This window comes from Impatiens glandulifera, unplaced genomic scaffold, assembly GCF_907164915.1.
Source record: "Impatiens glandulifera unplaced genomic scaffold, dImpGla2.1, whole genome shotgun sequence".
NCBI lineage: Eukaryota > Viridiplantae > Streptophyta > Magnoliopsida > Ericales > Balsaminaceae > Impatiens > Impatiens glandulifera.
In genome coordinates this window covers 14787-86875 of record NW_025919829.1, presented here as the reverse complement: position 1 = coordinate 86875, position 72089 = coordinate 14787, and the positions used below count along the sequence as shown (strand labels likewise).

The 72089-nt window shown below is 30.6% G+C and overlaps 4 protein-coding genes across 4 annotated transcripts; all 4 read right to left on the bottom strand.

Moving 5' to 3' along the window:
• Positions 1-18067: 18067 nt before the first annotated feature.
• Positions 18068-20566, bottom strand: LOC124918518 (ankyrin repeat-containing protein BDA1-like). The gene is made up of 2 exons (XM_047458632.1): positions 19966-20566; positions 18068-19072 (listed from the first exon to the last, which is right to left on the bottom strand). The coding sequence occupies exons 1-2, from the start codon at positions 20548-20550 to the stop codon at positions 18221-18223; spliced, it is 1437 nt and encodes a 478-aa protein (XP_047314588.1). The 5' UTR covers positions 20551-20566; the 3' UTR covers positions 18068-18220.
• A 29340-nt stretch (positions 20567-49906) lies between these two features.
• Positions 49907-53694, bottom strand: LOC124918516. The gene is made up of 7 exons (XM_047458630.1): positions 53505-53694; positions 53176-53243; positions 52926-53076; positions 52491-52580; positions 50512-52398; positions 50323-50377; positions 49907-50051 (listed from the first exon to the last, which is right to left on the bottom strand). Exons 1-7 carry the CDS (start codon positions 53653-53655, stop codon positions 49907-49909), a joined length of 2547 nt encoding a protein of 848 aa, XP_047314586.1. The 5' UTR covers positions 53656-53694.
• A 2982-nt stretch (positions 53695-56676) lies between these two features.
• LOC124918515 (bifunctional lysine-specific demethylase and histidyl-hydroxylase NO66-like) lies at positions 56677-58752 on the bottom strand. Its single transcript, XM_047458628.1, has 4 exons — positions 58669-58752; positions 57889-58245; positions 57600-57833; positions 56677-57348 (listed from the first exon to the last, which is right to left on the bottom strand). The coding sequence occupies exons 1-4, from the start codon at positions 58750-58752 to the stop codon at positions 56677-56679; spliced, it is 1347 nt and encodes a 448-aa protein (XP_047314584.1).
• A 7855-nt stretch (positions 58753-66607) lies between these two features.
• LOC124918517 (ankyrin repeat-containing protein ITN1-like) lies at positions 66608-68926 on the bottom strand. Its single transcript, XM_047458631.1, has 2 exons — positions 68254-68926; positions 66608-67584 (listed from the first exon to the last, which is right to left on the bottom strand). Exons 1-2 carry the CDS (start codon positions 68836-68838, stop codon positions 66733-66735), a joined length of 1437 nt encoding a protein of 478 aa, XP_047314587.1. The 5' UTR covers positions 68839-68926; the 3' UTR covers positions 66608-66732.
• Positions 68927-72089: the final 3163 nt, after the last annotated feature.

The window sequence follows — 72089 nt, the reverse complement described above, 5'->3', positions numbered from 1 at the left end:
ATTAAATAAAGAGAGATGATATCTTTATTTATACATTGTTTTATATATTACATTTTATTATGGTAATAAGTTATGGTTTTAAATGTGTATATATTCATTGTTTGACAGAGTTTAAGTCAAAAAGAAGAGAAAATTAAGTTTCTCTAAAAAGAAGACAAAAGGTCGTAAACAGTAATATAACATTGAAAGGGTGCATTGGCGCAGTGGTTCAAAGTTTAGACGTAATGATGCGTGGAGGAAAAGAGGTCATGTGTTTGAATCCAGCTGATGAGATGATTTCTTTTGTAGAAATCAGATTTGTTAAAATGACATTGGTCATTGATGTTAAAAACCATTCCAATTTCTTGTGTAGAAATTATGAGTTGAATGGGGGTAGTCAATAATTTCTTTATAGAAATCGGACTAGCTAAAATGACTTTAGTCGTCATTGATATTGAAACCATTCAAATTTCTTGTGTAGAAATTATGAGATGAATGGGATAGTCAATGATTTCTTTGTAGAAATCAGACTTGTTAAAGGTATTGATATTGAAACCATTCCAATTTCTTGTAGAAATTATGAGATGAATGAATAGTCAATGATTTCTTGGTAGAAATCAGACTCCTTAAAATGACTCTATCCATTGATGTTGGAGATGAATGGTCTAGTTAATGATTTCTTTATAAAATTCAGACTGAGTCTTGATATGAAAATCATTATAATTTTCTTGTGTAAAAGTTATGAGATTAATGTGTTCATAATGATTTCTTATAAAAAAAAAAAACATGATTTGTCTAAATGACATTAATTATGAATGTTGAAATCATTATAATTTCTTATGTAGAAATTATGAAATAAATTGAGTATAGAAATTTTAATTTCTTAAGATTAAATAAGTTGTTTGTGTTAGAACTTATTCTAATCATACATTGAAAGAGACAATTATGTAAGTCGAAATATTTTCGCAAAAATTATCTCGGTGAGAATGATCCACCTAGATTTGTTTTGAGCATTGTCGTTCACGTGGATTATCGTTCATAACATGATAATGTAATTACTTCGATTAAGACATGAGGTACGTTTGTAGTTATGTTTTATTTGATTATATTGCTAAGTGATTATTTATATATATCATGCATATTAGCTAATAATATGATGATTCATGTTATTCATAATAAGTATGATTATCTAGAAATTTATATATATACAAATTAAGATTTATTTCCTATCTATTTTTATTTTAATAGATAATTTTGAAATTTGTCACATGAGTTCTTTGATTGACAAAGATTTGTTATAGAATATTAAAGGTCACCTAATTAATTAAGAAACGAATAACTGATGACATGAATATTTTTTATATAATTAGGTAGTTTTATATTTGATTAAAGATAAATGATCAACATTCTAATTAAGTGTAATAATTAATATTTTAATTATTTATCATGTATGTTTAATGATAAATGAAGTTGTATATATATTTATTTAATAATATATATGACATATTATTTATCTGATTACGTTTCTATGTTATTGACTATATATATTATAGTTGTTTTGTCATTGTGGTGACTAAAATGAAAGAAGCAATAATATATAATATCATATATATGGATATATTAATTTTGGTTTAATATGATATATTTGATATACATTGTTCAATTGCATCATTAAGACTTACTTAATTTGATAATCTTGAAATCAAATAATTACAAGGAAAGTCTTGTTTGATTTGAGAATAATGTGGCAAACATGTCGATATTGCGGGATGCAAACGTGCAACCGAAAATAAATATTTGAGCGACTTCGGTCAAAGATGCTTGAAATATTCTGATTTCTTTTGTAGAAATTATGTGATATGGTGAATATTTATTTGATTAAATATTCTAATTTCTTTTATAGAAATTAAGTGTTGAAATAAATATTTTAATTGATTAAATATTTTAATTTCTTATGTAGAGATTATGTGAAGAATGATTTATATATGAATAAACATTCTAATCTCTTGTATAGAAATTATATTTTATTCAATTAAATATTTATGATATAGTTATCTTATTCATTGTATGATAAGTATAACAAAAGAAATTTGTAAAAGAATTGTGTGACAATTTCTTGATTAGAAAATCATTGATTTAAATCATATAAGTGTGTGATTTAAACAAGGGTACCAACACGAATGTGGGGGCAAATATTTTTATTGATTATAACACAAAAATAATTGTGTATATTATGATAAATAAAAAGATAATTTATTGTTAGAGAAATATGTTCTCTATAAAAGATAAAGTTGCGCAACTTTACAAAAAGAAAGAAAATAACAAGAAAATGTCTTGTTTATATTTGCTGAGAAGAACCAATGTCTTCAAAAAGATTTATGAAATAAATGAAAAAGAAAGTTTATAAAGTCTTGATATGACTTATAACAAATTTTATAATAATGATATGAAAATTTGATCATACTTTTATTAAAAAGTGGATGTGACAATTATATATATCATGAAAACAATGAAAATTATTTCATTACGTGTCTTTTGTATGATATTTTTATCGTTGAAAATTACGATAAAAATGATTAAATCCATAAAGGATATGAATTGCACTAAACGAAATATCATGTTGTTATCAAATGATATATTGATATTATTAAATGAAAGACTTTACGTCTTAAAGTGAATATGTTTACACTTAGAAGTGCAATCTACGTATGGAAATCTTCTAAGAAATTTATGATGGATAGATTAAACGTTATAATCTATATTTTTGACTTATGTCGAAAAATAAAATATTTTTATGTAAAATATATAATCGTTTACACGAAGGCAGAATAGTTCAAAGACATTTTGTCTACTAGTTAGCCAAGTAAATAATATTTTCATAAAAAATTAAATGATAAGCATGTACGAATGACTATGCTTCTTATTAGAAGATGTTCCAAGGTTAACTAAGAATGTACCAATATAAATTTTAATTATTGTGATAGTAATTAGAAATTGGACAAGCTTAGAGTCAGTGACAAGTCTAGACATACACGTATTAGACATAATGTCATTAGACTATACTCTCTAATGAAGTTATCAAATTTGACTATGTAAGTCAAAGATAACATTGTGGATCCACTAATCAGATTATTAAATAGAGAGATAGTTTGAAGTCTTTTGAGACATTAGCCTACTATAAGTTGGTATGAAGGAAAACCCAACCTATGCAGACTGGAGATCCCAAGAACTAGGTTCAATGGGACAACCTAATTGTACTGACTTGGAAAGTTATTGTTGAGGATTAATCCTATAACGAAACAATATATATTTTGACGAGGATAAGCATATCGCTTTTAATGATTCTTTGTGAGCAAAGAGATCACCTATGTGAGGGAGAAGTGGGGCCGCTTCGAAAGAATTGCACGGCTCAATTCTAGACCCTCTCACAGAACCAGGCGCGTGTTCCATGGCCAAAATGGACACATCCATGAGAGCTTGACATGTATCAGGGAGAATTCTATGTGAAAGTGTGTAATCGTTTACACAAAAGGCAGAATAGTTCAAGGACATCGAGTCTACTAATCAGCTAGTAAAGTTATATGCTTTCACAAGGGAAGGTTCAAAGGGTTACACCTACCTATCCTATGTAGAATTCAACTGTTGAACCTTTCACCGGGTTAATCTTTCAATTTCCATTAATGTGGGGGATTGTTGGAATTTTTAAACTAATTCTATAAATTCCATTAATGAATGGAAATTAGAATGTGGGTAATAAAATTAAATCAAATTCACATGAAATTCAAACGTGAATTAAATGGTGAAATTTGATCCAAATGTTTGAATTAATTAATTTAAATTAATTAATTAAAATGCCTTGATGACCAATTAACAAAATGTTGTTAATTTATAGCGTGACTTACATGAGTTTGTTATTATTATTAATTGTTATGATAATTTAATATTATTATTAACATATTAAAAACCATGTAACGTGAGTATTGCAAAATAAATGTCTTCATTAATTTTGGCAAACAATTACCCTTCATTAAGAAGAAATATTAAGGCAAATGAAGAGGCAAACAATGCCAACCGTTGGATCAATTGATGATTTAATTAACTGTTTATTATTTCAACAATCTAAATAGTCATTCTATCCCACACCATCCAATGGACAAAAAATACACATAACTTTTTCATTTTCATTCTTTTCTCACTCTAGAATTCCAAAAGTCTTCTTCTTATTTTGTGAGTGTTCTTCGAGTTCTGTGTTCGATTTTTCCGTTGAAACCCGGTGATAGTTCAGGTACTTTATCAAGCTCGTTGTGTAGTGATTTCGGTGCTGAATCACTACTAGATTCGTTGTACCCTGGGAGACAGCCATCTGTGATAAGCTCTAGCACATGGGGAGACGGTGGAACTGTTTTAAGGGAAATGTGCTAAGTGCATGCCTCGAATCAACAATTTATTCGGTGATATTGTTTTTCATATATTTTATTTATTTCATCTATTTGTAACACAATTTATATATATATTTCTATTTTTCAAGACAAGATTTCTAACATGACCCACAGACTCTTTTGTGTCGTGTTAATTCGTGTTCACGAGTTTATTTGTGTCGTGGTAACTCGTGTTTAAATTTATGTTTCGTGTTTTTCCGATTAGAGTTTCGACATAATCGTCTCGTATCAGTGCTCGTTTTCATGTGTCATGTCGTGTCTTGATACACTCATATTCATTATATTATATTTTAATTTATATTTTTTAAGTTAATATTTTAATTTAATATGTTTAGTTTTAATTATATATATTACATTTATAAAATTAAATAATTTATTAATTGAATAAGAATCTAATATATTTAGAGAAAATATTAATGTAAAGTTGAGTAGCTTATGTCATGTTGTGTTTATGTTGTTTCGTGTGTATACTCGTGCTCGTATCGTGTCCGTGTCGACTCGTGACCGTGTTACGATCGTACAAATTCATAATCATGTCGTCTCGTGCTTGTGTCGTGTCCAACCCACGACCCGAGTGAGAATATTGTATTGTGTCAATCCGTACTAATATTGTGTCAGTTCGGGTTGATACAACACATTGCTCAACTCTAGATTAGCCTATCCAAAGAGTCAACATTGCCTTCTTTTGCAATATCCTATAGTCTTTTCTCTCTTCCTTGTTCTATCTCCATCTATGAATTATATCTATATATTTCTAAGCAAAGAAAAGATGTAGCAAAATTTAGACATATATGATAAACAATAAAACAACACAAATGACAAAAAGAACTATGATTTGTAAAACTCACCAATATAACAATTGAGAATAATACATTGAAATCAAACTTAGACCAATTTGATCTTGAGTTAAAGAAAAAATAAATAAATAATGCTTTCTTTTCACTTCAATTATCAAATAATTTAATTATAAATCAAAATACAAATATATATATATATATATATATATATATATATATATAGGTTTTATAAAATATTAAAATAAGTAGTTAATTGTAATTATTTACTCTTAATACATTTGTTGTTATTTTGTAATTGTTACACATTAAAAATAAAATAAGTTTTGATGTGTAGATGTCCATTTTCTTGTGTGTCATGTCATGTTTTTAACAAACTCATGTTAATCATATATATATATATATATATATATATATTAAATATATTGTTACTAAAAATTATAAAATATGATAATTAATTAATTAATTTATTTTAATTTAAAAAATTTAAATTAATTTAATGTGTTAAACATATAATTTAAATATCAATTATTTAAAAAATATTTTATAACTTACAAATAATTAGTCAAATAAAATTAGATAATAATTTATAAAATTAAACAAATTATTAATTTATTGAGAATATAAATATATTTAGAAAGACGTGTTATTTGTGTGTTATTTGAGAATATTAATATAAATGTGAATATTTTGAAGAAAAAATGGAAAAAAGATGTGAGTAATTTTAGAAAGGAAATGAGAAATCTGGGTACAAATTAAAATAAATTTGTATTTGACATACTTATAAATATATATTATTATATTATAATTTAATAGAAAAATGGGTATAAATTATAAATATATATTATTATATTATTAAAATTAAATTATTATTATATATTTATTATTTAATATATTAATAATTATTAAAATTATAAAGTAATTTTAAATTTATAAAAATTTAATAAAGTAATAAAATTAATACTAGAGAGAATTATTATAAAACTGATATCCTTTCTAGTCATATAATTTATTTATTTTATTTTAATTCATATTATTTAAGTTAATATTTTAATTTAGTATGTTTAATTTTAGTTATATATATTATATTTATAAAATTAAATAATTTATTAATTAAATGAGAATGTAAATAGATTTAGATAAAATGTTAATGTAAAGTTGAGTAGCTTAGGTCATTTGACTAATTGTGTTTATATAGTTTCATGTGTATATTCGTACTCGTGTCGTGTTTATACTCGTGTCATGTCCGTATTGACTCGTGACCATGTTACGATCGTATAAATTCATAATCGTGTTGTGATCGTGTTGTCTCGTGTTTGTGTCGTATCCAATCCACGACTCGAGTGAGATAATATCGTATTGTGTCGTCCGTACTAATATCATGTTAGATCGTGTCGGTTCGTGTTGATCAAACCCATTGCTCAACTCTACATTGAACATCATTGATGATAATTAGTACATAATAAAATAAAACATCAACTTAATTTAACAAGTTGATCAAATAATATTATATATCAAACTTAAATGACTCTATGATCTTGGTTACAATGTAAGTTAAGCGGATTGTGTGTGCGAGGAAAAGAAGGGCCATCAACCCATCCAAAGAACCGCTATAAATATCGAAATATTTACATCTCAATGTTACCTTTGGGGTGAAGAAATAAAATATAAGTGTCTTTATTAAAGTAGAAAAGCAATGCCACCATGTAAGTAAAACCAGTAGCCACATGAGTAATTTATTCATAAAGGGTAATCCACTTATCAATATGAATATCACACTTAGAGATATTGTGAATCCTATTGTATTTAGAATCAAAAATACCTTATAATAATCCTTAGTTTTGTCATTAAATATGTATAATCCCGTAGTGTGCTCATTCTTGTCGTTTTGCCAAACACCACCAGGAGGGTGTTAGGATCGGGATCGTCGATAGGGGACTAGGGTCCGGCTAAAGGAAACCGCTTAAACACACACAATGGTTGACGCTAATCTGGTTAAGAATTAACACCGGTCTTAACACTACACAGAATGTCACAAACTCTTGAACTGAGTTTAAGGACGGAAATGTTTGTTTCAGCCTGAAGCAACACACACGAATCAGTTAAAAAAGAGAAATCGAGAAGGATCGATTAGAGTGAGGGAAAATCGGTTCGGTTGGTTTGGTGACCGAAAGTAATGAAAAACACATGACACAAATTTTATGGATGTTCGGACATAAAACTGATACGTCACCCCTTCTTCTCAAACAGTGAGAAGGATATTCACTAAGGATACACTTTTAAAGATATGTAAGCACACATAATTCTTCAGTTTGTTCTTATCACTCAATAACTTTGCATATTTTTCAAAGTATATTTGTAAGATTAAGAGTCCAAAGCTTAGATGATGAGCGCAAGAATCAGGTCGAAGAAGAGGGTTTTATTTAGCCTTTTAACTTCCTTTTATAGTGGAAATATGACAACGGTCATATCTCTCTCTCTTCAAGGTGATTGGTCACAAGGATCCGTGCCAGTCCGGATTGGGTGACTTGCATGTTTTGTCTTTGTACACATGGCAGTTGTACATTTGGAGACTGCCTGCTCCTTGAAGGTTGCTTGTGGATTTAGGCAAAGTCAGGTAATCATTTACTTTCATTCTTCCTTGTTTCAGAACCTTCTTCTGCATATTCCCAATGAATATTTGTTTATATCAGCACGTTAGCTTCAAGCATATCCATATCTTTGAATAATTATCAAATAATTTAATTATAAATCAAAATACAAATATATATATATATATATATATATATATATATATATATATATATATATATATATATATATATATATATATATATATATATATATATATATATATATATATATATCCTTCTATTTTTTTTAAATTAAAAAAATATTTTTATAAAATAAAATAAGTTGTATTTATTTACTCTAATACATTTTTTTGTTATTTTGTAATTGTTACACATTAAAAATAAAATAAGTTGTTAGATGTATTATTTACTCTGAAACTTGTCTACAAATAATAACAGACATAAAAGAAAAAGAGACAATTAGTTTAGATGTGATTACTTTAGCCATATATTCATTGAACTTCTCTACATTTTCTTAGAAAAGACAAATTATTAACTTATATAAATAGTAAAATAGGAGATATATAGCAAGTGATGATGATGTTTATAATTGTTTGTATTCATCCTTCTCATTTAATTGAAGGTTAGTGGAGTTTCGTTTGCCTTATCTTCCATCTCACTTTGTTTTATTTATCGTTTATAGAATTTGTTTCCATTTAAATATCTAATTATGATGAGAGCAATCCAAGTTGTCTCTTCAACATCGAACATCGGTAGTTGATCAGTCTCTTTTGGCATCACATTTTATGTTTTGTATGGAGATCTCTCTAGCTGATATATTTAATAACCATTTGGCTCTACCCTTTTGTTTGCGGAAAAAAAAACATTTCTTAAAAATGATTCGAACTCGATCTAGATCATCACTCATGAATACATTATATTTCTCTAAAATCCCAAGTAAAATAAGAAACAAAAATGGTAGGCTAGACTAGAGCGGTGAAATGAGTTGGATCAACACGGACCGACACGATACAACACGATATTAGTACAGAACGACACGATATAATATTATCTCACTTGGGTCGTGGGTATGACACGACACAAGCACGAGACGTTACAATTATGAATTTATACGATCGTAACACGTTACGAGTCGACACAGATATGACACGAGTATAGATACGACATGGCACAAGCACGAGTATACACACGAAACAACATAAATACAATTAGTCACATTTTCTGAGCTACTCAACTTTATATTAACATTTTCTCTAAATTTATTTATATTCTAATTCAATTAATAAATTATTTAATTTTATAAATGTAATATATAATTAAAACTAAACATATTAAATTAAAATATTAATTTAAATAATATAAATCAAAATAAATTAAATATATAAATAGAAATGCGAGTCTCCTAATAATTCTCTCTGATATTATTTTTATTAATTAATTAATTTATTTTTAAAATTATTTTAAAATTTTAATTATTCTTAATACATTAAATAATAAATAAATGATAATAATTTAATTTTGATAGTATAATAATATATATTTATAATTTATACTCGCTTTTCATTAAATTATAATATAAAAAGTATATATTTATAAATATGTCACTTATAAATTCATTTTTAGTTATTACCACGTTTCTCATTTTCTTTTCCAAACTTCGAACATTTATTTATTTATTTTTCTCTTAAACTAACAACATTTACATTAATATTCTCAAACTATTACGTCTTTTTAAATATATTTATATTCTCAATTAATTAACAAATTATTAACTATTTTATTTGGATAATTATTTGGAAGTTTTAACACATTTAAATTATTATTTATGAAACTATATGTTAAAATTTATATTTATACAACTTACATATTTAACATATTAATTGGTTTTTAAATAACATATTTCACACATTTAACTTATTAAATTAATTTAAATTTTCTAAATTAATAATAATATTTTAAATTTTTTACTAACAATATAATTTAATATATATATATATATAAATAATTAATTAACATAAGTGTGTCAAGACACGACATGACACACATGAAAACGGGCATCGACACGATACGATTATGTCAGAACTATAGTCAGAATAACACAAAACACGAATTTAAATACGAGTTACCACGACACGAATAAACTCGTGAATACGAATTAACACGACACGAAAGAGCCCGTTGATCATAATATTTTGAATGAGTCAAGACACGACACAACACACATAAGATTGAAAAACGACACAATACGATACGATCGAAAGTCTAACACGACGTATCCGAGTCGAATACGACCATTTATGCACGATGCCCAATTCTAAGCTCGACCATAATTCATTTTAAATTTTCGTAGACTAGACAGTTTTGACTTTGAGATCGCTACCTAATTTGCTACGTGAAAAACTAGGTAAGAAAAATATTTTTGAGATTATATTTTTTATTCGGGTTTAGTTACCCATGTGAAAGTGCATCGGCTATATCTAATGTTCCCATCCAAATATGTTGTCCCTACTTTGAATTGATGATATTTTTTTACATTTTAATCATTAGCTTAAATCAAATATAGAGTATGCTTATAAGTATGAAACCCATTTCTATCCTAGGTATAAGTTACTCATGTTGCATATATATGGTAAGAGAAGATTAGAATTGTGAAGGTGAAACAAGTAGGTCGAGAAGGCAAAAGTAATCAAAAGTTAAAATAGTTATGTACGCGCCTTTTTTGTCGCCTCATCCGTTTGAGATCGAATTCAGATCTATGTTCACATTGTTTGAGATGCGTTTTATTGGTCTTGTGGGCACAACCTGATTCTAAGCGCTTGTTTTAGAGTTGATACATTAGTTTGCTTCTTAAAAACTTGGAAATAAATTTAGAGTATTCTGATTAAGGGTCTAGTGTTTGGTTATGTGTGAGAAAATGCCTCAACGCTATGGGGTGGACAAAAAATCCGATCCGTTGATCCGACTTATCCGATCCGAAAAGGTCTACATGTCCGTTCTAAAAGGACCATCTCTACTCCAAAACGGTGGGTTATTTAGACTTGAAGGATAATTAAATTTTTCATATAATGTTCGGAATTTTGTATTATTTGACAAATATTTCGAACATATGTCTATGCAAGGGATTATGCTTATTCTTTTCCACCAAGTTGTTTTAGAATTAATTTCATAGTAATGTAAAAGGCTGAAAGTGAAAACAAAGGACAAATCTTGATGAATTAAGGTACTGGATCTTGAATTTTAATTCTCCTCAAATGTGAATTTTCTTGCATTATATTATTGTGGATAATTTTAGAAACATGTAGAAATTTTCTTTGTAATTTTTAGAGTTGTTGAATTTCAGTTATGACGGTGTGTTTTCAAACATGTCTTATAAATTTTGAAAATTCTTGTGCAGGTAAAATATAATGTTAAGAGCGTGTAATAATTTCTTGATGACTTTTAAAGTTATTATGGTATTAAAAGTTAATTTTTTTTCTAAAATATATTAAAAAATAATATTCTTGACAATTTTATATTTTGTTTTGAATTTTTTTGAATTAATTTAAAGGTTTAAATCGCGAAAATGGATGGAATTAGCAAAATAAAAATTAAAGCAAACGGTTCTAGTGGTTAATTTTAATTTTAAATGGAATTTGCAATTAAAATTAAAGGGATTAGGGTAATGGGTTAATTAAAGTGAAAAGCAAGGGACATTTGATTTGGACTTTGGAGGACTCAAATAATTAAGGGAAGGGGCTTCAATTATTCATTTTTATTTTATACGTGATGGCATGACAGTTAATATCCCAATTATGACACTGCCTTTTGAGTTTGACTGGCCACGTAGACATCAACTTTGGCCCGGCATGCATGCAGTTAAATCTCTCATCCTTCACAGCTGTTTTTTTTAATGGAATTGAAGCATTATTATTATTATTATTATTATTATTATTATTATTATTATTATTATTATTATTATTATTATTATTATTATTATTATTATTATTATTATTATTATTATTATTATTATTATTATTATTAAGCTTTCTCTAATCCAGGGGGTCGATAGATCTTTAAAAGCTTTATCTAAAATCCGCAGTTTAGCAAATTCTTTCCAATTAGTGTTTGATTTGGTTCCTAGCCGATTTTCTAAATACATTAGGCGACTAGTTGGATAAGTTTCATGGTCATTGTTCTTGAGCTGAGATTTGATAGGTTTTCCTACTTAGTTTTAGCAATTAAAGTTAACTAATAGTACTTAAGAAAACAATCAAAAACACGATTACACAGCAGATCAAGCGAGGTGACATAACTATGCTATATAAAAGATTAATCAGAATTATTAATTCAGATTCAAGTGATGATCAAGAGGCCTCACAATCCTCTCGAGAGTACCTTAATTAGATTAGTTCTAGAAGAGATGTAGGATGGTTATGAGTAGCGGTAGACACTCTCGAAGCTCTTGATCAAACAAACTTATTTCGTGGAGAGGCTATTCTTCCTTCGACAAGTAGTAGTTGCAGAGCGGTTTTCTCCTCCTATCTCTTGTGGTTATAGGCAGACAATGATTAGTTAATGATGATAGGATTAAATTGCCCAAATTTATACGGAGCATGGAGGGATAATTTGTCATTTGAAGAATTTATGAGCCTTCCGATTTTTTAATGAATTTGGCCTTGATACTCGGTCATTTGGGCCGTGCTTGAGGAAAACCAAACCAAGGCCTATAATTTTTGTCTTTGCCTTATTTCAAATAGATGACCATAGCTCATGTCATTTGAAATGCACATTTTGGAGTGTTTTTGGTCTTATTTGGTTCGGCTGCTTGGAAACAAACTTTTCCGAGCTCTTCGGGTCGATTAGATCGAGTCATGGAATGAACTTGGTACCGTTGGAAATGTTTGATCAAAGACTACACTTTTGGTAGCAAAAGTTTTAAACGAGGTGGACCATAGGTCCCTCAATCTTCAAATGAACCCGAATGACCCGTTATTGACCAACACGGCTTACGGGTAACCTCATGTTGAGAAAATATCTAATCTAAACACGCGATAAAAGAAGATATAAAGATAAAGTGGTAAAGAATAATAAAGAACACAAAATATAACGAGGTTCGGCCAACAATGACTACATCCCCGGGGAGTCGTCCATTCTATTGATATTTCATGGAATAATGGTCCAAGTAACCCTAGGTTACAATGTCTCTATTTATAGGAGTACATCAAAAGTCAAAAGACTAAACTACTACTCCTAAGCTCAATAAAGGCTTAAAGCCCAATTACAATATAAAAACTCTAATTAAATATGAGCTCAAAACCCAACAATCTCCACCTTGGACGAATACCGCGCTTATTGAGATGTGATGAATAAATTACAAATTAAACAATCTCCACTTTGACGAATTTCATGTCCATACACTTAGGAAATACACGAGTTGTACCCATCAATCTCCACCATGACAAAAAATAAGTGAGTTCAACACTTCAATCTTCACCTTTGCTCGAGTCATTATCAGATAACTTTTCGTACCTCCACTTCCACTCAAGAGCTCTTAGAAGAATAACAATCTCCACCATCATGTATATCGCATCATCAAAATGTTATGAACCACACATCAATCTTCACTGCTCGAGCCATTCACGAGATAAATAATTATACCTCCACTTCCGCTCAAAAGCCTCTTACAAGATAAAATTATAGAGTTTATAATACCAAGTAATTTTGGAAACTATGCTACTTTAGCGGCTAGAGACATTCAACAACACTTCCCAATCTTTGTTCATTCCCGTTGACATATGCGGAAACTAGAATTAACAATTCTTTATTATGTCAAAAATAATCTTTACCCTTGTTTACCAAAAACTGAGTGTTTTATTTTCCAAGTCCAACAATCAACTGAAACCAAAATATCGAATAGACCCAAGACAAACTTTTATCGTCTACTTTTTCAAAATCAGATATCTATCAAAAACTGAGGATACCCAAAACGAACTTCCATCGTCTACTTCCTCAAAATAAGATATCGATTGAAAACGAGAAGACCCAAAACAAACTTTTATCGTCTACTTCATAACAAATAAATTAGGCTATCATGACATCTCTTTTCTCTAGCTCAAGATCTGACAAAGTATTTGTCACCCATCTTGCCTTGAACGTTGCATTCTCAACCAACTTGAACCTCATACTTCTCATTGACCAAATTAACTTGCAATTTGCTAGTTTCTTGAATCCAAAAACGCCTAGCAATCCAAGAATATTATTTCAAGATTCACTATCTCTCTTTAATTGTCTTCATCAATGCTTCAAATGATCATCTATAGTTTCTCTAAAAGAAATCGAATATCCTTCCATTTGAATTGATCGAAGCTCTCATCTAGCCCTTTTTTATGACTAGGAATCCCATTGAAGGTCTCAATCATCTCATCAATAAGATGACAAATCAATCATCTCATTCACCTAAACTATGATCCACAATGTATAGACAATTAAGATAGAATAAAAGAAGTAATAAAATCATCACCTTCGAATTAACCGAGTCTCCCATCTAGTCCCTTTTTCATGACTAAAAATCTCACTCAAGGTCTTATTTATCTTCTCACATTAGAAGATAATGCAATGATTTCTTCTTGGTTCGTTTGAGAGTTGCTCTCAAGATATCTCCACCTCAACTTATAAGTGTCTTTCACTAGTCTTCCTCTTCCTGGTCTTTCATTCATATTGTGTGTTAACTAGAATTTTGTCAATCCTTAATCACCCGCCAACTCAATGCAATCTTGCAATTTGGCCCGAAGGAATCTCACTACCATATTCATCTTGATTAGCTCTTCCAATAAGATAAGGTTATAACAAAAAAGATACAAACTTTTTGGTCCCAAACAAGTCAAATAAAACTGAAATTAGGCAAACACTTTAAGCCCCAGAAAAAAAAACTTTGAGACGTCCAAACTTTGATCCGACCATTGAAAATGTAGGAATGAGTTACCAACCCTCTCGACAAAATCTCAGCGCAATTGGACTTTGTTTGAATCTCCGATCGCCAGTTTGATGAACCCTGCGCGGCTGTAGGCAAAAATCTGCTACTAGATTTTCTCTCTACCTCTCTTTTAGTTTGACTTCTTCAATAACCGTTTTCCAAAGAAAAATCTCTCCAAACTCATTTTAGCCGAGAATTTATTCAAGTCAAAGTCCCTCAACATAGTGAAATAATGTCACTCATGTATGCCAAGACAATAATCGATTATAATAAAACCTTCAACTAATTTTCAACAAGCATGAAGATGTATCGTTTTTTCTCCACATTCTTTTAGACAAATTCTGCATAGAAAGAATCTAACAAACCATATATATGATTAGTACATCCTCAACTCATACCTTAGAAATTATCATTCTTGGTAGAACCTTTGAGGTATTAACACCCACTTGACAACTTCGCACCAGCACTTACCGGGATTGTCAATCAAAACCTACTCACAAGATTTGATGCAAATCCAAATCCGACCTTTGTACACACATATCAAAACCACACTCTTGCAAACAAACATTAAAGCCACCCGTTTTAATTAGAAAACCCTTTACATGTTGCATCAACTGTCTTCCACAATCTACAACATCGAATAAACACTCCACCTTCTTTTTTAACTCCAATTTTCAATCTCCCCATTGACGAATATCAAATATCTTAGCAGATAAATCACAAATCTCCATCTTTGATAAATTCAAGTCAAACAAGACTCAATACAAATCCAAGATCAAAGCATACAAAGCTTTGAGATTTTGATTAAAATCAAACAAGGCTTTACTTGTAAAATTGGAATCAAATAGGTCTTAAACCTATTTTATGAAATCAAACGAGACTTAAATAAAAAGTCTTAGTTGAAAAAGTCTTAGTTGTTGACCGCTTCAAAGATTCTTGGCTCCTCTATATATATTATATTATATCATAATATAATATCTATATATATGAAATATATATAGAGATTTATATGGAATATATATGGAGATATATATTTTTTCCTTTTTTATATTTTAATAGACCATATGTCCCAAATTAAAATAGGTCAACAAAAATATACCTCATCTTCTTCATTATTGTGTCGCTGCCTACACGACGACTTTTTGTCACCTGCACCCATTGGCGCCTTCGAGAAGAACAAAAAACCCATTGTCTTCTTCTCTCTTCTTCTCAAGAGAGCGTCACCAAAAACTAAAAAATATTTTGACGACCGTTGACATTTCCTTAGAAATTGAAAATTTCGAATCAAATCTTCACAGCGACTAAATCTTCTCCAACTAATGTCGTTTCTCCAATAGCCATCTTCAACAAAAGCACAAATATCCAACAACTTCTTCAATGATGGTTAGGGTTTCCGTAATATCTTCAAAAATAGATTATGATAAATATTCTCAAAACATGCTCTGATACCACTTGTTGAGAAAATATCTAATCTAAACACGCGATAAAAGAAGATATAAAGATAAAATGATAAAGAACACAAGATATAACGAGGTTCGGCCAACAATGACTACATCCTCGGGGAGTCGTCCATTCTATTGATATTCCATGGAATAATGGTCCAAGTAACCCTAGGTTACAATGTCTCTATTTATAGAAGTATATCAAAAACCAAAAGACTAAACTACTACTCCTAAGCCCAATAAAGGCTTAAAACCCAATTACAATATATAAACTCTAATTAAATATGAGCCCAAAACCCAACACCTCCCTTGGATTGTAGATCGAACTATGTGTCATTCTTGGTACCAAAAAAATGTAATAGATAGACCTTTACAATGGTAGGTCATTGACCCAATTTAGTTGAGTGTAACTCCATTTATGCTTCGATGAAGTGGATGTTATCATAGATTAACTTTTCGGACTAGTTGATGTTCATACATATGCCTTAATCATTGTTTAGAGTATTAAGATCAGTGTCAATCGATCGACATATGTCTTAGGTTTGATATAGAACCTCATAGGCTAAATTTGGTGGACTACAACTCCTTTCACACTTTTTTGATTGCAAGGTGGTCAATTTCAAACATAGTGTTCATATTCTTGTCTTTTTCAGAGATTCATGGAAGATGTAGATATTGATTCGGAATTATGTCTAATTGGAATTGTAAATGATCCTATTAGATTTCTAACCAAATTCATCCAAATTGGTTAAGTGTCCAGCCCTCGGTGAATTTTTAAAGAAAATGTGTCAAGTTGATTTTCCAAGCTTTCAGACAAATTTCAAAATAGCCAAATGAAGAACAGGTTCTTAGTGTTCTTCACTTGAAGGTGATTTCTGTTGAAGATCCCGACAATATGGAGAAGACTCGTCTACGACCTAATTGGGGAAGACATGTAGTGTGGCTCTGCATTTGACTAAGTCTAGAGCGCTTTGACTAGTCTTTGACTCGGATCTAACTCACCGTGTTAACTCGCCTTTGAGCGCGTTGACTAGTCTTTTCGAATTTCTCATAATCTTTCCTCGCATCACAAATTTTTTTGATCACCCAAATTATTTTGACAAATTAGAATGCGTAAATTTTAAAATAATACTATATTTAAAAATGTCTAAAACGTTTACCGATCTGATAAATTAATTAGAAAAATAAAAATAATACGTTAGAATATTCTCTAACAGTCAAAATTTTGATTTGCCGATAATTGGTATAAAGGGCCGAAAATGTATTGTTAAGTAATAACTAACCATATGTACATATATGATAAAACATGAGAAACTCATTAAAATAATATGATGATACATGTAAAAGGACCTCCAATTCAAAGATCAATTTTAATGACTATTTATTTTTAAAATTAAAAAATAATTTTAAATTCGGTAACTTAATCTCTTTTGCTACTAAAAAATGGACAACAAAAATTTGAGAAATGATGATCAAAACAATACAAAGTTATAAAAAAACAAATGATCTAACACCGTTCGAATTATAAGAATTTAGGGACTTAAACTTTTTGAGAGAAGAAAATCTTAATAATATTATGTAGTTAAATATTATTAAGATCAATTTTAATGACTATTTATTTTTAAAATTAAAAAATAATTTTAGATTCTGTAACTTAATCTCTTTTACTACTAAAAAATGGACAACACAAATTTGAGAAATGATCATCAAGACAATAAGACAATGAAAAGTTATAAAAAGCAAAAGAATTATAAAAATTTAGGGACTTAAACTTTTTGAGAGAAGAAAATCTTAATAATATTATGTAGTTAAATATGAATTGAATATACACTCCATAACAATAAGTTTATCATACTAAATAAACAAGAGTATAAATATCTCAAGTACACACTCAAACACAATAATTTGTTTTGTGACATTGGACAGTAACATATACATTGTAAAATAAAACATCAACTTAATATAACAAGTTGATCAAATAATTTGAACACTCATCATATAGTTAGATGAAAGATATATATCAAAGTTGAATCACTCTGTGATCATTCATCTCCTCGTATTTATTCCTAACTGTTAGTCTCCGCGACATAGCCAATATGAAGCGAACAAACTTCTTGATTACAATGTAAGTTAAGCGAATTGTATGCGCGAGGAAAAGAATGGTCATCAACCCCAACCAAAGAATCACTGCAAATACTAGAATATCTCCAACATCATTGTTGTCTTTGGTGTTAAAATGTAGAATATTTTTGTCTTTATTGGTGTAGAAAAACAACGCCACCATGTATGTAAAACCAGTGGCTGTAATTGCCACCCATAAGATCATCATGAGTAGCCACATGATTAATTTATTCCGAAAGGGTAATCCACTTATCAACATGAATATCACACTCAGAGATGATGTGAATCCTATTGTATTCGATATCAAAAATACCTTATAACCATTCTTGCTTTTGTCATTCAGTATGGATAATCCCGCAATGTGCCCATTCGTGTCGTCTTGCCAAACACCGCCAGGAGGGTATATTCCAGCTTGGAAACCCATTGTCGCAATTAGAGAGGCCACCACCATTAAAGAGTTCTTTTTTCTTTCCACCCATTCTCGTTTTATCTGTTTCTTAGACAACATTAAGTCACTTGGTTTACGAGGTTTCATGTCTTTCCTTCCTAAGTTTGTTGATCTAATCCGAAGCCGGGAATTATGGGGAGCAATAACTTGATTGTTTTCTGCTCTCCGAGATTGGAGAGACTCGAAAATGCCCAAGTCGTTGACATGTCTTCTACTATGAGATAAAATATCAATTGGTGTGAGGCCCATTGAGTTTTGTGAGATAACCTCTATATTGGTGTTACCAACCAAAAATCTAACAATCTGCATACCATATGACAAAATATTTTCTTGATTCATTGTTAAATATAAATATTACTATTTTGAAGAAGAATTATATGGATTCTAGAGCAGCCAGATGAAGAATTAGAGGATAGCTAGCATATATGAATGGAAATCAAATTTATTGATCTTACTTAATTTATTAATGTAGTTTTCTAATTGATGTAACTACATTTTTTTTATTCTTATTTATTTTTTAAATAGTTTGTATATAATAAAAAGTAATGAGTTATTTAATTAATAAACACAAAATATGAAAATAAGAAATAAAACATATACATCTTCGAATAAATTAGATCTCGAACCTTAAAATTTATAGATGGAATCCATTGACTTTTTATTGTCTCGTAATAATCAGTCCTTTGTTTTGTTTAGATATCACTATCCCAAATAATAATAAAAAATCTATATTATTATAATTTTATTTAAAAGGTCAATAATATATAAAATATAAAAAGTTGTAGGTCAAAAAAACATTACAAATCTTATTGAATTGGCCAATTATCTTTACCGTTTTTGAACTTTAAATATTGATACCATTTCAAATCCCGATGAGACCCCTATCCTTTTATTACATTATCATATATATAGTTTATTGGACCTATTCTTTTGATAAGATCTAACTTATTATTGTCTCTTAAATGAAAAGACTAATTTTAATTTCTCAATTGTTCAATTCTTAATAAAAAAATGTCCTAAATTAAAGTTGAAAGTTCATGCTATTTTTTTTTTTTAAATTTGAAAACTTTAATGGTTTGTCCTTATTATGTAATTAAGTCCACATGTTTGTCCTTATTATGTAATAAAGTCCACAAGTTTGAATAACTACTAAATGATTTTCAAAATGAATAGATGAAATTGCATTAATATCATACCTCAAGTTGCTTATTAGCCACAGCCAAATGTAGAATAGTATTACCATGAGCATCAAATGAATTCAAAAACTCTTTATCCCCAACCCTTTGCACCAACATTTCCAAAGTCTCGATCTTGTTATTCTCCACACAAAGATGCAAGATTGTATCTCCCCCATCTAGTTTGACCATAGCTGCCTCCGGTTCAGCCTCAACGAGCTCTCTTAGAACATCAACACGACCCTTTGTTGCTGCCAAGTGTAACGGGTTCATCCCGTTCTGATCAAGTGCAAAACACATGTTTTTGTTTACTTGTAGCAAAGATTTAACGATCTCTACGTACCCTTTGGCTGATGCAAGGTGGAGAGGTGTCAAGCTTCGCGAATCAAGCTCCTTAGCCAACTCAGGCTTGAGAGCTAGGATCAATTTGACGAAGTTCAAGTGCCCAAACATAGAAGCCAGGTGTAAAGGGGTTTCGCTAAAAGTATGGATGGTGTATGGATCTAGTATGAGAGGGTCCTCTTGGATTAGCCTATTCAAAGAGGCAACATTGCCTTCCTTTGCAGCATCATACAGTCTTTGATCTCTTCCTTGTTCTATCTCCATCTATGAATATATATTGAATTATCTCTCTCTAAGCAAGGAAAAGATGGAGCAATATTTATACATAAATTTTAGAAGAATGATAAACAATAAAACAACATAACAAACAAAAGACAAATACTTGTAAAAATAGACCAATTGGGAATAATAGTTTTAAATGTATACGTAACCATTACTAATTAAAGTTAGACCAAGTAGATCAATAGCTTGATTTTTCAATTCATTTCAACTCTCAAATTATTCCAATTTATAAATGAAAATACTAAAATATATTTCATTTTTTTTAATTTAATTATTTTTTAATAAAAATAACTTGAAAGGACAAGTTGTCAAAAAAAACTTTGTAAACACTCAATTTTTACACTCCGAAATTAAAATGAGTCTGACCGGTTTAGTATGTTGTTCATACTTAATTATTGGATCGAGAGAACAACATAAAAAATCACTTTTTGAAATTGGCTCGGAGTGACCCTCGAGTAGCGGTTCAAACACCAATTTTCAAATATACTCAAGCTTCATATGGTTTGTTCAAAATAACTGTCTTGAAAAATCATGAACTTTAAGTATAATATTGTTGTTGGACAAAATGTGTCAAACCAGTTTGGGACCCATTTATGTGTCCAAATGTCATTTTTCAAAAATAATCGGAATTTGAAAAACCTGAAATCTTCAGATTGACTGGTTCGAAAAATCTTGAATTTTGAGTATAATGTTGTTGTTAGCAATTTTGTGCAAAGCCCTTAAAAAGGGCAAAAATGTCAAAACCGAGTTGAATCGGGCGAGTCGAGAGGGTCAACAGAGGTCAACGCGACAGACTTCGTGCCCAAAGTGATTCAATAACGCGCGTGCTGACTCCATGTGCGTAGTTTATTTGAAAAACGCTCAAATCATGGATTTTGAGGTATTTTCTTCTTAAGAAATTCTAGAGCACTTCAACTTCAAAAAAATCACCCAGGTCGCTATATTTAACGAAATTATTTGTTCTTGTTTGTTTGTATCCGGAATAATGTTGACGCTCTTAACCCCTTTAAATCGACGGTAAAAGACGACGCGACCAAGATAGGATCAAACCAGACATATCCTCAGCGTTTAATTCATAATTAATGCTGTAGTGCTTAGTTTTTGGATTGTGACCTACGATTGGAAAGCTAAGAAGTAGTCGTTTGAATGACACATGTCTCGTACCTCCATTCAATGGTTAAGGCAGTCAATTTAGCCCGACAACCAGACACCAGATAACCCATTTTGTTCTTAGAGCAAACTGGAGCTTGCATTGACTTTAAAAATTCATATATTTTGATTGACCCAGCCATTTTGAGCTAACGAGATATCATTGGAAAGGCCTTTGAGTTACCTTTCATTTGATACCAAGTAGAACTCATGCTTCAACCTACAACCCACGTGAGGTCGTCCGTAGCCAAGTTGTTCACTTCGAGACCCCGACATTCTATATCGGATTTCATGGACCTACGACCAGTTTGGAAGATTTCTTTCAACACAAAGTTAAAGCTAACAATCTCACATTTCCAATGCGTACTGGCTCAACCTCAATGGTGGTATAAGTAAAAAATTATGGCCATTTGAAGTGTTGGTTGATTTAGATTGGCAGAAAACTGAAACTAAAAAATGCCTAACTTCATAAATGTGTAACTTGGTCTACACTTAACCACTTGGCTGAAGCAAATGCCTAAAGTGTAGCTTGCCTAACTACCTACACAGAAAAATAAAGCACAGGCACAGCTTAGAAGGATTTTAGGTCGGTTCAACCTAAGAAATAAGTTGTCGGTTCTCCTAAAATTCTAATTCCTACACTACCCTTACCCAAGGGGTATTTAAAGACTTTGCCTCATTTGGGGCAAAAAAGTTACGACCATTGACATTCAGGCATTCATTTGACTAAAATACACACTTGAGAAGAGAGAGAGGCTAGAAGAGAAAGCAACCAAATGAAGAACACTTGAAAGCTGTTTCTGGCAAGTTCTTGAAGATTGCATCGAGATCATCTTCAACTGCAGATCTTTTTTGTTTCTTATTTGCTTCAGGAAGGCTTTCTTGCTTTCATGTTATTGTAATAATGTATGAAGTCGGTTCTATACACTAATGTCGACGTTCTTGGCACATTTTGTTGATTAATTAAATTATGTTTGTTAATTGATGAATGATGTTGAATTTTTGTTTGATTGCTGGTTATCCTAGCTGTTAGAGTCCTAGGATAGATATAGTCTAGATAGGAAGAGGTTTGGTCGAGTTTGGCGTCGTTTCTAGAATTTCTCTTCGCTGAAATCTTCATGTTTTGGTTGCCGGAGGAAAAATTGTTGGTCAGTTCTTTAGCAATGTTCTATGAGGCTTCTTCGGTGCGGCGTAGGTGAGTTCGAAGCTCTAGGCGATGAGGAATACTCTTGTGCTATTCGTAGAGTCATCGCGCGATCAGAGAAAAAGTTTCAGATGGTAACTATCGTCTATCCTTATTTCCATATTTACAGGAGAAGCGTTCATCGCTTCCTCTGTTCTCTATTTCCTTGTTTCAAAATGTTCTCCAGGGATCGCAATTATTTTGGCGAGTCTCTATCGGGACAAACTTCAAAGGATGAAGCGAAAGCGAGGCTGTATTGATGCTCGATCGGATGTCGGAATGTCGGATCTGGAAGAACAGAGTACACTTTTGTTCTTCAATGTCTGATTCCAGCAAGCTCTTGACGAATAGCAAGACCATGAAAGCGAAACTAATTCTGAGGCAACCTCCGAGTAGGTGAGGTCAGGCAAAGATTCCATGTACATCCACAACGTCGGTAAGGAGCAAAATGCCTACATTCCGAGGAAGACGATGAAGGCCGAGACAGTCTTCTTTTTGTTTCTCTTTTCTAATTTCCCAAATTTTTAAGGTGCGTTCAAATTGTCCCTTAGACTTTTTCTTTGTTTAAAATTGCATAGGAAGTTTTAATTTGGAATTAATTTTTAATGCTCAATTAATTCAACCCCTGAACTTTTATCTTGGTTCAATTTTAACCCTAAACTTCCATATTCGAATTATTTTCTGAGAATTCGAATTCATTTGGCCCTTGGACTTTTGTCAACTTCTAAATTCATCTTTCAACTTTATATTCATCTAATTTTGGATATAAGTTTCAATTTCCAACTTTTGAGAAATTCCTTAAGACTTGTTTGGATTCCTTTTATGCCAAACAATTTTGTTTTTTTAATTAGAGCCTACATACAATTTTATAAAATTTCAAAAATTCAGGGATGCTAAAAAATATTATTTTCAACAAAAATAATATTTTTTCCATAATTTTTGGGGAGCGTTTGAAAAACGACTTATATAGGAATGCTCATTTCGGGAGCTCCAAAGCCCGAAAAATTATGAAATATTCGTAGTAGGTTCATAAGAATATTTTTTACCTCCATGAAAATTTTCAGAATTTTTGAAACACTTTCTAAATAAGGCTCGTTTTATCAGAATCACATCGGGTGTCTCATAACCCCGAAAAGTTGTTTAATCGTGTGGAAAGTGTTTATAAAAATATGTTCAACGTACACAAAAATTCTCAGGATTTTCTAACGTTTTTAGGAAAATTCTCGATTTCGATTGTTGCATATTTTAGGGCTCAAATTTCTCCCTCTTCGTTTCTTAATATACATTTCGTGAATTGGTGAAGTCCTTCATTTACAAGGATTCACAGTCTATCAAGAAGCAAACCTTCAAGTAAATCAACAAATGCGATAGTTCACATGTGTACCTAACACTAGAATAAAATAAAAATGGTAAATGACAACATCTCTAGAGATGATGTGAATCCTTATTGTATTCGAAATCAAAAATACCTTATAATAATCCTTAGTTTTGTCATTCAGTAAGGATAATCCAGAAGTGTGCTCATTCGTGTCGTCTTGCCAAACACCACAGACAAGGTATATTTCGGCCTAGAAACCCATCGTGGTTATTAAAGAGTCCACTACCATTAAAGAGTTCTTTTTTCTGTCCACTCATTCTCGTTTGATCTGTTTCTTAGACAACATTAATTTACTTGATTTATGATGTTTCATACCTTTCCTTCCTTAATTTTTCGATCAAATCTGAGGCTGAGGAGCAATAACCTAATTGTTTTCAGCTCTCCGAGATTGGAGAAACTTGAAAATGCCAAGTATTTGACCTGACTTTTGCTATGAGATAAAAAATTAATTGGTGTGAGGTAGAGTTGAGCAATGAGTTGGATTAACACGAACTGACACGATCTAACACGATATTAGTACTAAACGACACAACACAATATTATCTCACTCTAGTCGTGGGTTGGACACGACACAAGCACGAGATGACACGATCACGACACGATTATGAGTTTATACGATCGTAACACGGTCATGAGTCGACATAGACACGACACGAGTATAGAAACGAAATAAGCACAAGTACACATACGAAACGATATAAACACAATTAGACACATGACCTAAACTACTCAGCTTTACATTCAAAACTTGTCTAAATCTATTTACATTCTCGTTCAATTAATAAATTATTTATAAATGTAATATATATAATTAAAATTGAAAATACTAAATTAAAATATTAAAATAAAATATTAATTCAAATAATATAAATTAAAATAAATTATATGAATAGAAATGCGAGTCTCCTAATAATTTCTTCGGTATTATTTTTATTAATTAATTAATAAATTAATTTTAAACATATATATTTTTAATTATTATTAATACATTAAATAATAAATATACAATAATAATTTAATTTTGATAACATAATAATATATATTTATAATTAATACCCACATTTTCATTAAATTATAATATAATAATATATATTTATAAATATGTCAATTATAAATTCATTTTTAATTACTAAAACCTTTAGGGTTTAAGGTTTATGATTTCGGGTTTAGGGTTTAGGGTTCACATTTTCTTTCCCAAACAACCCACCTTATATTAACATTATCAAACTAACCTTTCTTCTTAATATATTTATATTCTTATTCAATTAATAAATTATCTAATTTTATAAATTATTAATTATTTTATTTTAATAATTATTTGTATGTTTTAAAACACATTTTAAAAAATTGACATTCAAATAATTATTTATGAAAATGTATGATAAAATTTATATTTACATATCTTACATATTTAACATATTAATTAGTTTTTTAAATAACATATTTCACACATTTAACTTATTAAATTATTTAAGTTTTTTTAAATAAAATTAAATAAATTAATAATCATATTTTATAATTTTTACTAACAATTTAATTATATATATAAATGATTAATAATTAACATGAATGTGTCAATACACGACATTACACGCATGAAAACATGCATTGACACGACACGATTAAGTCGAAACTCTAGTCGGATCAACAAAAAACACAAATTTAAACACGAGTTACCACGACACGAATAAACTCGTAAACACGAATTAACACGACACGAAATCAAATTGTGTGTGCGAGAAAAAGAAGAGCCATCTATCATATCCAAAAAACTGCTGTAAATAGTGTAATATTTAAATCCTCAATGTTACCTTTCGGGGTGAAGAAATAGAATATAAGTGTCATTACTGGTGTAGAAAAGCAATGTATGTAAAACCACTGGCAGTGATTGCCACCCATAAGATCATCATGAGTAGCCATATGTACAATTTATTCTTAAAGGGTAAACCACTTATCAATATGAATATCACACTTAGAGATGTTGTGAATCGTATTGTATTCGAAATCAATAATACTTTATAATAATCCTTAATTTTGTCATTCAGTATTGATAATCTTGAAGTGTGCTCATTCGTGTCGTCTTGCCAAACACCACCAAGAGGGTATATTCCGGCCTGAAAACCCATCGTGGTTATTAAAGAGGTCATTATAATTAATGAGTTCTTTTTTCTTTCCACCCATTCTCGTTTGTTTTGTTTCTTAGACTACATTAATTCACTTGGTTTACAATGATTCATGCAATTCCTTCCTAAGTTTTTCGATCTAATCCGAGGTTGGGAAGCAATAACTTGATTGTTTTCTCCTCCTTAAGATTGGAGAAACATGAAAATGCCGAATTGCTATGAGATAAAAAATCAATTGGTGTGAGGTAGTGTTGGTCAATGAGTTGGAATAACAAGAAATGACATGATCCAACACGATATTAGTATTGAACGACACAACACAATATTATCTCACTCGGTTCGTGTGTTGGACACGACACAAGCACGAGACGACACAATCACGACACGATTATGAGTTTATACGATCGTAACACGGTCACAAGTCGACACAAACACGACACGAGTATAGACACAAAAATAGCACAAATATACACACGAAATGATATAAACACGATTAGACAAATGACCTAAACTACTCAACTTTATATTAACAGTTTATCTAAATTTATTACATTCTCATTCAATTAATAAATTATTTAATTTAATAAATGTAATATATATAATAAAAACTAAACCTACTAAATTAAAATATTAACTTAAATAATATAAATTAAAGTAAAATATAATAAAATAAATAAATTATATGAATAGAAATGTGAGTTTCCTAATAATTTTCTTCGGTATTATTTTTATTAATTTTTTTATTTAATTTTTTTTATAATTGTAATTAATATTAATACATTAAATAATAAATATACAATAATAATAATTTAATTTTAATAATATAATAATATATATTTTTAATTAATATCCACATTTTCATTAAATTATAATATAAGAATATATATTTATAAATATGTCAACTATAAATTCATTTTAATTACTACAACCTTTCCTATTTTCTTCCCCAAACTACCCACCTTACATTGACATTATCAAACTAACATGCCTTTCTAAATATATTTATATTCTTATTCAATTAATAAATTATCTAATTTTATAAATTATTAATTAGTTTTATTTGAATAATTATTTGTATATTTTAAAACACATTTTAAATAATTGACATTCAAATAATTATTTATAAAACTATATGATAAAATTATATTTACACATCTTACATATTTTACATATTAATTAGTTTTTTAAATAACATATTTGACACATTTAACTTATTAAATTAATTTAAGTTTTTTGAATAAAATTATGTAAATTAATAATCATATTTTTTTTAATTTTTACTAACAATATAATTATATATATATATATATATGATTAATAATTAGCATAAATGTATCAAACACGACATGAAACACTTGAAAACGTGCATTGACACGACACGATTAAGTCGAAACTCTAGTCGGAATAACACAAAACACAAATTTAAACACGAGTTACCACGACACGAATAAGCTCGTGAACACAAATTAACACGACACGAAATCGAATTGTGTGTGCGAAGAAAAGAAGGGCCATCAATCCCATCCAAAGAACTGCTGCAAATAGTGTAATATTTATATCCTCAATGTTACCGTTGGGGTGAAGAAATAGAATATAAGTGTCTTCATTGGATTAGAGCAATTTATTCTAAAGGGTAATCTACTTATCAATATAAATATCACACTCAAAGATGTTGTGAATCCTAATGTATTCGAAATTAAAAATATCTTAAAATAATTCTTAGTTTTGTCATTCAGTAGGGATAATCCTACAGCGTGCTCATTCGTGTCATCTTGCCAAACACTGCTAGGAAGGTATATTCCGGCCTAGAAACCCAACGTGGCTATTAAAGAAGCCACTACCATTAAAGAGTTCTTTTTTCTTTCCATCAATTCTCGTTTGATCTATTTCTTAGACAACATTAATTCACTTAGTTTATGAAGTTTCATGTATTTCCTTCCTATTTTTTTCATTCAAATCTGAGGTTGGGGAGCAATGACTTGATTGTTTTCTACTCCCCGAGATTGGAGAGACTCGAAAATGCCCAAGTCTTTGACATGACTTATATTATGAGATAAAAAATCAATTGGTGTGAGGTAAAGCTGGGAAATGAGTTGGATCAACACGAACCGACGCGATCCAATACGATATTAGTACGGAACGACAAAATGTGATATTATCTCACTCAATCCGTGGGTTGGACACGAGACGACATGCAACATGATTATGAGTTTATACGATCATAATATAATCACGAGTCGACACGGACACGACACAAGTATATATACATAACACAAGTATACGTATACACACGAAACAACATAAATACAATTAGACATATAACATAAGCTACTCAACTTTACATTAACTTTTTTTTAAAATCTATTTATATTCTAATGTGATTTGAGGGTTCCAAAAGAAACAAATTTTACTATGAATTGAATACAAATTACATAACAATAAATTTATTATACTAACATCTATATAAATATGTTTAACTCACCCTCAAATACAATAATTTGTTTTTGTGTCATTAGACATTAACATTGATGATAATTAGTACATAATAATATAAATCATCAACTTAATCTAACAAGTTGATCAAATAATATGACTGCCCTTCATGAAAGATATATATCAAACTTGAATGACTCCATGATCACTCATTTTCTTGTATTTATTCTTAACTGTTACAATCATACACATAACCAATATGACGCGAACAAATTTCTTGATTACAATGTAAGTTAAGCGAATTGTGTGTGAGGAAAAGAAGGGCATCAATCCCATCCAAAGAACCGCTGCAAATACTGGAATATTTACATCCTCAATGTAACCTTTGGGGGTGAAAAATAGAATATAAGTGTCTTTACTGGTGTAGAAAAGCAATGCTAACTTGTATTTAAAACCACTGGCAGTGAATGCCACCCATAAGATCATCACGAGTAGCCATATGAGCAATTTATTCTTAAAGGGTAATCCACTCATCAATATGAATATCACTTAGAGATGCGGTGAATCCTATTGTATTCGAAATAAAAAATACCATATAATAATCCTTAGTTTTGTCATTCAGTATTGATAATCCTGAAGTGTGCTCATTCGTGTCTTCTTTCCAAACACCACCAAGAGGGTATATTCCGGCCTGGAAACCCATTGTGGTTATTAAAGAGGTCAATATAATTAATGAGTTCTTTTTCTTTCCATCCATTCTCGTTTGTTTTGTTTCTTAGACAACATTAATTCACTTAGTTTACAATGTTTCATGCCTTTCCTTCCTAAGTTTTTCGATCTAATCTGAGATTGGGGAGCAATAACTTCATTGTTTTCTGCTCCTTAAGATTGGAGAAACTTGAAAATGCCCAAGTCTTTGACTTGACTTTTGCTATGAGATAAAAAATCAATTGGTGTGAGATAGTGTTGGAAATTGAGTTGGATTAACACGAACGACCTGACATGATCCAACACGATATTAGTTTTGAACGACACAACACAATATTTTCTCACTCGATTCGTGCATTGGACACGACACAAGGACGAGATGACACGATCACTACACGATTATGAGTTTATACGATCGTAACACGGTCACGAGTCGACACAAACACGACACGAGTATAGACACGTAACAAACACAAATATTCACACGAAATGATATAAACACATTAGACACATTACCGAAACTACTCAATTTTATATTAACAGTTTATCTAAATCTGTTTACATTCTCATTCAATTAATAAATTATTTAATTTTATAAATGTAATATATATAATTAAAACTAAATCTACTAAATTAAAATATTAAAATAAAATATTAACTTAAATAATATAAATTAAAATATAATAAAATAAATAAATTATATGAATAGAAATGTGAGTCTCCTAATAATTTTCTTCGGTATTATTTTTATTAATTAATTAATTTAATTTTTTTTATAATTTTAATTATTATTAATACATTAAATAATATATATACAATAATAATAATTTAATTTTAATAAAATAATAATATATATTTTTAATAAATATCCACATTTTCATTAAATTATAATATAATAATATATATTTATAAATATGTCAACTATAAATTCATTTTAATTACTACAACCATTCTCATTTTCTTCCCCAAACTACCCACCTTTACATTGACATTATCAAACTAACATGTCTTTTTAAATATATTTATATTCTTATTCAATTAATAAATTATCTAATTTTATAAATTATTAATTAGTTTTATTTGAATAATTATTTATATGTTTTAAAACACATTTTAAATAAATGACATTCAAATAATTATTTATGAAACTATATGATAAAATTATATTTACACATTTTAGATATTTTACATATTAATTAGTTTTTTAAACAACATATTTGACACATTTAACTTATTAAATTAATTTAAGTTTTTTAAATAAAATTAAATAAATTAATAATCATATTTTTTTAATTTTTACTAACAATATAATTATATATATAAATGATTAATAATTAACATGAATGTGTTAAACACGACATGACACACATGAAAATGTGCATTGACACGACACAATTAAGTCGAAACTCTAGTCGGAATAACAGGAAACACAAATTTAAACACGAGTTACCATGACACGAATAAGCTCGTGAACACAAATTAACACGACACGAAATCGAATTGTGTGTGGGAAGAAAAGAAGGGCCATCAATACAATCCAAAGAACTGCTGCAAATAGTGTAATATTTAAATCCTCAATGTTACCTTTGGGTGAAGAAATAGAATATAAGTGTCTTCATTGGAATAGAAAAACAATGCCACCATGTAATGTAAGGAAAACCAGTGGCAGTGATTATCACTCATAAGATCATCATGAGTAGCCACATTAGCAATTTATTCTAAAGGGTAATCTACTTATCAATATGAATATCACACACAAAGATGTTGTGAATCCTAATATATTTGAAATTAAAAATACCTTAAAATAATTCTTAGTTTTTCATTCGGTAGGGATAATCCTACAACGTGCTCATTCGTGTCATCTTGCCAAACACTACTAGGAAGGTATATTCCGGCCTAGAAACCCAGGGTGGCTATTAAAGAGGCCACTAGCATTAAAGAGTTCTTTTTTCTTTCTATCCATTCTCGTTTGATCTATTTCATAGACAACATTAATTCACTTAGTTTATGAGGTTTCATGTATCTCCTTCCTATGTTTTTCAATCAAATTTGAGTCTAGGGAGAAATAACTTGATTGTTTTCTACTCCCCGAGATTGGAGAGACTCGAAAATGCCCAAGTCTTTGACATGACTTATGTTATGAGATAAAAAATCAATTGGTGTGAGGTAAAGTTGGGAAATGAGTTGGATCAACACGAACCGACGCGATCCAACACGATATTATACGGAACGACAGAATGTGATATTATCTCACTCAATTCGTGGGTTGGACATGAAACGACACGATCACGACATGATTATGAGTTTATACGATCATAATATAATCACGAGTCGACACGGACACGACACAAGTATAAGTATACACACGAAACGACATAAATACAATTAGACATATAACATAAGCTACTCAACTTTACATTAAATTTTTTTAAAATCTATTTATATTCTAATGTGGTTTGAGGGTTCCAAAAGAATTTTTTTTACTAAGAATTGAATATAAATTACGTAACAATAAATTTATTCATACTAACATCTATATAAATATGTTTAACTCACCCTCAAATACAATAATTTGTTTTTGTGTCATTAGACATTAACATTGATGATAATTAGTACATAATAATATAAATCATCAACTTAATCTAACAAGTTGATCAAATAATATGACCGCCCTTCATGAAAGATATATATCAAACTTGAATGACTCCATGATCACTCATTTTCTTGTATTTATTCTTAACTGTTACAATCATACACATAGCCAATATGACGCGAACAAATTTCTTGATTACAATGTAAGTTAAGCGAATTATGTGTGAGGAAAAGAAGGGCATCAATCTCATCCAAAGAACCACGGCAAATACTGGAATATTTAAATCCTCAATGTAACCTTTGGGGGTGAAGAAATAGAATATAAGTGTCTTTACTGGTGTAGAAAAGCAATGTTAACGTGTATTTAAAATCACTTGCAGTGATTGCCACCCATAAGATCATCCTGAGTAGCCATATGAGCAATTTATTCTTTAAAGGGTAATCCACTTATCAATATGAATATCACACTTAGAGATGCCATGTATCCTATTGTATTCGAAATCAAAAATACCTTATAAAAATCCTTAGTTTTTTCCATTCAGTATTGATAATCCGTAAGTGTGCTCATTCGAGTAGTCTTGCCAAACACCACCAAGAGGGTATATTCTGGCCTGGAAACTCATCGTGGTTATTAAAGAGATCACTATAATTAATGAGTTCTTTTTTCTTTCCATTCATTCTCGTTTGTTCTGTTTCTTAGACAGCATTAATTCACTTGGTTTACAATGTTTCATGCATTTCCTTCCTAAGTTTTTCGATCTAATTTGAGGCTGGGGAGCAATAACTTATTTGTTTTCTGCTCCTTAAGATTGGAGAAACTTGAAAATGCCCAAGTCTTTGACTTGATTTTTGCTATGAGATAAAAAATCAATTGGTGTGAGATAGTGTTGGGCAATGAGTTGGATTAACACGAACTGACATGATCAAACACGATATTAGTACTGAACGACACAACACAATATTATCTCACTCGGTTCGTGCGTTGGACACGACACAAGCACGAGACGACACAATCATGACATGATTATGAGTTTATACAATCGTGACACGGTCACGAGTCGACACAAACACGACACGAGTATAGACACGAAACAAGCACAAATATACACACGATTAGACACATGACCTAAACTGCTCAACTTTATATTAACGGTTTATCTAAATCTATTTACATTCTCATTCAATTAATAAATTATTTAATTTTATAAATATAATATATATAATTAAAACTAAACCTACTAAATTAAAATATTAAAATAAAATATTAACTTAAATAATATAAATTTAAATTAAATATAATAAAATAAATAAATTATATGAATAGAAATGTGAGTCTCCTAATAATTTTCTTCGTTATTATTTTTATTAATTAATTTTTTAATTTTTAAAAAAAATTATAATTAAAATTATTATTAATACATTAAATATAAAAATACAATAATAATAATTTAATTTTAATAATATAATAATATACATTTTTAATTAATATCCACATTTTCATTAAATTATAATATAAGAATATATATTTATAAATATGTCAACTATAAATTCATTTTAATTACTACAACCTTTCTCATTTTCTTTCCCAAACTACCCACATTTACACCTTTACATTGACATTATCAAACTAACATGTCTTTTTAAATATATTTATATTCTTATTCAATTAATAAATTATTTAATTTTATAAATTATTATCTAGTTTTATTTGAATAATTATTTGTATGTTTTAAAACACATTTTAAATAATTGACATTTAAATAATTATTTATGAAACTATATGATAAAATTATATTTACACATCTTACATATTTTACATATTAATTAGTTTTTTAAATAACATATTTGACACATTTAACTTATTAAATTAATTTAAATTTTTTAAATAAAATTAAATAAATTAATAATCATATTTTTTTAATTTTTACTAACAATATAATTATATATATATATATGATTAATAATTAACATGAATGTGTCAAACACGACATGACACACATGAAAATGTGCATTGACACGACACGATTAAGTCGAAACTCTAGTCGGAATAACATGAAACACAAATTTAAACACGAGTTACCACGACATGAATAAGCTCGTGAACACAAATTAACACGACACGAAATCGAATTGTGTGTGTGAAGAAAAGAAGGGCCATCAATCCCATCCAAAGAACTGCTGGAAATAGTGTAATATATAAATCCTCAATGATAACTTTAGGGTGTATAAATATAATATAAGTGTCTTCATTGGAATAAAAAAGCAATGCCACCGTGTAAGGAAAATCAGTGGCAGTGATTATCACACATAAGATCATCAAGAGTAGCCACATGAGCAATTTATTCTAAAGGGTAATCTACTTATCAATACGAATATCATACTCAGAGATGTTGTGAATCCTAATGTATTCAAAATTAAAATACCTTAAAATAATTCTTAGTTTTGTCATTCAGTAGGGATAATCCTACAGCGTGCTCATTCGTGTCATCTTGCCAAACACCACTAGGAAGATATATTCCGGCATGGAAACCCAACGTGGCTACTAAAGAGGCCACTACCATTACCATTAAAGAGTTTTTTTTTCTTTCCATCCATTCTCGTTTGATCTATTTCTTAGCCAACATTAATTCACTTAGTTTATGAGGTTTCATGTATCTTCTTCCTATGTTTTTCAATCAAATCCGAGGCTGGGGAGCAATAACTTGATTGTTTTCTACTCCCCGAGATTTGATAGACTCCAAAATTCCCAAGTCTTTGACATAACTTATATTATGAGATAAAAAATCAATTGGTGTGAGGTAAAGTTGGGAAATGAGTTGGATCAACACGAACCGACGCAATTCAACACGATATTAGTACGGAACGACAGAATGTGAAATTATTTCACTCAATACGTGGGTTGGACACGAGATGACACGATCACGACATGATTATAAGTTTATACGATCATAACATACTCACGAGTCGACACGGACACGACACAAGTATATGCATAACACAAGTAAAGTATACACACAAAACGGCATAAATACAATTAGACATATAACATAAGCTACTCAACTTTACATTAACTTTTTTTTAATCTATTTATAATCTAATGTGGTTTGAGGGTTCCAAAAGAAACAAATTTTACTATGAATTGAATATAAATTACCTAACAATAAATTTATTCATACTAACATCTATATAAATATGTTCCACTCAACCTCAAATACAATAATTTGTTTTTGTGTCATTAAACATTAACATTGAAGATAATTAGTACATAATAATATAAATCATCAACTTAATCTAACAAGTTTATCAAATAATATGACCGCCCTTCATGAAAGATATATATCAAACTTGAATGACTCCATGATCACTCATTTTTTTGTATTTATTCTTAACTGTTACAATCATACACATAGCCAATATGACGCGAACAAATTTCTTGATTACAATGTAAGTTAAGCGAATTGTGTGTGAGGAAAAGAAGGGCATCAATCCCATCCAAAGAACCGCTGCAAATACTGGAATATTTACATCCTCAATGTAACCTTTGGGGGTGAAAAATAGAATATAAGTGTCTTTACTAGTGTAGAAAAGCAATGCTAACTTGTATTTAAAACCACTGGCAGTGAATGTCACCCATAAGATCATCATGAGTAGCCATATGAGCAATTTATTCTTAAAGGGTAATCCACTCATCAATATGAATATCACACTTAGAGATGCGATGAATCCTATTGTATTCGAAATCAAAAATACCATATAGTAATCCTTAGTTTTGTCATTCAGTATTGATAATCCTGAAGTGTGCTCATTCGTTTCGTCTAGCCAAACACCACCAAGAGGGTATATTCCTGCCTGGAAACCCATCGTGGTTATTAAAGAGGTCACTATAATTAATGAGTTCTTTTTTCTTTCCACACATTCTCGTTTTTTCTGCATCTTAGACAGTATTAATTCACTTGGTTTACAATGTTTCATGCATTTCCTTCCTAAGTTTTTCGATCTAATCCGAGGCATTTCCTTCCTAAGTTTTTCGATCTAATCCGAGGCTGGGGAGCAATAACTTGATTATTTTCTTCTCCTTAAGATTGAAGAAACTTGAAAATGCCCAAGTCCCCAAGTCTCTTTGACTTGACTTTTTCTATGAGATAAAAAATCAATTGGTGTGAGATAGTGTTGGGCAATGAGTTGGATTTACACGAATTGACATGATCCAACACGATATTAGTACTGAACGACACAACACAATATTATCTCACTCGGTTCATGCGTTAGACACGACACAAGCACGAGACGACACGATCACGACACAATTATGAGTTTATACGATCGTAACACGATCACGAGTCGACACAAATATGACACGAGTATAGACACGAAATAAACAAAAATATACACACTAAATGATAAAAACACGATTAGACACATGACATAAACTACTCAACTTTATATTAAAAATTTATCTAATCTATTTACATTCTCATTCAATTAATAAATTATTTAATTTTATAAATGTAATATATATAATTAAAACTAAACCTACTAAATTAAAATATTAAAATAAAATATTAACTTATATAATATAAATTAAAATAAAATATAATAAAATAAATAAATTATATGAATAGAAATGTGAGACTCCTAATAATTTTCTTCAGTATTATTTTAATTAATTAATTTTTTTATAATTTTAATTATTATTAATACATTAAATAATAAATATACAATAATAATAATTTAATTTTAATAATATAATAATATATATTTTTAATTAATATCCACATTTTCATTAAATTATAATATAAGAATATATATATATATATATATATATTTAAATATGTCTAACTATAAATTCATTTTAATTACTATAACATTTCCTATTTTCTTCCCCAAACTACCCACCTTTACAACAATATCAAACTAACATGTCTTTAAAAATATATTTATATTCTTATTCAATTAATAAATTATCTAATTTTATAAATTATTAATTAGTTTAATTTAAATAATTAGTTGTATGTTTTAAAACACATTTTAAATAATTGACATTCAAATAATTATTTATGAAACTATATGATAAAATTATATTTACACATCTTACATATTTTACATATTAATTAGTTTTTTAAATAACATATTTGACACATTTAACTTATTAAATTAATTTAAGTTTTTTAAATTAAATTAAATAAATTAATAATCATATTTTTTTAATTTTTACTAACAATATAATTATATATATAAATAATTAATAATTAACATAAATGTGTCAAGACACGACATGACAAACATGAAAACGTGCATTGACACAACACGATTAAGTCGAAACTCTAGTCAAAATAACAAGAAACACAAATTTAAACACAAGTTACCATGACACGAAATCGAATTATGTGTGAGAAGAAAAGAAGGGCCATCAATAAATCCAAAGAACTGCTGCAAATCTTGTAATATTTAAATCCTCAATGTTACCTTTGGGGTGAACAAATAGAATATAAATTTCTTCATTGGTGTAGAAAAGAAAATGCCACCATGTAAGGAAAATCAGTGGCAATGATTATCACCCATAAGATCATCATGAGTAGCCACATGAACAATTTATTCCAAAGGGTAATCCACTAAACAATATGAATATCACACTCAGAGATGTTGTGAATCCTATTGTATTCGAAAATAAAAATACCTCAAAAGAATTCTTAATTTTGTTATTAATAGAGATAATCCTACAGCGTGCTCATTCGTGCCATCCACCAGGAGGGAATATTTCGGCCTGGAAACCCCACATGGCTATTAAAGAGGCCACTACCATTAAAGAGTTCTGTTTTCTTTTTATTCATTCTCGTTTGATCTATTTCTTAAACAATATTAATTCACTTAGTTTATAAGGTTTCATGTATCTCCTTTCCAAGTTTTTCAATCTAATCTAAGGTTGGGGAACAATAACTTGATTGTTTTCTACTCCTCGAGATTGGAGAGACTCGAAAATGTCCAAGTCTTTGACATGACTTCTATTATGAGATAAAAAAATTAATTGATGTGAGGTAGAGCTGGGAAATGAGTTGGATCAATACGAACTGACACGATCCAACACGATATTAGTACGGAATAACACAATACGATAATATATCACTAATGTCGTGGGTTGGATACGAGACGACACGATTATGAGTTTATACGATCATAACATGATCTCGAATCGACACGAACACGACACGAGTATATGAATGACATAAGCATAAGTATACACGTGAAACGACAAGAATACAATCAGGCTTATGACATAAGCTACTCAACTTTACATTAACATTTTTTTCTAAATATATTTATATTTTAACGTGGTTCGAGGATTCCAAAAGAAGAAAATTTTATTATGAATTGAATATACACTACATAACAATAAATTTATTCATACTAACATCTTTATAAATATGTATAGCTCACCCTCAAATACAATAATTTGTTTTTGTTACATTAGACATTAACATTGCTGATAATTAGTACATAATAAAATTAATCATTAACTTAATCTAACAAGTTGATCAAATAATATGACCACCCTCATGAAAGATATATACCAAACTTGAATGACTCCATGATCACTCATTTTCTTGTATTTATTCTTAACTGTTACTCTCATGCACATAACGAATATGATGCGAACAAACTTCTTGATTACAATGTAAGTTAAGTGAATTGTGTGTGAGGAAAAGAAGGGCATCAATCCCATCCAAAGACCCGCTGCAAATACTGGAATATTTACATCCTTAATGTTACCTTTGGGGTGAAGAAATAGAAAAGCAAAAATACCTTGTAAGTAAAACCAGTGGCAGTGATTTCCACCAATAAGATCATCATGAGTAGCCATATGAGCAATTTATTCTTAAAGGGTAATCCACTTATCGAATATCACACTTAGAGATGCTGTGAATCCTATTGTATTAGAAATCAAAAATACATTATAATAATTCTTAGTTTTTTCATTCAGTATTGATAATCCTGAAGTGTGCTCATTCGTGTCGTCTTTCGAAACACCACCAAAAGGGTATATTCTGGCCTGGAAACCCATCGTGGTTATTAAAGAGATCACTATAATTAATGAGTTCTTTTTTCTTTCCACCCATTCTCGTTTGTTCTGTTTCTTACACAGCATTAATTCACTTGGTTTACAATGTTTCATGCCTTTCTTTCCTAAGTTTTTCGATCTAATCTGAGGCTGGGGAGCAATAACTTGATTGTTTTTTGCTCTCTGAGATTGGAGAAACTTGAAAATGCCCAAGATTTTTACTTGACTTTTGCTATGACATAAAATATCAATTGGTGTGAGGTAGAGTTGAGCAATGGGTTGGATTAACACGAACTGACATGATCCAACACGATATTAGTACTGAACGACACATCATAATATTATCTCACTCGGTTCGTGGGTTGGACACGACACAAGCATGAAACGACACGATCACGACACGATTATGAGTTTATAAGATCGTAACACGGTCACGAGTCGACACTGACACGACACGAGTATAGACACGAAACAAGCACAAGTATACACACAAAATGATATAAACACGATTAGACACATGACCTAAACTACTCAACTTTATTTTAACAGTTTATCTAAATCTATTTACATTCTCATTCAATTAATAAATTATTTAATTTTATAAATGTAATATATATAATTAAAACTAAACCTACTAAATTAAAATCTTAAAATAAAATATTAACTTAAATAATATAAATTAAAATAAAATATAATAAAATAAATAAATTATATGAATAGAAATGTGAGTCTCTTAATAATTTTCTTCGGTAATATTTTTATTAATTAATTAATTTAATTATTTTTAAATTTATTTTTTTTATAATTTTAATTATTATTAATACATTAAATAATAAATATACAATAATAATAATTTAATTTTAGTAATATAATAATATATATTTCTAATTAATATCCACATTTTCATTAAATTATAATATAATAATATATATTTATAAATATGTCAACTATAAATTCATTAAATTATTGTTATTCCTTTCCCATATACTTCCCCAAACTACCCACCTTTTCACATTGATATTATCAAGTCTTTCTAAATATATTTATATTCTTATTAATTAATAAATTATCTAATTTTATAAATTATTAGTTAGTTTTACAATGTTTTAAAACACATTTTAAATAATTGACATTTAAATAATTATTTATGAAACTATATGATAAAATTATATTTACACATCTTACATATTTTACATATTAATTAGTTTTTTAAATAACATATTTGACACATTTAACTTATTAAATTAATTTAAGTTTTTTAAATAAAATTAAATAAATTAATAATCATATTTTTTAATTTTTACTAACAATATAATTATATATATATAAATGATTAATAATTAACATGAATGTGTCAAGACACGACATGACACACATGAAAACGTGCATTGACACGACACGATTAAGTCGAAACTCTAATCGGAATAACACGAAAATAAATTTTAAACACGAGTTACCACGACACGAATAAGTACGTGAACACAAATTAACACGACACAAATCGAATTGTGTGTGCGAAGAAAAGAAGGGCCATCAATCTCATCCAAAGAACTGTTGCAAATAGTGTAATATTTAAATCCTCAATGTTACCTTTGGGTGAAGAATTAGAATACAAGTGTCTTCATTGGTGTAGAAAAGCAAATGCCACCATGTAAGGAAAACCAGTGGCCATGATTATCACCCATAAAATCATCATGAGTAGCCACATGAGCAATTTATTCTAAAGGGTAATCTATTATGAGATGACACGAATAAGGGTAATCCACTTAACAATATGAATATCACACTCAAATATGAATATCACACTCATAGATGTTGTGGATCCTATTGTATTCGAAATTAAAAATAAATCAAAATAATTCTTAGTTTTGTCATTTAGTAGAGATAATCCTATAGCGTGCTCATTCGTGTCATCTAGACAAACACCACCAAGAGGGTATATTTCGGCCTGGAAACCCAACGTGGCTATTAAAGAGGCCATTACCATTAAAGAGTTCTTTTTTCTTTCTATTCATTCTCGTTTGATCTATTTCTTAGACTACATTAATTCACTTGGTTTATGAGGTTTCATGTATCTCCTTCCTAAGCTTTTTCAATCAAATCTGAAGTTGGGGAGCAATAACTTGATTGTTTTCTACTCCCTGAGATTAGAGAGACTCGAAAATGTCCAAGTCTTTGACATGACTTCTATTATGAGATAAAAAATTAATTGGTATGAGGTAGAGCTGGGAAATGAGTTGGATCAACACGAACTGACACGATCCAACACGATATTAGTACGGAACGACACAATACAATAATATCTCACTCATGTCGTCGGTTGGACACGAGACGACACGATTATGAGTTTATACAATCATAACACGGACACGACACGAGTATATGCAAGAAACGAGCATAAGTACACACGAAACGACATAAATACAATTAGTCATATGACATAAACTACTCAACTTTACATTAACATTTTTCTAAATCTATTTATATTCTAATGTGGTTTGAGGGTTCCAAAAGTAGAAAATTTTACTATTAATTGAATATACACTACATAACAATAAATTTATTCATATTAACATCTGTATAAATATGTATAGCTCACCCTCAAATACAATAATTTGTTTTTGTGACATTAGACATTAACATTGATGATAATTAGTACATTATAAGATAAATCATCAACTTAATCTAACTAGTTGATCAAATAATATGACCACCCTTCATGAAAGATATATATCAAACTTGAATGACTCCATAATCACCCATTTTCTTGTATTTATTCTTAATTGTTACTCTCCTACACATAACCAACTACACATAACCAATATGACGTGAACAAACTTCTTAATTACAATGTAAGTTAAGCGAATTGTGTGTCCAATAAAAAGAAGGGTCATCAACCCCATCTAGAGTTGGAGAATGGGTTGAATCAACACGAATCGACATGATTAAACACGATATTAGTACAAAACAACATAATATGATATTATTTGCCTCAGGCCGTGGGATGGACACGACACAAGCACAAAATGACACGATTACGGCACGATTATAAGTTTATATGATCGTAACACGGTCATGAATCGACAGAGACATGACACGAGTATAGACACGGGAGTACGAGTATACACACGAAACAACATAAACATGATTAATCACATAACATAAGCTCCACAACTTTACATAAACATTTTATTGAGCGTCCTTGGTAAGTGGTTTTTGAACTCGAGAATTGGAAAGGGAATAAAATTAGGTGATTTTTGAACTATCAATTATACACATTCTCAATACACACATCTATTTCATTTAGATTCTCATTCCTTTAATTGAGCCAAGCCCCCTAAATCTATTTACATCCTTATTCAATTAATAAATTATTTAATTTGATAAATGATATATATATATATATATATATATATATATATATATATATATATATATATATATATATATATATATATATATATATATATATATATATATATATATATATATATATATAACTAAAACTAAACATACTAAATTAAAATATTAAAATAAAATATTAACTTAAATAATATAAATTAAAATTAAATATAATAAAAATAAATAAATTATATGAATAGAAATGTGAGTCTTCTAATAATTCTATCCATGTTATTTTTATTAATTTATTAAAAAAAATTAATTATTTTATAACTTTAATTATTATTAATACTTTAAATAATTTAATTTTAATAATATATATTTATAATTTATACCCACGTTTCCATTAAATTATAATATAATAATATATATTTATAAATATGTCAACTATAAATTCATTTTAATTTTTACCCTTTTTTATCATTTCATTCTCCAAACTACCCACATTTCTTATTTTCTTCTCCAAACTACCCACATTTACATTAATATTCTCAAACTACCATATCTTTCTAAATATACTTACTTTCTCATTCAATTAATAAATTATTATCTAATTTTATTTGGATAATTATTTGTAAGTTTTAAAACACATTTTATATTATTGACATTTAAATTATTATTTATGAAATTATATGTTAAAATTTATATTTATACATCTTACATATTTAACATATTAATTGGCTTTTTAAATAACATATTTCACGCATTTAACTTATTAAATTAATTTAAGTTTAATTTTTAAATTAAAATAAATAAGTTAATAATCATATTTTATCATTTTTACTAACACTATAATTTAATATATATATATATATATATATATATATATATATATATATATATATATATATATATATATATATATATATATAACTAAATAATTAACATGAGTGTGTCAAGACACGATATTACACACATTAAAACGGGCGTCAACACGACACAATTAAGTCAAAACTCTAGTCCAAATAACACGAAACACAAATTTAAACACGAGTTAACACAACACAAATAAATTTGTGGACACGAATTAACACGATACGATTGAAAGTTTAACACGACCTTCCCGAATCGAATATGACCGTTTATACTCGATGCTCATCTCTAACCCCATCCAAAGAACTGCTGCAAATACTGGAATATTTACCTCATCAATGTTACCTTTGGAGTGAAGAAATAGAATATAAGTGTCTTGATTAGTGTAGAAAATCAATGCCACCATGTAAGTAAAACCAGTGCAGTAATTACCACCAATAAGATCATCCTGAGTAGCCACATGAGCAATTTATTCCTAAAGGGTAATACAGTTATCATTATGAATATCACACTCTGAGATGATGTGAAGCCTTTTGTATTTGATATAAAAAAAAATACCTTATAACCATTCTTGCTTTTTTCATTCAGAATGGATAATCCTGCAGTCTGCCCAATGGCACCACTAGGAGAATATATTCCGGCTTGAAAACCTATTGTGGCTATTAAAGAGGTCATTACCATTAAAGAGTTCTTTTTTCTTTCCACCCATTCTCGTTTGATTTGTTTCTTAAACAATATTAATTCACTTGATTTATGAAGTTTCATGTCTTTCCTTCCTATGTTTTGTGTAGATCTCTCTAGTTGATAGGTTTAATAACCATTTGGCTCTACCCTTTTGTACGCGAAAAAAAAAACTTTCTTAAAAATTATTCGAACTCGATCTAGATCATCGCTCAATGCATTATATTTCTCTCGAATCCCAAGTAAAATAAGAAACAAAAATGATTGGCTCGACTAGAGCTAGGAAATTGGTTGGATCAACACGAACCGACACGATCCAACACGATATTAGTACAAAACAACACAATACAATATTATCTCACTCGAGTTGTGGATATAACATGACACAAGCACGAAACGACACAACCACGACACGATTGTGAATTTATACGATTGTAACACGTCACGAGTCGACAAGGATATGACACGAGTATAGACACGAGCACGAGTATACATACGAAACTATATAAATACAATTAGTCATCTGTCCTAACCTACTCAACTTTACACTAACATTTTCTCTAAATCTATTTATATTCTCATTCAATTAATAAATTATTTAATTTTATAAATGTAATATATATAATTAAAACTAAATCGTACTAAATTAAAATATCAACTTAAATAATATAAATTAAAATACTATAAATTAAAATAAAATATAATAAAAATAATTAAATTATATGAATAGAAATGTGATTCTCCTAATAATTCTCTCCGATATTATTTTTATTAATTTATTTATTTTAAAATTATTTTATAATTTCAATTATTATTAATACATTAAATAATAAATATATGATAATAATTTGATTTGATAATATAATAATATATATTTATAATTTATACTCATATTTTCATTAAATTATAATATAATAATATATATTTATAAATATCTCAACTATAAATTCATTTAATTACTATCATCTTTCTTATTTCCTTTCACAAACTACCCACATTTTTCCAATTTTCTTCCCCAAACAACTCACTTTTACATTAGCATTCTCAAACTACCACGTCTTTATAAATATATTTACATTCTCATTCAATTAATAAATTATTATTTTGTATGTTTTTAAACACATTTTAAATAATTGACATTCTATATGGTAAAATTTATATATACACATCTTACATATTAAACATATTTTTTTTTTAAAAGTTTAACTTTTATTAAAAAGAACACAAGATGCGTTCAAACGTTATAAAAGGGAAATAAAAAACAAAACAATAAATAAGAAAACAACATAAGAATATTAAATGACAATAAGATCAAAAAATTATCATCTCATACAAGTCCCTCTTTTTCGGATTAAGGCGAACGCGTGTAACATAAATCCTTTGATATACTCGTATCCATAACTTTTCCTTTCAAAAACTCTTATATTTCTTTCTTTCCAGATTGTCCATCACATGATGAGGGGGATTGTTTTTAGTCATCCGCAATTTTTTTATCTAGAACACAATTCAATTCATTTGACCCAGAAATCAGCGACTTTTGATGGTGTATCCCATTGAAATTGAAGAAGGTTCTACAGAAGAGCCCACATGCTCTTGGCAATGTCACAATGTAGAAGAATGTGATCAATGGATTCTTCATTCTTCAAACAAATGTTACATCTACTAGCGAGATGAAATTCTTTCTTTTTCATTTTGTTAGTTGTCAAGACTCCTCTATTAATAGCTTCCCAACCAAAAAACGAGATTTTTTATGGAATTTTTTATTTTCACGCATCTTTCCAAGGAAACCAGGATTGAGTATTTTAGAGAGACACATGATAAATATAGCTAGTTTTAAAATCAGGAGAGCTAGACAGAGAAAACTTGTCGCCAGTCTCTAGGTCAATCGAAACGCCGGTAAGAGCATCTATGAGGAGAACTAGTCTCCCCTCATCTTCTGTGAAAAGTCGTATATTTAAAGGAATTCTCCAAAAAAATTGGTTAGATGTGAGATAAAAATAGTCTGCCACTTTAGCCTTCTTTTTATTAGAGATCTCAAAAAGATCGCGATAAGTGTGACAATTTTCCGTTGGGGTGCCACGGATCATTCCAAAAACCAATTTTCTTACCATTACCAACCGTAAAAATGAGAAAGGGATGGAGCTTCTCCCATGTTTTACAGATACGCCCCCATAGGCTTCCACCCATAAACTTTCTCCCAGAAAGAGGCATTCATTCGTTATCCCGAAGTCTGTACTCGGTGATGATTGCTTTCTTCTAGAGACTTGTGTTTTCGTTGAGGAATCTCCACCACCATTTATAGATGAGCGAGGTGTTGAAAAGGGAGAAGTCCTTAATTCCGAGTTTGTTGTCAATAACTTCAAGTTGTGTTATATCCCATCTCACCAAATGAGTAATTTTAGATAAGTTAGAGTTACCCAAAGGAAATTCCTAATGATTGTGTCCATTCTACTAACCACCGATGCAGGAATAAGGAATAGTGACATAGTAAATGTTGGGATTGTGGCGAGGAAGTTCTTAATGAGAACCAACCTACTGCCTTTAGAGAGAAGTTTGTTCTTCCAAAGTGCCAATCAATTTCTCATTTTCTTGATGATAGGATTCCAAATATCCTTGCAACTGAATTTGGCGCCGAGAGGAAAGCTGAGATAGTTTGATGGGAGAGAACCAATTTTGAACCCCATAATTTTGGCCAATTAATGGGTGTCATTAACATTAACAATGGAAAAAAGTTCAGACTTTTCTCTTTTAATCTTCTACCCTAAGCATTCCTCAAAAAGAATAAGAATCTTTTAAAGAGAATGAAGGTTTTTTGTTGTAGGTTTAGTAAGACAAAGAGTGTCATCAGTAAAAATTAAGTGAGATATATAGTTGGGTCTTCCCGTCGTTCCTATATTAATTCCCATGAAAAGACTAGCATTGATGGCTCTCTCGAATAGTTTTGATAAATTTTCCATAACTACCGTGAAAAAGAGAGGTGATAAAGGATCCCCTTGTCTAAGTCCTCTAAAACTCTTGAAAAACCCAAATATTGTGTCATTTATAAGAATTAAGAACTTAGGTTCAGTTACACAAGTTTTGATCCACCTCTTCCATTTTACTCCAAAACCCATCTTTTCGATGAGAGAAAAGAGAAAATCTCAACTCGTGTGATCAAAAGCTTTTTCGATATCAAGTTTACAAAGGCAATTAGTCCCCTTTATTTTAGTAATAGAGTCAATACACTCATTTGCGATGAGAGAAGCGTCAGTGATCTGTCTATCTTGTACGAACGCCATCTGGTTAGGAGAAATGAGTTATGGCAAAAGAACTTTGAGCCTATTAGCTAAAGTTTTCGCCAAGATTTTATAGAAGCTTGTCACAAGGCTAATAGGTCTGAAGTTTTTGAGTTCTTTGGCCCCTTGAATTTTTCTAACAAGGAAGAAAAAACTAGAATTCTAACATTTCTCAAAGGAAGCCTTAGAATGAAAGTGATTGAACGAGCTCAAATAGTCCTCCTTAATAAATTCCCAAAACTCTTTAATAAAAGTGATTGTGTATCCATCCGGGCCAGGTGATTTATCTCCATCACAACTTGTAATAGCTTTCCAAATCTCTTCAATTGTAAAATCCTATTCGATAAAGGATTTTTGTTGCTCGCTAATTTTGTTAAAGTCGTTTCCTCCCAAAATCGGTCTCTCGCAATCTGGCTTTGTGAGAATATTCTCTTAGAAAGAGAGAATGGAATCCCGAATGGAGTTTGCCTCGACAATCTCAATCACGTTCACCTTAAGGATAGATATCTAATTATATTTTCTTTGATAGTTTGCAAAGTTGTAGAAAAATCTGCTATTAGAATCTCCCTCCTTAAGCCATTTACACCGTGATTTTTGTCTTGCGTTATCTTCTTTCCATTTATAAGGAAAGTCGAGTTTTTCCATGAGGGTGCATCTGTTAGAGATTTCCTCTTCAGTCAGATCTCGTTCTTCTTCCAACCTGTCAATGATATCAATCTCTTGAGAAAAATTAGTAATGTTAGAACGAAGAGAGCCAAAGTTGGCTCGTCTCCATTCTTTAATGAAACTTTTAAGATTTTTAAGTTTAAAAGAAATGATAAAAGATGGTCTCCCCTAAACCTGTGAGTGATCCACCCGCCACTTCTCCACTTCCGACATAAAATTTTGATCCGAGAGAAGAGCGTTTTCGAATCTAAAAGGTGGTTTAGGCTGATAGGTTTGGCCGTAGTTTAGAAGAAGGGGTTTATGGTCAAAAAGACGCATTGTTCTTTCATATTAGTTTGTTGGATGATATAGGTTCTCCCATTCTGAGTTGTAAAGAAATCTATCGATGTGAGACATACTTCCATTGTTGCTATCACTTTTTCCTACCAAACAGTCCAAACAAATGTTTAAAACCTAAAATAAAATAGGGGTGAAGAACTTTTACAAGAGAATTCATATATTCATTTTCATAAATTCTTGGAAAAAAAATATTAGCCTTATATAGTTGTTGTCTTGCCCCCACAATATTCAGAATTATTGTTGTAACAACATAACAGAATTCGGTTTGAGAAATATAAGAAAAGGGAAACAAAACATAATATTGAAACAAAAAACAGAAATGTAACCCAAGTGCACACTAGGACCGATGCATTAGTTTGGAGACCGTAACAGATTCATACCAAAAACGACAAATAAATCTTTAAATACTTCTGACTAAGGTCTTGTTTGACGAAGGATTGGATTGAATTTAAATAATCATTTTCCTGTCAATAATCAAATCATCAATTAAAATGATTTATTTTAAATAAGTCAGATTATTTTCAAATAACCTTAATTTGATAGAAGTTTTACATTATCCAAAAGCCTAAACTAGATTTACAATTTGAAATGCATCATCATGGTTTTGCAGGATTTTCAGCGCACTAATTTGGTCACAGTAACTGTGAATAATCTTCTTCAAATGTGATTTGTATAGCTTAATAATCTCTTGACAAAGCAGCTGCATAGAGAGGAAAGAAAGAAAGAAAAAGAGAGTGAGAGATGTTGCTACCTAATAAATTGTCCATTTCTTCTTAATACATGTCTGGAAAATTCAATAGTAAATGTATACTTTGAAGAGAAAAAAAAAACGAATAAAGAGAGTATATCGATCCCTTACCACTACTACTACTAGTACGATTTCCTTGCCAAAATTTGTGTTGCGTTTTCTTTAGTTTCCTTTCTATTATTAGATTATTATGAGTTTGGTTTGTACAGTTGGCATAATCTTGATTGCCCTTAATAAAAAGCAGCAGTTGGTGTTGTTCTTGATTTGGTAGCCATTACAAGTTTACAGAGAGATATCTGTTTTTGTAAGTATATATGGTAATAATTCTAAATCTATTGAATAACACTGTCTGCTCTTTAGTTACCTGCTTTCATTTTAGTTACCTGCTTTCATTTATCAGTTCATTTAAACACAAAATATATTTTGGAGGCTATCAAATAATAAAAATCATAAATTTTTTTATATTATAATAAGTCAATGAAAATTTAATATAATTAATCATTTTGATTAGGTTACACAAACATAAATAAGTGAAGTGGTTACCTAATAAGATCTTGAAAAATTGTGTATGCTTACTTAACAAAAATAACCAAACAGACCTAACATTTTGCAAAGGTCAATTTATATGTTGTACAAGCTTTTAAAGCTATTTAACAAAAACAACAATTGAGTCATACTCCAACTAAGCATAAACAAAAACAAAATTGCTTAGAAGAAGTAATATAGTTATAACATAGCAACTAAAAAACTAACCAGACAACCCTTATAGACGATAAAGGATACGAAAATGTTTAAACTTGATTCTCAGGAACAATGTCAGTAGGGTGGCTCTCTGAATCTTCGTGTTGCGATTCAACTGCGGTGAGCCTGGCCTTCTTGAATATGCTTGAACTTTTCATAATCATGTCCAAGCTTAACTTTTTTGAGGCTGGAGTCCTGTTAACATCAAACCAAAAAGGGATAGCGCTTAGAAGATTTATAACTTTTTACATAAATAAAAATTTTGAATGGCGGGGACACTACTCACTAGTGTTATCTCAACTCCCGCTCATTGAGATTCTAAAATCTCATTCTCCCGTATGAATAAAGAATATAACTGACAGTATCCCATAAAAACCATACTACCTACTATGGGATCTTTTTTAATGAATTGGAAAATAAAAAAGTTGTGTTTTCTCAAAAATAAAATACCACTATTTGTTCTTACCTTGGTTCATTGATATTTTTCCTTCCAGATTCCTTTCCCTTAATTCCCAAAGATTCTGCAACAAATTGAGAAAAATAAACCTTAGTCAACATCAAAGAGTAAGAAAATCACTTATAACTATTTCATTGGTTTCTTACTATCAAACCTAATTCACCAAAAAAATGGAAAAGGAAAAGAAACTCGTGTTACCATTTCTTTGTGAATTTGATCTGAAATTGCTAGCATCAATGTATCCTGATGATGATGAAGAGGAACTATCTGATGGAGACTTGGTGCTAGAATCAGCAGATTCCTCTCCTTTATCATCCTTGGAACTCTCGCTGCTAGCATCCAGAAAAATTGTACCAGGCCTAGCCAACAAACTCTTTTTGTTTTGTGAGCTGTTAATAATTTCTCCATTCTTCTTCTGCTTCAGGTTTGCGAGTGAAGGGCTCCTCATCTCCAAACCATTTGAATTGGTCAATCCAGCTTCTTTCAGTACTCTTCCAGCCAACTGATTCTTGGGGTCACTCTTCAATGATTTACTATTTTCTTTAATGTCGGTTGCTTCTTCCTTTACAAATGTGACCGATTGAGGGTTAAATACTTGGCTAGCAACCTCTTTCTCTACAAAAGGCAAATATGGATGACTTTTCATTTTCTTTCCCACTTTCTCATCCTTACTGACAGCATCTGTTGTAATGGATTCAATTGGGCTTTGCTCCTTCAAGTTAACATTTGAGGAAGTCTGCATCCTTTTTACCTTCTTTAAATTCACTGAATTCTTCGGATTTTCTTTGGGTGCTTCAATTACTTGATTTGCCAAAAAGGATTCTGCTTCCTTTTTGATCGGGGCATCACCCCTTTCTGACAGCATAGCTTCATCATCATATGGCAATTCTATTCTTTCATCAGATTTGTAAGTGAGGTCAGTGGCAGGAACATCACTGCTAGGGTTAACATTCTTCTCACTTGCTGTCACTGGTTTTACAGAAACAACTTTGTTAGATCTCGTTTTCTTGGTTATATGGGTGTCAGATTTCACGGGTCTGACCTTGTTGGTATCATTGTGCTCCACATAACCTACTTCTTTAATCTGTCTATCAGGATCATCTTCATGGTGGGATTCTTCTTTCTTTAAAGTTTTATTAGTGTGATCAGTAAGAAAACTTTCAGTTTGAAGATTATCATTCACCATGATTGATACACTAGGTTTTAGGGCAACAGATTTCTTGGCTTTCATTTTTTTCCTTTGCTCACCGGTAGTATTTTCAACTTCTTTGACCTTGTTGGCCTCAGAATTAAAAGTGGTCACTGCTTTTCCAATCGGCAGTTTTGGGTCAACCTCCTCAGATAGCATAATTTCATGATCCTTCTCATTTGGGACTTCTATCTTCTCATCAGTTTTATTTTCCAATTTGCAGTCCCTCTCCATGCTTAATGCATCTTCCTTTACTACAACATATTTCTTGTTACTCTTTTTCAGTCTTTTTCCATTGTTAGATTTCTCAGACTCTGTCCCCTTGTTGGTACCAAGGAACTCAGCCGAGCTTTTCGCTTCATTAACATATCCATTAGTATCATTCTGATGTGAAAGATCAAACTTCTCCGACAAAATAACTTTACTATCACCAAATGAAATTTCCTCTTTCTCACCAGTATTATGAACCTTGTCAATAGCAATTTTTCCTTTGCCAATTTCATCCTCCATGCTTGAAAGATTTGGGTTTGCAGCAACAGGTTTCTTGGATCTCTTTCTTGGTCTTTCATCATGAGTTGAGTTCTTGGAATCTTTGACTTTTACTTCATTATTCTGTCTATCTGAGGCATCCTGACTTGAAATAGCATTGTTTGCTGGCAATTTTCTCTTCTTCTTAGTTTTATCATTGGAAGGGTCTGTATCTTCAGAACCAATTTCTGCACCACGCTTGTCAGCATTACTAGAATCGTGAAAAGCTGGTGAAGTAAGTATTCCCTGGCCTCTAGATTGCTGGTTTTGTGTATGCTTCCTTTCTTTCGATCCAATTGTAGCACCCACTTTGAAGGTAATACTTTTTTCATTTGCAGTAGCACTAGCTATTCCATTAGTATCAATTCCTAAATCACAATAGAACCCCCCCAAGTCATGAAAAGTAATTTAACCATGAAAATTAAGCTGTACCAAAACGATATTTTTAAAAACTGCTTACCAGTTGATGCAGGTACTTTTGGTTGCTCGACTTTCAGAGGGTCTATAGGGCATAACAGAGTCTCTTCAGGAACAAATTCTGCACCTAATCCTGCATTATTGGAACCATCATAAATGACAAGTGCATATCATTTTGAGTAACCTCTTGAAGATGAGAGGTTTGAACAGCACCAGCTTTATTATTATTGTGATCTTGCACACTCTTTCTTCTTTTTCTCGCTTCTTCTAATGAGTTAAATTGCACATAACAAATCTTATTTCCAGAATCATCTTCCTTACGCAATCAATATCCTTTCCTAGGGTTCCTAGAATACCTGAACTTAGAGTGCTATCCTTTTTCTACATGATTCTTAATTACCTGTCTATCATGAGTTATCTAAATCATTTTTTGGCTTCTTAAGCAATGCAAATAGCGTGAAATCTTTCTTAGACTTGCCTTTCTCATTCGAAGAAGCGGGTTCTAATGAGCTCTTCCCATTCAAACTAGAAGCATCAACAGAAAGAAACCACCTTATCATAACACCTTCAAAAGCGTATTTAACTAGCATGGACTCAGATAAGTGATAAAAGTATCCTCTTCGTTTTACCTGAAAATAGTTCACAAGATAAAGTGAGACTCAAAGTGCATATAAACCAACTAAGATCATAAATTAACCTTTTTTTCACTATATGGTAAATTACCATACCTTCAATGCGTGGATTTTAATTGGACCCAAAGTTGGAAAACACCTTAAATGCTCAAGGACAATCTTTTCTGCACATTATAATATTATAACACACAATAACATTAAAAAAAAAAAAACCAACAAATCTTTTTGACTGCTTACTTATCATACATAGTAAGACTGGATTTGAACAAACATGGTCAGGATCATAATATTATAACACACAATAACATTAAAAAAAACAACCCATCAAATCTTTTTGACTGCTACTTATCATACACAGTAAGACTGGATTTGACAAACATGGTGTGGATCATATTGGAAGAAAGAAGTCAGGATGAGACACATACTTCTGAGGTCGGAAACGGTATCATAGTCGGAGACGGTGAGAAGAATATGAGTGTCGAGACTGGTATCCAAATACACTGAATGTTCATCTCCTGCTGCTGCTGCTGCTCTACGGTGGGCGTCAGGATCGTTCTTACGCTTCGCCTTCGCCATTGCCGAATGTACAAGGAAATAAGGACCAGGGAAGACGAACCAGCAGGGAAATTTGATGAAATGACCCTTAAGCTCAGCTTATTTGATAATAAACATAAAATAAATGCGTTAGGACACTTTTATTTTATGTTTTGGACGAAAATGTACTCGTTGCCGAAAAAATTTGAAGACGCAACGGAATGTCCGTGTGGAAAAAATTTGAAAAAAAAGAAATTAAAAGTAAATGAAACACAGCGATTATATTATAATTAAATAATAATGATTACATAATATATATAGGTTATTATGATCTATAGATAGATATAGATTATTATTATTACTTATATTTATTAATTTACGGGCAGGTTTTACTTTCCCAATTTTTACTTATGTTTTTCAATTTTTCTTAAATGGTTCATATAGGCTCAATTATGGAGCTATTTAAGTTGTCATCCATAATTGTCACTGTATTAAATTATTAATCATAAACAAGATTATATAAAAAAAATAAAAATGAACCTTCTTTATAAGAAAATATAATAAAAGCTTATTTTATTTTAATTAGGACTTTTAATCTAATTTATTTATGAATTAAAATATATATATATATAATTGGAAATACCAAGGTTTTGAAAACCGTTTCGGTCATCAATTCGATTTTTTTGGGTGTACTTCGGCCAGTTTGTTGAACCGATTTTTTTTTAAATTCTATATATAAATCAGTTAAGCATATAAAAAATAAACTTGATTAAATAACCTAAAAGATGAGGTTATTTGATCTGGTGGTGATTTTATAATTTAATTGCGCTCGTGGTCTTTTTATTTTTTTTGGACGAAATTGCCCTTGTCGCGAAACGCTAAGTGACTTAGCGTTTCGCGAAGTGACAATGTGTGAAATGTCCAGATTACCCTTACTATTTAATATAACCTCTCTCATTTTTTTCATTTATTTTCTTCTCCTTCTCTCTCTTTCCGCTCTTCTCCTCCTTCTCTCTAAACTCCGGCGGCGGCGATCTCGTCGGCGATCTCGGCGGCGACGGGTCGAAATCCACTATGAGCTCCACGACGAGCACAAGCACTGTTCCAATTGGTACGTTTATTTTAAACATATTTTTATTGATGTTCGGTTTCTTCGATTGTTTAGGGTTTGCTTCCCGTTTCGCTAAGTGCCTAGCGATTCGCGAAGGCCTTCCCGTTTTGCTAAGTGTCTAACGATTCGCGAAGGCCTTCCCGTTTCGCTAAGAGCCTAGCGATTCGCGAAATATTAATTATCCGTTTCTAAATCAAATCATGTTTTTTATTGCAGCTGAAGTTTTCGTTTTCTATAATGGAGAGTGAAAACTTAATGGTGATGGAATACTGTATTTTGATGCATCTTCAATCAAAACATTTGATTTACCCCAAAGTACTCGTTATGTTGAATTACTTGATATACTCTACGATAGACTTAATGTGCCGAAATCTACATACGATTTAGTGCTCCAAGTCAAGTATGATATTCTGAATATCAGAAATCCAAAACCTGTTTTTATTGATAATGATGGGGATTTGAACACATATTTATCACGTTTGATTTTGGGTCGAACCGTGTCACCATTGTGTGTATCTGTAGTAGAGAAGTCAGCATTTACTAAAGAAAATATACCACTACTTACATACCCAACTCAAGAAAGTATACTACCACCACAACTTACTCAAAAATTTGTACCACACGTTGTACCCTCAGAATTCTTTGTTGAAAGTCAAAATGAAGCCGGAGAAAGCTCTTTGCCTCACATCCCACTTACTTAGGACTTGCATGTTAATACTGGTGAAAAAGCATCAACACCTATACAACCAAGTGCAAGAAGATCATCATTGGGTACACCAACTAGTGCAAAAAAGGCATCAATGGGTACACCATCTAGTGCAAGAAGATCATCAATGGGTACACCATCTAGTGCAAGAAGATCTTCAATGGATACACCATCGACAGACCCGACAGACACATCACCGCCAGACCCCTCATTTGCGATGACATTAACTAGTGAAACCGTATTGGAAGTCGGTTCGTTGTTTGAAAATAAAAAAGAACTTCAACTTGCTCTATATAAAATATGCAATGACCAATCATTTTGAATTCAAAGTGGAGAAGTCAAGAAAACATCTTTGGGAACTCAAATGTTTGGATGAGACATGCAAGTGGAGCTAGCGGGCTGTGAAAGGTAAGTTTTCTGAGATGTTTGAGATCCGAAAATTTGAGCAACAACACTCATGCTCAGTCTTGTCGAGGCCCAAGAAAAAAATGCAAACACCAGCATGGGTTATTGGGCAGTGCGTGAAGAGCAAATACATGGACTATCACCATAACCACTTGCCTAAGAAAATAATTGAAGACATGCAGTCAACTTATGGGATGTTTTTGACTTATAATAAGGCATGGAGGGCAAGGGAAAATGCTTTAATAGCGGTGCGAGGAACAGTAGAGGATTCCTATGGAATACTGCCATCATACATTTATATGTTGGAGAAGTGTAATCCTGGTACCATAACTGACATCCAGACAGACGAGCTCGGCCACTTCAAGTATATGTTCATGTCCCTAGGCCTCTCAATTAGGGGTTTCAAATCATTTTGTCGTCCTGTATTATGTGTTGATGTTAGTTTTCTTAAGCACAACGTGGGTGATCAATTATTGGTGGCTATTGCATTGGATGCGAATGAGCAACTATATCCTGTCGCATTCGGCGTTGTTGATTCAGAGAATAATAACTCCTGGACTTATTTTATGCAAAAACTGAGAGACGCAATTGAAATGAAATGCACCAAAGTTAACACTTGTTTTTACATTTTTCCAAAGTTAACACTTGTTTTTACATTTTTCCAAAGTTAACACTTGTTTTTACAACTTCAAAGGTTATCTTCAAGTAATTAGCGAAACGAAATGCACAAATATGAACCAATATTAAACTCCTAATATTTTAACATTTCACCAAAGTTAACATTTTACCAAAGTTAAGAATATACATTTTACAATTTCATTACAATATTCCATGTTCTACACTAAGGTTCGATAACTTGATGGAATAACCTAACCGCCATCTTCTGTCTAAAAAACCCCATGTTATCTGATGTCACATTCTGCACTCCTAGGTTAGCAGTCAGATATTCCATGTACATCAACGTGAATACACCGCAGTCCCCACTTTCGGATTCTCTTGGGACCTCTCCTATCTTCGCTACTGCGGTTTTGACTTTGGGGTGTGGGAACCTTTTGTATGTCATGGGTTTAATGGGGTCTCTGAAGTTGAAGTCAGGATACTTTTTCCTCTCACCGTCAGTTATTGAGTGTGCAAATATTTGTGGAATCATCTCGCACAACGGTTTCAAAAAAGGATCCAGGTTCTTATAAAGATATGCATCGCAGTCATAGACGTCAATTCGATACTTCTGAAGACGTGCAACACACAGAATCCAATGCTTCTGGTTTATATTGACGGGCAAGTAAATATCGTCGATTTCTGACCATTCAGGCATGTTTCTATGAGGTGCACACATGTAGTAGTCTTTGAATTCATCGACCGGATAATTTGCAATATCTTTACTAAATTTCTTGTACTCTCGCCTGATTCTATCGGTCAAAAGGCAGTCCCCTATTCCGACTTTAGACTTTTTATACGTCTTGGGATATTCTGCAATCCTTTTTCGCAAAAGGTAGCAGAATGCATCCATTTCCTGCACAATGGGAATACATTAAGTATATGTCAAACAACATTGAAACGTACTTCGCGATTCGCTAGGTACTTAGCGAAACGCTAGGTACTTCGCGATTCGCTAGGTACTTCGCGATTCGCTAGGTACTTCGCGATTCGCTAGGTACTTCGCGAATCGCTAGGTACTTAGATTTTTGCGAAGTACATTAATAATGAATTGCACGACTTACAGTGTCTTCAAGCCATGTCAACATTGTTAGAACTCTAACAAACATATCCTTCCCCACTTCGCAAGTCGATACATCCTTTTCGCATCATTTGTTTTTGGATCATCAACCAATCTTTTACTTTATCCAGCAGCTCATCTTCAAACTTTTGAAGGGGATTGATTTTCATCGGATCATTTGTCTTTGGCATTTTTGACAAAGAAGGGTTGATGTACGATTCATCTTTTTTCGGCTTCCTCACTCTCCTCCCAAAATTCGCTTTAGGAGGAGTATTGTATAACTGAAAAATCATCATTGTCATATTCAACCTTCTTATTCTGAGTTCCTTGTTGCACATCCTTCACATCCACACCCACACTCTCCTCATCCTTCACCTTCACTTTCAGATCATTCACCTTCACTTTCAGATCATCCTCCACATCATCCGCCTTAGCCACATCATCTAGCTTCTCATCGTCCTCCACCTTTACATCATCTTCCACCTTCTCATCATCCACCTTTACGTCATCCACCTTCTCATCATCCTCCACCTTAGCAACATCATCCCCCACAGCCACATCATCTTTCTTTACATCATTCACCTTCTCATCATCCCCCACCTTCTCATCATCCTCCACCTTAGCAACATCATCCCCCACAACCACATCATCTTTCTTTACATCATTCACCTTCTCATCAGCCCCCACAGTCCCCTACATCGCTATCATCTCCTACAAAATAGAAACATTCTGGTTAGGGTCAGAAATGAACTTAGCTAGCAATACTTAGCGAAACGATGAGTATTTGGCGAAACGATAAGTACTTGGCGAAACGATAAGTACTTGGCGAAACGATTAGTACTTGGCGAAACGATAAGTACTTGTCGAAACGATTAGTACTTAGCGAATCGCTGGGTACTAGTCAAAAATAGCACATGGCGAAACGACAAGTACTTTGCGAAACGATAAGTACTTGGCGAAACTCTTACCTCTATTTTCTCCTCCTTCAGTTCAACCTTGCTCTTCTCCTCTTCGACATCCTTCTTAGAATCCTTAACCTGCAAAATAGGTACTAGTCAGATCAGATATGTACTTAGAGAAATGAAATATAAAGTGCAAAATTCAATATCTTCATACCTCAGTAGTCTTCTCCTCTTTGACCTTCACGTCCTTCTTAGAATCTTTTTTCTTGCTCTTCTTCTTCTTTATATTCTCCTCCATATCATCTAATCTTGTTAATAATATGGACATCTTTTTTGTTGGATTTATCTAACAACTGTTGGGACATACTAAAAACCATCTTCTTGAACAACTCAAGGTGAGTTTGTTGAGTTTCTTTGATTGTGATTTCAGCTCTTTGATGAGCTCTGTTTTCAGCTCTTTCATCTCCTCTTTCAACTCTATTTTTAGCTCCTCCTTCATCTCATTACATTTACATCCAACAGAAGGTGTTAGAGCCCGAGGAGAAGGTGTTTGAGCCCGATGAGGAGATGTCTGAGCCCGAGGACTTGAGGTCGCGGAGGGGGGAGTAAGAATGCGGGCCGGAATCGATTCATAAGCAAGCTTCTTCTTCAAGTTGACTGCTTCTTTAAGAGTAGCTTCAGCCTTTCTCTTCCTGGTGGCAGATTTGGGGGGATTGGGAGTACATTCTTCATGTTCACTTTCTTCATCTTCATCAAAATCATCTTTTATTACCTTCTCATCAGTAAATCCCTCAAAAAAATCATCATTTGTCTCGTCGATTTGTTCAAATTCCTCACCACTGTATAACCTCTTCTCCATGGAGGACTCTTCCATCTCAGTCACATCCGTGGTCTCAAGGGCAGACTTTACCTCGATCGAGGTGTTTTTCCTGTTGGAATGATAGAGTAACAACCTTGGGCGTAGAGGGTCATTAATCTGATTCATTCTGGCGAATTTAGGGATAAAGTTTTCGATGACCTCATACGTCCACACTTGAAGTGCCAGTGCGAACCCATATATGTTATATGCAAAAGGAGCATAAGGATCTTCAGCCTTCTCCTTCTTCTCAAAATATGAGCTACTGAGATGTTTCATATTCTTGTTTAAACCCTTGAGGGTGGCTCTAAAGGTGACATTCCCCCATGGATATTGGAGGAAAGTGTTCTTGTCTTCCACCATGTGGAGTATTTTTGGAAATATCACTCTTTTTGGGTCAAATGTAAATAGGTACTAGCAAATCAGGCATACCAGCCCCATCTTGAATGCATCTTTCTTGTCTTTGCATTTCAAAAAAGCTTTCTCCAACTCGCACATTTTCACACTCATGCTCCCTTTAAAATATTTCACCGAGAGAGGTGGACAACCACGCAATTTTTCTTGGTCCAACTCAGGAAAAATGCCGAAACCTATGCCGGTAACCAACGCATACTCCTTCATACCAAATACAAGGTTTTGCCCATTCACCATGAAAATTATCTCCTTGGAGTTTGAGTTTACCCTCCTCATCAACATATGATGTACAATAGTTCCTGAGAACTGCAAGACTGGGGCTGTGAATAATAATCTGAACTGGGTATTGTAAACACTCTCCAAAAGATCCATTTCCTCGAACTTATTAACAATCATCTTCAGGCTGAGGGCACTTTTCCACGAAATCCGACCAGAAAACTCAGTAACTGTTGTTTCTGCCATCTACAAAAGGAACAACATCATCAAAAATGTAAGAACAAACACATACACCATAAGTACTTAGCAAATCGCTAGGTACTTAGCGAATCGCTAGGCACTTAGCGAATCGCTGGGCACTTCGTGAATCGGGAGGTACCTAGCAAATCGAGAGGTACCTAGCGAAACCATTAACTGAACATAAGACAGCATAAACCATACATAACTAATAAAAAAACCGTAAACAAAAAATCAGAAACAAACACTAAAACTTAACATGCAAAAATCAAAATCCATAAACAAAAAACCAGAAAATGATCGGCCACCACTAGGTATTTAGCGAATCGCTAGGTACTTAGCGAATCGGGAGGTACTTAGCGAATCGGGAGGTACCTAGCGAAACCCTAATAGCGAAAAAATTTACTGAACAGAAGACAACAAAAATGGAGCATACGTTTCATAAACTAATAAAAACAAGGAAACAGAAACAGACAAGAAACACTTAACATGCAAAAACACTTAACATGCATTTACCCTTAACATGCAAAAACCAAAACAAAAACCAGAACTCATAAACAAAAAAGGAGAATGAACCAACCTTCTTGATGACGAACGAGAAGAAAGAACCGAGAAGACGACGGGCAGAAATGATCGACCTTGACAAGATTCAGTGAAGAGACAATGGGTTAGAGAGAGAGAGTCGGGCGGTTGAAATGAAATGTTCTGAAATTTTTCAATATATATGGTATAGCGCGTGTGCGTACGCGCACCTCTTCAACTTCCGTAGCGAGTCGGGAGGTACTTAGCGAATCGCGAGGTACTTAGCGAATCGCGAGGTAAATGAGCTCCAACTAAGAGAGGATGGTTTGAATACGCTTTCGTTAGTATATTTGTTTAATAACGAAATCGAATTCAAACCATTCTCCTAGCTGGAGCTCGTAGTACTTAGCGAATCGTGAAGTACAAAAAAATTTATTGGTTTCATAGGTAATCTATCTCGTTTGACAAGGTATCAACAACAAAGTCATGGTTTTGAAGAGAAGCTGTGTTAGCAAAATAAACCTTATAATTTTACATGGAAACATTTAGATTCTTCAGAAAATGCCTTTGAAGAAACTATCATTGAGCTCCAGCTAAGAGAAAATTGTTTGAAATTTATTTCTTTAGCTTAATGACTAACGAAATCAAAGTCAGCCAATCTTTGCTTATCTGGAGCTCAATGATAAATTCTTCAAAGGCCTTTTCTGAAGAATCTAAATGTTTCCATTAATGTAAAAGGATAAGGTTTATTTTGCTAACAAAACTTCTCTTCATAACCATGAAGTGATGTGGATACATTGTCAAATGAAGTTCATTATTAACTATAAATAACAAAAAAAATTGACACTTAGCGAATCGCGAGGTACTACTTAGCGAAACGGTAAGTCCGTAGCGAAACGGTAAGTCCGTAGCGAAACGGTAAGTTTCGTAGAGAAACGGTAAGTTCTGTAGCGAAACATTAAGTCTGTAGCAAAACATTTAGCAAATCTTCCCTGAAATGGAAACACATATGATCAGAGATTTTCTACAAATATGAACCAATAACAAATAAAAACCTAACGAAATGCTCAAACATGAACCAATATGAACCAAATAACAAATAAGAACCCACAAATATGACCAAATATGAACCAAATATGAACGAAATATGAAAAGGTTTTTGAAATGAAGAAAATGTAAACATGAACATAACTCGAATTAGATTTTGAAATGAACATCTTCTTCGACCTTCAAATCCTTAGAATCGGAGACCTGCATACCCTAAACCCTAGAATCGGAGACATGCATGCAAAATAGATTTAGGGTTAGTTCTACATAGATATTGTAAATCTTGTAAATCTTGTAAATCTTGTAAATGGATTAGGTTAGAAATAAAGATCTTGTATAGATCTGTATGAATTGAACCGCCGCCCCGCCCGCAACCTCCGTCGCCGTCGTCACCGCCCGCCGCCGTGAAAGAGAGAACAGGAGAAGAGAGAGAAAGAAAAATAAGGAAATGAAAATATTAGAGTATTTATACTAACCCTAATCCACTTCGTGAAACGCTAAGGGATTTAGCGTTTCGCGAAAAGGGCAATATCGTCTAAAAAAAATATACAACCACGAGCGCAATTAAATTATAAAATCACCACCAGATCAAATAACATCATCTTTGAGGTTATTTAATCAAATTTCCCTTTAAGTTGTCATCCATAATTGTCACTGTATTAAATTATTAATCATAAACAAGATTATATAAAAAAAAAATTAACTTTTTATAAGAAAATATAATAATAAGCTTATTTTATTTTAATTAGGACTTTTAATCTAATTTATTTATGAGTTAAAAAAATATATATATATATATAATTGGAAATACCAAGGTTTTGAAAACCGTTTCGGTCATCAATCCGATTTTTTTGGGTGTACTTCGGCCAGTTTGTTGAACCGAATTTTTTTTTAAATTCTATATATAAATCAGTTAGGCATATAAAAAATAATCAAATGAATGCATAATTCCCTACAAATATCCATAATTTCTTACAAATATTCATAATTCCCTATAATCAAAAATAGCAATCACACCAAATATATTTATAATAAGTCGTTGACAACAACAACAAAAACAAATGTTTAATCCAAACACAAGGCTACCCACCACAATATTAAATATTCAAATCATACAACTTTTTCTCATAGAAATAGTTGTGTTAGCCCATCTTTATTTTCCCAATCCATTCCAGTAACAGATTCACTGAAATTAATAATTAATAAATAGTAGCCATAAACCAATAAGCATAAGCATATATTTAGATGATTACTAATTAATAATTAACATATAATATATATCCATATCTAGATTACTAAATTCAGTAAATTGAAGCAACCAACCGTCAAAGTAGCAATGTTTTAAAATACTGAAGTACACAAAAAAAAACATTGCTTATTGATAACTAAACCAGCAACGTCAGTTATTATCGATGTACTCAGGCTTGGCAATCTCTATTAATTAATTTGATCTTTTAAATTGAAGCAACCAGTAATCAGCAAAGCAAATTAGTAAAACCACACATCAAATTGAGAACCCAAATTATATAGTACATAAATTGAAAAACCCTAATTGAAGAATCCTAATTCTTAGCACGTATTCTCTTCTAAACTCAAACACATCAGTCCTATATTGATTTGTTTACTGCTAATAAATGATAAAACAATATTTTATCGGAAATACTACGAAAATTTATAAACTTATCGATGAGTTCTAACTGAAGAACAACCTTAAATCTGACGAACAGCTGTAGATCTAAAGAACCGCCATAGATATGAAGAACAGCCGAAGAATAGATCACGTAGATATAAGTGGAAGAGATATGAAAAAAAAAATCAAAAAATTAGATAGATTTGACTTTTTCTGAAATAGTTGAGGGAGAGTATCAATCAAATTAAAACTAATCAGTAATGAAAGAAAATAAATTAAATAATATTATAATAATAGTTTATATAATAACTTTTCCAACCGGAAAAAATCGGTTTGATTTTTCGGTTAAACCGGCCGGTCGGACCGGATTTTAACCGATTCGAAAAGTAACAGTTTTGAAGACAAAATCTGGACCGTTCAATAAACCGTTTCGCGGTCGGACCGGTTTAATCGTCGGTGTCGGTCAGACCGCGTATTTTAAAACCTTGGGAAATACATGGTATCTAGTTGTCGTAAATATATAAAGGACAAATTATCTAGGTGACTCTCGAATCCCGAGTATAATGATAAATAAAATGGTAGGCTCGACCATAATTCATTTTAAATTTTCGTCGACTAGAAAATTTTGACTTTGAGAATCGCTACTTAGTTTGCTACATGAGAAACTAGGTAAGAAAAATATTTTGATATTCTGTTTTTTATTCAAGTTTAGTTAAACTATTTCGAATGTGTTCGCCTAAATATGCTGTCTTTATTTTGAATGAATGATATTTTTTTAAAGCATCAATTTTAAATGTTAATCATTAGCTTAAATCAAATTTATAGTATGCTTATAAGGTATGAAACCCATTTATATCCTAGGTCTAAGGGATCATGCCTATCCGTTCTTAATAATGTGTCTAAGTTAGTGATAGAAGATTATAAACGTGAAGGTCAAACATGTAGGGCAAGGGCAAAATGACATAAAGTTAAAATGCGCCTTTTTGTCGCCTCCTCTATTCGGGATCGGATTCGGATCTATGCTCACATCGTTTGAGATGTGTTTTATTGGTCTTGTGGGCACGACCTGACTCTAAGCGCTTGTTTTAGAGTAGACACATTAGTTTGATTCTTAAAAAACTAGGAAGGAAATTTAGATTATTTAAGGATTTAGTGCTTAGTTATGTGTGAGAAAATATATCGACGCTATAGTCTATTTTGTATTTTTTTTTTTTTCTGATGTTTCGACTTCCAATGGACTATGCTTTTTCTGGTCCAGTATATAAAAAGTTGAATGTGAAAACCATGGACAAATCTTGATGAATAGGGGTATGGGTTCTTAAATTTTAAGTCTCCTCAAATGTGAATTTTCTTGCATTAGATTATTAAGGATAATTTTAGAAACATATTTCTTTGTAACTTTTAGAGTGTTTACTGCAGTTATGATATTGTTAAGTTAGTGATTTTTTCAAACATTTCTTAAAAATTCTAAAAATTATTGTGCTGGTCAAAAGTTTTATTTTTTATTTTTTAATTTTGAGAGTTATAAAACTTAAGTTAGGTAAAACAAAGTTAATTTTTTTTTCTCCAAAATATCACATAAATTGTGGAAATTTTTAATTTTAGTCAAAAATAATATTCTTGAACATTTAATATTTTTTGGATTTTTTTCTGAATTAATTTAGAGGTTTTAGATGAAAAAATGGATAGAATTAGAAAAGAAAAGAAAATCAAACCAAACGGTTTATAGTGTTTAATTTTAATTATAAATGGAATTTGGAATTAAAATGGGGTTAAAGTGAAAAGCATGGGACATTTGGAGGACTCAAATAATTAAGGGAAGGGGCTTCAATTATTCATTTTTATTTTGGAGATTGACTGACATCAACCTTGGCCAGGCATGCAGCAAGCCAACATGCATGCATGCATTTAAATCTCTTGGGCTTTCTGGATAGCCTAAACCAAGGCCTATAACTTTCGTCTTTGCCTTATTTCAAATAAATGACCGTAGCTCATGTCATTTTGAAATGAACATTTTGGAGCATTTTTAGTCTTCTTTGATTAGGTTGCTTGGAGCTCTTATGGTCGATTAGTTCGAGTCATGGAATGAACTTGGTACCATTGGAAAATTATGATCAAAGGCTACACTTTGGTAGCAAAAGTTTTAAATGAGGTGGACCATATAAATCTCTCAAAGAATTCAAATGAACCCGAATGACCTATTTTTGACCAACACAGCTTACGGGCAAACATCCCGTGGACTGTAGGTCGAACTATGTGTTGTTCTTGGTACCAAAAGAAATGTACGTAAGACATAGACCTTTCTAATTGTAGGTCATTAATGGCTCAATTTGGTTGATCGAGTTTAGCTCCACTTATGCTCTGATGAAGTGAATATTATCATAGATAATTAGCTTTTCGGGCTACTTGATGTTCATACCTCAACTTGCACAGTTGATCGCGATGCCTTAATCAGGGAATTGGGATCGGTGTTAATCGATCGACATATGTCTTAGGTTTGATATGGCACTTTTAGGCTAAATTTGGTGGACTACAACTCCCTCCACGATTTTTTTAGTACAAGGTGGTCAATTTCAAGCCTAGTATTCATACTCTTGTCTTCATGAGAGATTCATTGAAGATGTGGATCTTGATTTAGATCTTGAAGGTGATTTCAGTCGAAGATCCCACGATGTGGAGAAGACTCGACTACAACCTAATCGGGGAAGACATGTAGTTGTGGCTCCGCATTTGACTAAGTTTTACAGATCTAGCAGATTAATTAAAAAAATGAAAATAATACGATAAAATATTCTCTAGAAGTCAAAATTTTCATTTGCCGATAATTGATAAACAACGTCGAAAATTATATTGTTAAGTAATAATTAATCATATACCTGTATGGTTAAAAAAATGAGTAACTCATCAAATTAATAAAATGATAAATGTAAAAAGGGTCTTCAACTCAAAAATCAATTTCAATGGCTATTTATTTTTATTTTTAAATTAAAAAACAACTTTAGATTCGGTAACTTAATTTCTTTTCCTACTAGAAAATGGACAACATAAATTTGAGAAATGATCATCAAGACAATAAGAGGTTATAAAGAGCAAATGATCGAAACACCGTTATAAATATTATTCGAATTATAAAAATTTGGGAACGTAAACTTGTAAGAGAATAAAATCTTAATAATATTTATGTAGATAAATATGAATTGATTATACACTCCATAACAATAATTTATCGTATCAAACACAATAATTTGTTTTGTGACATTGGACAATAACATTAATAATACATAGTGAAATAAAACATCAACTTAATCTATCAAGATTTGAACACTCTTCATGTATAGTAGGACGAAAGATATATATCAAACTTGAATGACTCTATGATTACTCATCTTCTTGTTTTTATTCCTAACTGTTAGTCTCCTCTGCATAGGCGCCAATATGAAGCGAAAAAACTTCTTGATTATAATGTAAATTAAGCGAATTGTGTGCGCGACGAAAAGGAGGGCCATCAACCCCAGCCAAGCAGTTACAACAAGAAATAGAATATCTCCATCCTTACTGTCATTAAGTATATCTTTGCCTGTTCTACTGGTGTAGAAAAACAATGCCACCATGTAAGTAAAACCAGTGGCAGTGATTGACACCCATAAGATCATCATGAGTAGCCACATCATCAATTTATTCCTAAAGGGTAATCCACTTATCAACATGAATATCACACTCAGAGATGATGTGAATCCTATTGTATTCGATATTAAAAATATCATATAACCATCCCTGTTTTTGTCTTTCAGTATGGATAATCCCGCAGTGTGCCCATCGGGCCCAACCTTGTCATCTTGCCAAACACCGCCAGGAGGGTATATTCCTGCCTGGAAACCCATGGTGGCAATTAGAATGGCCACCACCATTAAAGATTCCTTTTTTCTTTTCACCCAATCTTGTTTTAACTGTTTCTTAGACAACATTAATTCACTTGGTTTAAGAGGTTTCATGTCTTTCTTTCCTAAGCTTGTCGATTTAATTGAAAGCTGGGAATTATGGGGAGCAATAACTTGATTGTTTTTTACTCCACGAGATTGGAGAGACTCGAAAATGCCCAAGTCTTTGACATGTCTTCTACTATGAGATAAAATATCAATTGGTGTGAGGCCCAAGAAGTTTTGTGTGGTAACTTCTATATTGGTGCTTCCAACCAAAAATCTTACAACCTGCATAACATATATCAAAATATTGTCTTAAAATGATTCATTATTAAATATAATTATTACTATTTTGAAGAGGAAATTAATTTTATGAATCAAATTTATCGATCTTACTTTATTATTGTAGTTTTTAATCAATGTAACTATATTTTTTTTCATTTAATTTTTAAATAGTTTGTATATGATAAAATATAAGGAGTTATTTAATCACAAAGACACAAAATGTGGAAATAAGAAGAAAAGAAAAACACATGTATCTTCCAATAAATTATATATGTGATTAACTTCAGAGGGAATTCATTGACTTTTTCTTCTTTGTTTATTTAGATATCAACTATCCCAAATAATCAATTTCTTTTTATTATAATTTTATTTAAAAGGTCAATAATATATAAAATATAAAAAGTTGTAGGTCAAAAAAACAGTACAAATCTTATTGAATTGGCCAATTATGACTAATCTTAATTTCTCAATTGTTCAATTCTTAATAATAAAAAAAATGTCCTAAATTAAAGTTAAAGTTAATGCTATTTTTTTTTAAAGTGAAAACTTTAATGGTTTGTGCTAATTAATGTAATTAAGTCCACAGGTTTGTCCTTATTATGTAATATTAAAGTCCACGAGATAAAATAATGATTTTCAAAATGAATAGATGAAATTGCATTAATATCATACCTCAAGTTGCTTATTAGCCACAGCCAAATGTAGAATAGTATTACCATGAGCATCAAATGAATTCAAAAACTCTTTATCCCCAACCCTTTGCACCAACATCTCCAAAGCCTCCATCTTGTTATTCTCCACACAAAGATGCAAGATTGTGTCTCCCCCATCTAGTTTGACCCTAGCTGCGTCTGGTTCAGCCTCAACGAGCTCTCTTAGAACATCGACACGACCTTTTGTTGCTGCCAAGTGTAACGGGTTCATCCCGTTCCGATCAAGTGCAAAACACATGTTTTTGTTTACTTGTAGCAAAGATTTCACGATCTCTACGTACCCTTTGGCTGATGCAAGGTGGAGAGGTGTCAAGCTTCGCGAATCGAGCTCCTTAGCCAACTCAGGCTTGAGAGCTAGAATCGATTTGACGAAGTCCAAGTGTCCAAACATAGAAGCCAAGTGTAAAGGGGTTTCACGAAAAGTATGGATGGTGTATGGATCTAGTATGAGAGGGTCCTCTTGGATTAGCCTATTCAAAGAGGCAACATTGCCTTCCTTTGCAGCATCATACAGTCTTTGATCTCTTCCTTGTTCTATTTCCATCTATGAATATTGAATTATATCGATATATCTCTCTAAGCAAGGAAAAGATGGAGCAATATTTATACATAAATTTAAGAAGAATGATAAACAATAAAACAACATAACAAACAAAGACCAAAGACTTGTAAAAATAGACCAATTGGGAGTAATAGTTTTAAATGTATACATAACAATTACTAATTAAAGTTAGAACAAGTAGATCAAGAGCTTGATTTTTCTTTCATTTCAACTCTCAAATTGTTCAATTTATAAATGAAAATACTAAAATATATCTCATTTTAACTTCTTTTTTTAATTTAAAGATATTTTAATAAAAATAACTTGAAAGGACAAGTTGTAAAAAAACTTAAATTTACTTCTTTTTTAAAAAACTATATCAAATGAGTTTAAAGAGTTTTGTAAGTATTAAGATTAAATCTGGTATAAGAGACCATATATAAAGACTATTATTATGTAATTAAGTCTCTATAAGGCACTTAAAATGGAGATTATTATTATGGTTCGTACTAATTTTTTATAATATATATATATATATATATATATATATATATATATATATATATATATATATATATATATATATATATATATATATATATATATATAATAGATTTTGATATTGAAATTATTTTATAAGATAACTATTACATTTTTTAATAAATCAAATTTGTCAAATTCAATCCTTCCACTGTTCCACAAATTCGAGGTACATATTATCCAATTTATTCTATTGTTACTATAATTTAATACAATATCAAATACTAAAAAAAAAATGTGAAATCTTCAAGGTATTCTTCATAAAAAAAAATTGTTTTGATTTCATTCCTCAAACATAATTACAAGAAGTTGTAACTAAGAGAAATTAAATTTGAGTTAATTATTAAATCAACACATGAATGAACATATTAAATCAACTTAACTCATTTAATTAAGTTAACTATTTGTAAATTTTACTAACATATTTGAAAATACTTATCATTCCAAATTATTGTCTATGAAAATTCTTACCACTCTTTTAAGTTTCACATTTTGCATATTTAACTAATTAATTTTTTAAATAACATATTAAACCAACTTAATTTATTTAATTAAAAATAATAATAATAATAATAATATTAGATAATTTTTACTGACAATATAATTTAAAAAAATATGTAAATTAAATCATCTACAAAATATCATTTTTAGTTAATTATTTTTATCTTTTCCAATTCACTAATATTTAGCCTATCCTAATAACTCGAAAATATCTTGTTAATTAATGTTTATTTTTTTCTCTCAATTTTGTTTTAATTTAACTAATTTTTAAATATTTCTTTTTTATTTTGTTACAAAAAATATAATTTATAAAATTAATAATAAATCACCTCCAAATCCAATCAAGTAATAGTACAACGATTGTAATCCAAAATTTATGATCCATATTGCAATTGGAGAAGAGGATTCTTTGAAAATCTTGCTTGAAGGGCAGAGGATTAGAAGTGAATAACGTTAACTAAATTAGGACTTACAATTATATATCTAAACTTAAACATATTGATAAAATACAGATGTTATTGTCCGTAACATTATTTAATCCCTTCTAACGTCAGTATAATTTAACTCACCTCTGACGTGGAATATATACTAACGTTATAAATGTCCGTTAAAACACCATTTTTTTCCTAGTACTAGTTTCGAACAAATTTGAAATCGGCATTCAATTGTGGTTATAAGAGTGAGTTCTAATTTAATCATACCACCATAATAAATAAATATATTAATTTTAAAAATTAACACGACTTATGGTGGTCTTATGGTCTCCCACTACAATTTAAATTTAAGGAGAAACAAATCTGAAATAAGTAAAAGATTGGGGACCAACAAATTTAGAGGAGGAGAATGTTAGATAAAAAAAAATATCTGGACTGGATGAAAACAACCAAAGAATAGTATTACTTGACAAATAAGGGTGAACAAACATCACAAAGATTTAATTGCTAGAATGAAAAAAAATGAAAATTTGAAAGCTGATTTTTTTTTTATGCGATGAATTTGTCCTTGCGGATTAAGTATATAACCCATAAATACACTTAATCAATTAATTAGGCGATCGAAACTTATCGTTTGACGGGCCGAGCCCGTCAGGACCTCAATGAGTCTGAATCAATCAACTCTTGTTCTCTTTAGAAGTGTTAACTTGCATCTAGATTACCAAAAAAAAAAATTTAAGAAGGTAAGTATTAAAATTTATGTCCATTTTGGATTTTTAATTTGAGAATTCCAATATGATGTATTATGACTTCCAACCTTTTCAGATTCAATATAAGAACTTTCTTAAGGTTATTTAATGTATTTTTATATTTCATGTTGCTTGGCTCATTTTTTTAGTTTTTTTTGTCTTTGAGTAATTTTATATTTTAAATATAGGTCTTAACAAAAAAAATTGAAAATTTTCATAAATGTTTTATTTTCACAAAAGTATATACTAATGAATATATAATAGTTCTTATGATTTGGAAATTGGTGTATTATTTTAAAATATATATATATATATATTTAGACTAAAATTAAAAATTACATTCTAATTTTGATTATATTCTAAAAAAATATTTTTATTATTATTTAAAAAAAATAATCTTCATTGAGAAAACTCAAGGAGTAAAAATGATTTTTAAGAGATCAAAAATCACTGAAAATAAGTAGTAAATCTGAGTACGTCATTCTAACTCCCTACATTTTCAAAACAAAATTATAGAAAAAACAAAAATAAATCATTTTATTATATTTTAAAAAAATTATTTTAATAAAATTGTGATGTCACGTGTAATATTGTGATAAAATAACAGTTTCATTTTGACAAATATTTTAGTCTTAATTAATTAATAGTTGATCGAATTCAATTTTTACAAATATTATCCTATTCCTAGCTCAATTAATAGTTGAAGGTACTGGAGTTTTGTTTGCCTAATCTCCCTCATATTTGAATTTGTGTTACTTTTTATCGAATTAAGTTCGAACTTTAAATTGTTTCATATAAGATTGAACAATTATAATTTTAGTCATTTAAAAATTTGTCCAGATGAAAGTCGATTTTCTTACTTTAATGTAATATTTTTTCATTTTGTTAATTAATTTATCATATTTGTATTAAAAAAATAATATTATTCAATTTATTCTATTGTTACTATAATTTAATACAATGTCAAATACTAAAAAAAAAGAATTGTGAAATTTTCAATGTATTCTTCATAAACTTCTTTTTTATTTTG

Bases quoted from the DNA above. Each gene is read 5' to 3' on its own strand.
- LOC124918515 (XM_047458628.1), bottom strand. From the start codon at position 58,752: ATGGAGGAGAATATAAAGAAGAAGAAGAGCAAGAAAAAAGATTCTAAG. The intron at 58,246-58,668 runs GTATGAAGATAT...ATAGCGATGTAG, and splicing joins AAGAGGAGAAGACTACTGAG to GGGACTGTGGGGGCTGATGA. The intron at 57,834-57,888 runs GTGCAACAAGGA...ATGATTTTTCAG, and splicing joins TGGGTGTGGATGTGAAGGAT to TTATACAATACTCCTCCTAA.
- LOC124918518 (XM_047458632.1), bottom strand. From the start codon at position 20,550: ATGGAGATAGAACAAGGAAGAGATCAAAGACTGTATGATGCTGCAAAG. The intron at 19,073-19,965 runs GTATGATATTAA...TATGGTATGCAG, and splicing joins TGGCTAATAAGCAACTTGAG to ATTGTTAGATTTTTGGTTGG.
- LOC124918517 (XM_047458631.1), bottom strand. From the start codon at position 68,838: ATGGAAATAGAACAAGGAAGAGATCAAAGACTGTATGATGCTGCAAAG. The intron at 67,585-68,253 runs GTATGATATTAA...TATGTTATGCAG, and splicing joins TGGCTAATAAGCAACTTGAG to GTTGTAAGATTTTTGGTTGG.
- LOC124918516 (XM_047458630.1), bottom strand. From the start codon at position 53,655: ATGGCGAAGGCGAAGCGTAAGAACGATCCTGACGCCCACCGTAGAGCA. The intron at 52,581-52,925 runs GCAAGTCTAAGA...CCAATAATGCAG, and splicing joins CGCTTCTTCGAATGAGAAAG to GATTAGGTGCAGAATTTGTT. The intron at 50,052-50,322 runs GTAAGAACAAAT...TGATGTTAACAG, and splicing joins AAAAATATCAATGAACCAAG to GACTCCAGCCTCAAAAAAGT.